Source organism: Rhinatrema bivittatum, chromosome 1 (genome assembly GCF_901001135.1).
Source record: "Rhinatrema bivittatum chromosome 1, aRhiBiv1.1, whole genome shotgun sequence".
Taxonomy (NCBI): domain Eukaryota; kingdom Metazoa; phylum Chordata; class Amphibia; order Gymnophiona; family Rhinatrematidae; genus Rhinatrema; species Rhinatrema bivittatum.
This window is the reverse complement of record NC_042615.1, coordinates 803321974-803394062: the sequence shown is the minus strand read 5'-3', so window position 1 is coordinate 803394062 and position 72089 is coordinate 803321974.

Sequence of the window (72089 nt, the reverse complement as noted above, 5' to 3'; positions counted from 1 at the left end):
CTCTTGGCACCCTGAGGCCAGTTCTTTCAAATTCCCCCATGTATTCTTTGAATTTGAGGCGTATAGAGAGCAGAGAATTTAACCGAGGCAGGCCTGAATCTCTAGGTGTAACTTAAAAAGAAAACGTGTATACAGCTGATGATGAGTAACCGACAAACACGGAGTATACAGGACAGACAGATTACTGACTTTTATTGGGAGTTGGGAGAATCGGAAGGCCTTGGTGCTTGTGGTAAGGAAAGGGCGAGCGGATGGAAATAGCGATCCCTGAATCTGGTGACGATATGATGACCCATATCTTGGGGAAGATTCGGCGCCTAAGGGCTGATGTTACCCAAGAAGTGAGCTCCATAAAAGTCTCCATAGCAGAGCTTACCGAGAGCATGGCAGCAGCCTGCCTGAGGTTGGAAGAACTTGAGAATTACATTTCTACTATAGAGGACTGGGAGTCCTTGGTGGAGAACTCGCTGCAAGCACTCAAGAAGCAGATAAATGTCCAGGACAATAAAGCGACCAATTTGGAAGATCAGTCTCGCAGAACCAACATTCGGGTAGTAGGAGTGCCAGGGAAAATGGAAGGTCAAAAAACATGCAAATTTATAGAGCAGCTTCCCCAAGACGTGCTGCAGCCTGGTGTCGGAGATCCTCAAATAGTTATTGACAGGAGGCATCAAGTGGCAGGATACCAAACAGCAAATAATAACTCTCCCCAAGCATTTATTGTTGTTTCATTGATATCGGATTAAAGAGTGGGTATTGAAGAAAGCCCGTGAGATTGGTCCTCTGTCTTACAGTGGTAATCAAGTGGCTATTTACCCTGATTACAGTGCGGCTACCCAGTAGAAGAGGGCTGAGTTTTCTTGAATTAAATAGTTATTGCATGAAAGAATATTGACATTCCGGCTCATGTATTCTGTCAAGCTATTGATATTTGTGAATGGGGTTCGGAAAGAATTTGAGATATCTCACGCAGCAATGAGATTCGTGATGACACATAAAAATGGCGCTCTGTCCCCGAGATCAGAATCTTCGAAAGGGGTGCAGACTAGATGTGCTGCAGAAACAGAGGAAGACAGGTGCTGAAACGGGGGTAGTTCAAGCACCTGGGGTACTAAGCGGATAAGCCCGAATCAGTGGTCCCCTCACTTAAAAAACCCTGATGATTGGCCTAGGTTGGTGGCATGTGCTGGTTACATAATGGTGACGCTGAGTGCAGCAAGGGGTCTGGGAGATGCAGAGCGCGGACATGTGCAGGAATCGACCAAGTCAACGAGACTGGACTGTGGGACACGATATAACTGCCGCAGTGAGAGAGGCTTCAGGGCTTGCTGAGGATGTGTGTACTGAAGGAGACACGCTTGCTTGTCTTAGAGATGCCTAATATCATTTTTTTTTCTTTCTTACTGCTCTCTATACACATAATCAGCTAGAGGCAGTCTGAGATAGGGGGAATTCAGGAGGTTTTATGTTTCAGGACTAAGCTGTTTTTTTAAGGGAAGGAAAATAAAATTCAAAATGGCACGAGATGGAATAAAATATTTAGGTATTGGGGAACAAAACAGCTTTCCGACTTGTATAGACATAAATATGCAGTAGTTCTGGATTGCATTCAGAAAGATTTGGGGTTTAGGATGACAAATTTCTTTCTTGGTCTGGAAGAATTAATGTTCTTAACATGAATATACTTCAAAGGTTGATATATTTATTTCAACATGTTCCGTGTTACCTACCAGTGAGTTAGAACATCAGAACATAAGATATGCCATACTGGGTCAGACCAAGAGTCCATCAAGCACACTATCCTGTGTCTAACAGTGGCCAATCCAAGTCACAAGTACCTGGCAAGTACCCAAACATTATAGATCCGAGGCTATTAATCCTTATTGATTAATAGCAGTTTATAGATTTCTGCTCTAGGAACATATCCAAAACATTTTTAAATCCAGCTACACTAACAGCCATAACCAATGAATTCCAGAGCTTAATTATGTGTTGTGTGAATTTTTTTTTCTCTGATTTGTTTTAAATGAGCTACTTGCTAACTTCATGGAATGCCCCCTAGTCCTTGGATTATCTGAAAGAATAAATAACTATTACAGTCGTGGACCCTTGGGCCAGCTGAGACAGTGGATGGTATGCTGTGGGGGACCACAGCAAGCATCACAGCCAGGAGGCGACACAGAAGAGGCACGGATGAGGCTTCACCACTGGAAGTCCGAGGTCCCCCCAGGAGGAGCCCGTAGGGATCCGGACCTCTTGGACTTAGGTGGGATCCTAAGGATCCGGGCTGTGGCTGAAGAGGTGGACGAAGGACAGCTGGGCCCAGGTAGCTGGAGAGTCTTCACCCTTGGAAGCCCGCGGCTCCCCCGGGAGGAGCCCGTGAGAGCCCGAGCCGCTGGGACTTAGGAGAATCCTCTGGGCCAGCAAGTACCGGATACCTGAGATGAAGAAGAAGCTGAAGTCGGAGTCCAAGAGCAAAGCTGGGTCAGAAGCCAGAAGTACGAGATCCAAACCAAAGCCAGGGACGAAAGCAGAATACGGAGTCGTGAGACAGAGCTGGGTCAGGAGCCAGAGGTCAGAAGACAATACCAAGCCGGGAACAGAAGCTGGAGATGAAGTTGTGGAATGGAGCCGAGTCAGAAGCCAGAAGTCAGACGTCAATACCAAAACCAGGGGTGGAAGCTGAAGACAAGTCAGGAGATGAAGTCGGGTCAAGCCAGAAGACAGAAGAGACGATCCAGGATCCTATGCAGCAACTAGACACTCTGAAAACAGAGGGAACCTCATTGCAAGGTAGGGATGTGAATCGTTTTAGGACGATTAAAATTATCGTCCGATAATTTTAATATCGTCTTAAACCGTTATGGAACACAATACAATACAGATTCTAACGATTTATCGTTATAAATCGTTAGAATCGTGAGCCGGCACACTAAAACCCCCTAAAACCCACCCCCGACCCTTTAAATTAAATCCCCCACCCTCCCGAACCCCCCCCAAATAACTTAAATAACCTGCGGGTCCAGCGGCGGTCCGGAACGGCAGCGGTCCGGAACGGGCTCCTGCTCCTGCATCTTGTCGTCTTCGGCCGGCGCCATTTTCCAAAATGGCGCCGAAAAATGGCGGCGGCCATAGACGAAAAAGATTGGACGGCAGGAGGTCCTTCCGGACCCCCGCTGGACTTTTGGCAAGTCTCGTGGGGGTCAGGAGGCCCCCCACAAGCTGGCCAAAAGTTCCTGGAGGTCCAGCGGGGGTCAGGGAGCAATTTCCCGCCGCGAATCGTTTTCGTACGGAAAATGGCGCCGGCAGGAGATCGACTGCAGGAGGTCGTTCAGCGAGGGTTCCGGCGCCTTGCTGAACGACCTCCTGCAGTCGATCTCCTGCCGGCGCCATTTTCCGTACGAAAACGATTCGCGGCGGGAAATCGCTCCCTGACCCCCGCTGGACCTCCAGGAACTTTTGGCCAGCTTGTGGGGGGCCTCCTGACCCCCACGAGACTTGCCAAAAGTCCAGCGGGGGTCCGGAAGGACCTCCTGCCGTCCAATCTTTTTCGTCTATGGCCGCCGCCATTTTTCGGCGCCATTTTGGAAAATGGCGCCGGCCGAAGACGACAAGATGCAGGAGCAGGAGCCCGTTCCGGACCGCTGCCGTTCCGGACCGCCGCTGGACCCGCAGGTTATTTAAGTTGTTTGGGTGGGGGATTTAATTTAAAGGGTCGGGGGTGGGTTTTAGGGGGTTTTAAGGTGCCGGTTTTTCGATTTTTCGATTTTTCGATTTTTTAACGATTTTTCACGATATTTTACCCCCCCAAACGGCAACAATACGATTCCCTCCCCCTCCCAGCCGAAATCGATCGTTAAGACGATCGAGGACACGATTCACATCCCTATAAGGCACTGAGGGAGTCCAGATGCAGGGTTTAAATACCCTGAAGGCGTCTGACATCATCCAAGGCAGGACTGAGGTTTTCCCGCGCTGGCCCCTTTAAATGGGACTCCTCCTCACGCGCGTCAGGGGGCAGGGCTAGCCGTGCCGGATCATCATCATCATCTCTCCTGAGGAGAGAGAGACATGCTGGAAGGCCTGCAGGCCCGTGAAGACCCTGAAACGGCCCGGGCTGTCCCCCAAGGTAGGTGGAGGGACCGGGGCACAGCTCGGGACCGCAACAATAACTGATTTACATTTACCTGTTCAAGTACTTTCACAATTTTGTAGACCTCTATCATATTCCCCCTCAGCCGTCTCTTCTCCAAGCTGAACAGCCCTAACCTCTTCAGCCTTTCCTCATAGGGGAGCTGTTCAATCCCCTTTATCATTTTGGTCCCCTTTTTCTGTACTTTCTGCAGTGCAACTATATTTTTTTTCAGATGCGGCAACGAGAACTGCACACAGAATTCAAAGTGTGGTCTCACCATGGAGCGATACAGAGGCATTTTGACATCCACCATTTTATTTGCCATTCCCTTCCTAATAATTTCTAACATTCTGTTTGCTTTTTTGACCACTACAGCACACTGAGAGAACAATTTCAATGTATAATCCACCATGACGCCTAGATCTTTTTCCTGGGTGGAAGCTCCTAATATGGAACCTAACATCATGCAAATGTAGCAAGGATTATTTTTCCCTAGAAGCATCACCTTGCACTTCTCCACATTAAATTTAATCTGCCATTTGGATGCCCAATCTTCCAGCATCACAAGGTCTTCCTGCAGTTTATCACAATCTGCTTGAGATTGAACTACTCTGCTAAACTTTCAAAGGGGAAAATTTGATAAAATGAGAAAAATTGTTAGAAAAAAACTGAAAGGAACAGCTACAAAGGTAAAAAGTGTACAAGAGGCGTGGTCATTGTTAAAAAATACCATCCTAGAAGCACAGTCCAGATGAATTCCACACATTAAGAAAGGTGGAAGGAAGGCAAAACGATTACCGGCATGGTTAACAGGTGAGGTGAAGGAGGCTATTTTAGCAAAAGATCTTCATTCAAAAATTGGAAGAAGGATCCAACAGAAGAAAATAGGATAATGCATAAGTGTTGGCAAGTTAAATGTAAGACATTGATAAGACAGGCTAAGAGAGAATTTGAAAAGTTGGCCGTAGAGGCAAAAACTCACAGTAAAAACTTTTTTAAATATATCCTTAGCAGAAAGCCTGTGAGGGAGTCAGTTGGACCGTTAGATGATTGCGGGGTTAAATGGGCACAGAGAAAATAAGGCCATCGTGGAAAGATTAAATGATTTCTTTGCTTCGGTGTTTACTGAAGAGGATGTTGGAGAGGTACCCGTACTGGAGAAGGTTTTCATGGGTAATGATTCAGATGGACTGAATCAAATCATGGTGAACCTAGAAAATGTGGTAGGCCTGATTGACAAACTGAAGAGTAGTAAATCACCTGGACCAGATAGTATACACCCCAGGGTTCTGAAAGAACTAAAAAATGAAATTTCAGACCTATTAGTAAAAATTTGTAACCTATCATTAACATCATCCATTGTACCTGAAGACTGGAGGATAGATAATGTAACCCCAATATTTAAAAAGGGCTCCAGGGGCGATCCGGGAAACTATAGACCGGTTAGCCTGACTTCAGTGCCAGGAAAAATAATGGAAAGTGTTCTAAACATCAAAATCACAGGACATATAGAAAGACATGGTTTAATGGAACAAAGTCAGCATGGCTTTACCCAAGGCAAGTTTTGCCTCACAAATCTGCTTCACTTTTTTGAAGGAGTTAATAAACATGTGGATAAAGGTGAACCGGTAGATATAGTGTACTTGGATTTTCAGAAGGCATTTGACAAAGTTCCTTATGAGAGGCTTCTAGGAAAAGTAAATAGTCATGGGATAGGTGGTGATGTCCTTTCGTGGATTACAAACTGGCTAAAAGACAGGAAACAGAGAGTAGGATTAAATGGACAATTTTCTCAGTGGAAGAGAGTGGGCAGTGGAGTGCCTCAGGGATCTATATTGGGACCCTTACTTTTCAATATATTTATAAATGATCTGGAAAGAAATATGACGAGTGAGGTAATCAAATTTGCAGATGATACAAAATTGTTGAGAGTAGTTAAATCACAAGCAGCTTGTGAAAAATTGCAGGAAGACCTTGTGAGACTGGAAAATTGGGCATCGAAATGGCAGATGAAATTTAATGTGGATAAGTGTAAGGTGATGCATATAGGGAAAAATAACCCATGCTACAGTTACACAATGTTAGGTTCCATATTAAGTGCTACCACCCAAGAAAGAGATCTAGGCGTCCACATTGAAATTGTTGGTTCAGTGTGTTGCGGCAGTCAAAAAAGCAAACAGAATGTTGGGAATTATTAGAAAGGGAATGGTGAATAAAACGGAAAATGTCATAATGCCTCTGTATCGCTTCATGGTGAGACCGCACCTTGAATACTGTGTACATTTCTGGTTGCCGCATCTCAAAAAAGATATAATTGTGATGGAGAAGGTACAGAGAAGGGCGACCAAAATGATAAGGGGAATGGAACAACTCTCCTATGAGGAAAGGCTAAAGAGGTTAGGACTTTTCAGCTTGGAGAAGAGACGGCTGAGGAGGGGATATGGTAGAGGTGTTTAAAAACATGAGAGATCTAGAACGGGTAGATGTGAATCGGTTATTTACTCTTTCAGATAATAGAAAGATTAGGGGGCACTCCATGAAGTTAGAATGTGGCACATTTAATACTAATCGGAGAAAGTTCTTTTTCACTCAACGCACAATTAAACTCTGGAATTTGTTGCCAGAGGATGTGGTTAGTGCAGTTAGTATAGCTGTGTTTAAAAAAGGATTGGATAAGTTCTTGGAGGAGAAGTCCATTACCTGCTATTAATTAAGTTGACAGCCACTGCTATTACTAGCAACGGTATCATGGATTGAGTTTGGATATGATAGAGGTCTATAAAATCATGAGAGGGCTAAAACTAGTAAATGTGAATTGGTTATTTATTCTTTCAGATAACCAAAGAACTAGGGAGCGCTGCATGAATTTAGCAAGAAGCACATTTAAAACAAATCAGCTAAAATTCTTTTTCACTCAACCCACAATTAAGCTCTGGAATTTGGTGCCAGAGGATGTGGTTAGTATAGTTAGTGTAGCTGGGTTTAAAAAAAGGATTGGATAAGTTCTTGGAGGAGAAGTCCATTATCTGCTATTAATCAAGTTGACTTAGGGAATAGCCACTGCTGTTACTGGCATTAGTAGTATTGGATCTACTTAGTATTTGGGTACTTGTAACCTGGATTGGCCATTGTTGGAAATAGGATGCTGGGCTTGATGGACCCTTGGTCTGACCCAGTATGGCAATGGCAATGTCTTATGTTCTTAAATGTATTAGGTCTAATATTTCATTTTTGATTTCTTTCAGAACCCTGGAGTTTATACCATCCAGTCCAGGTGATTTGCTACTCTTTAGTTTGTCAATCTTGCCTACTACATCTTCCAAGTTCACCATTATTGTGTTCAATTCATCTGACTCATCACCCTTGAAAACCATCTCCGGAACTGGTATCTCCCCACATCCTCATTTGTAAACACAGAAGCAAAGACGTTATTTAGTCTTTTTGCAATGGTATTATCATCCCTAAGAGCCCCTTTAACCCCTCAGGCATGTAATAGTCCAGTCGACTCCCTCGCAGTTTTCCTGCTTTGGATATATTTTAAAAAGTTTTTATTATGAGTTTTTACCTCTACAGCCATCATCTTTTCAATTTCTCTCTTAGCCTGTCTTATCAATGACTTACATTTAACTTGCCAATGCTTATGCTTTATCTTATTTTCTTCTGATGGATCCTTCTTCCAATTTTTGAATGAATAATTTTTGGCTAAAATGGCTTCTTTCACCTTACTTTTCAACCATGCCGGCAATCATTTGGCCTTCCTTCCATCTTTCTTAATGCCTGGAATACAGCTAGACTGTGTTTCTAAGATGATATTTTTTAACAATGCCCATGCCTGTTGCACACTCTTATCCTTTATAGCTGCACCTTTCAGGATTTTGTTTAATTATTTTTCTCATATCATCAAAGCTTCCCTTTTGAAAGTTTAGAGCTAGAGCCGTGGATTTACTTAATGTCCCCCTTTGAGTCATTGATTTAAATTTGATCATGTTATGATCACTGTTGCCAAGCCACCCACCCACCATAACATTTCACTGCAAATCCTGTGCTCCACTGAGAATTAGATCTAAAATGTCTCCCTCTCTTGTTGGTTCCTGAACCAATTGCTCCCAAAATCTGTCATTTATTCCACCAGGAACTATCACTCTAGCATGTCATGATGTTACAATTATCCAGTCAATATTGGGGTAATTGAAGTCTCCCATTATTACTGCACTACCAATTTGATTAGCTTCCCTAATTTCTCTTAGCATTTCACTGTCTGTCTCACCATCTTGATCAGGTGGATGGTAGTTTACTTCTATCACTGTACTCTTCCCCAACACACAGGGATTTCTACCCATAAAGATTCAATTGTGCAGTTAGTCTCTTGCAGGAACTTTATCCTGTTGCTCCTTTCTATTATTGCGATATAATTTGTACCCTGGTATAGCACTGTCCCTTTGATTATCCTCCTTCCACCATGTTTCTAATTAAGTCTATGTTATTATTCACTGCTATCCTCTCTTAACTCTCCCATCTTACTTCTTTCAAAGTGTATTTTTTGTTTATATTAACATTCCTATTTTCAGTAGACAGAGATAATTTTGAATTTTTTTTAACTCAGGTGATTCTTTATTTATAGGCTTATGGACTACTTTTCTTATTATTGGAACCTTTCTGTTGGGATGCCCTATCTCTAATACTTCATTAGTATCCTACGAAGATGCCGCCATTTGTACCCTGCCAGAAGCCTGGTTCCACGCTAGTTAAGGTGGAGTCCCCAGTTCCTTACAAAACTGAATCCCTCTTCCTTGCACCAATGTCTCATCCACTCATTGCGACTCACATTTTAAGAAGCTGTGAAGTACGCACATAGATATCCATGCCCTTGACAAGAAGAAGGGGAGGAAAAGAGGCGGGGCATGGGCATTCTGGGGTGGGGCCAAGATTTACACAAGTAAATCAGCTTTTTAAAAAAGGTGACCATGGCGCGCATCGGCTTGTTATCCATGTAACTTTACTTCTGGTCCTGATGAGGATCAAGTCTGGAAGATCATGAGTTTTAAGGCATTTAGCACAGCGTGAGGGTTTAGGGTTAAGTGGATTGCTTGCAGGGTGAAGAACCAGAGGGGTCTTGAAGACCTCGATATGAATTGGGCAAACTAGCAGACTACCTGGAAAATTTGGTTTTTCCCTTTTGTGATCAGCATATTTTAAAATCTGCCTGCATATGCGTATAAAAGCTGCTAAAGCCCTAGCTGAAATATGTGTGGGAGGGTTACTTTAAATGATACGCATGACCTAGTGAGCATAATTTAAAATTTCAGTGTCTCTCTGCTCATGCGCTAAATAGCGCATTTATGGGTACATGTGCGTTCCTTTTAAAATTGGCCTATCTGTGTGTAACATTGAAAAACACACAAAAAGAATACACTAAAGTACTATTTTAGTATTTTGCTCTGCTAACTAGTGCAGTGCAAGTGTACACACACACACACACACACACACACACACACACACACATACAGGCCGATAGAGTAAGGTCATGTGGAAAACGAGCACTCAGTGTTGAGCACCTGCTTTCCTAACACATGCCCAGCTCCTGGGTACATGATACAGTATTTAAATGAGGTGTCACACTAAAAAAGGGGTGCTAGGGACAATAGCATGCCCCTAAGCGCCTCCTTAGCAGCGGAAGCCCAGGAGAGGTGACTGTCAGCAGGTTTTCCTAACCTGACCACCGGCAGACTCTATTTATTTATTTATTTATGCCTTTTGATTCCTCCGACTTAATATTGCCACGTAAATAAGTCAGAGGATGTACAGAAAAGCAAGAGCAGACATTAATTTCTGAGCGTAAAATGTGCGGATCAGGCGCTCATTTTTGTTTTCTGTATCTGGGGAGAATAGCTAACAACCTCAGCAACATGCATTTGCATGTGATGAGCGCTATTAGTTCAGAGGACATGTGTTTTGGATGCGCAAAACCCCTTATTCTGACACACAGAAAAAACAAAGAATGGTATATTGCTCTAGCATTATGTGTGTGAGTAGTACATAGCACAGCTGTACACTAAATGCAGTAACAAAATGAATCTACAAAGTGGTTGGCTGTACCTGTGGTGACTGGTACAGACTTTTTTTTTTTTTGTGGATGCACTGACTCTGACTGGTATACAGAGAGTTAACAGTCTCTCTAGGGTATTGTGGCACAGCTAGCCTCCAGCACTGGAACTATACTGGTTCACAGCAATGAGTTTAAAATGAAATGAAATCACTGCAGCCAGCAGCCTGCCCTTCCCTGGAAGGGGAGAAGGGACTGGAAAATACAGACCTTCCTCTTGGTCAGTGGCAGTGGCAGTGGCAGTGAGCTGTTAAATAAAAATTTAGACCCCGTGCCAATGAACACAGCCTGACAGCAGCCAAAAGGATTGGAAAGGAGGGAATGTTTCTAACCTTGAACAAAAGTGCACTGTTGATTCAGAGCACTAAGTGTAATACACAGAGCTCAAGTCAACAGCTGATAGCATAAGGTGTCTCTCAAAGGAGCTGAAACTGAACATAAGAACATGCCATACTGGGTCAGACCAAGGGTCCATCAAGTCCAACAGTGGCCAATCCAGGCCATAAGAACCTGGCAAGGCCATAAGAACCTGACAAAACATATCAGAGTGAAATATTTTTCTAAATCAGCAAATTACTACTTTATTCTTCTTTAGAGATGTGCATCTCTCTAAGAAGAATAAAGATGTTTCTTTTTTTTGGTTCGTGGTTCGGTTTGGGTCCCCTGCGGGTTATTTTCATTTTTTCTGTGGTTCGGGATTTTTTTTTTCGTGGTTCACGAATTTGTGTTAGTGCGCATTAACATTTTAAAGTTTTAAAATGTTAACATTTTAAAATACGAAATTTTGGAAAAACTCCTTTCATAACGAATGCACATCTCTAAAGAAGAATAGACAAAGCAGTAATTCGCTGATTTAGAAAAATACTTCACTCTGATATGTTCCCTTATTTTGTCAGTCTGGTTTCCTTGGCAACAGATCCCTGTTATTCTCTGACTCACACATGAGACATAGGCAGTAGGGCTGGTTGCTATGGAGAATTCCACATTTCCAGCCTGAGCCTCAGTCAGGCAGGCTTTGTTCTTTACGGTGCAGCCAATGCTTTTCTATGGGAAAAATAAAAACGAATGAAACTAATGATATATGCTTTATTCATGGGATGCACTCTTTCGTTTTTAGGGCCAATGAATCAAATGAATGGGGCATATTCATTGCATATTGGCCATGCATTTTAAACGAATGCACATCCCTAACAGGTAGGTGAAATGAAATCTTTAACTATAGAAAATAATATCTGTGGCTGATTCATAGCCTACTATATATTTTGAGAAAAATAACTATGTTTTTCCTTATCAGTCACGAATCTTTATGCCTTTAATATCTCTATATACCTTAATTTTGCTTGCTCAGACCCCTGCTTTCACCATTTACATTCAGTCCTTCACAACATAACAGTTATTTCACCGTTTCTCTTTCTCGATCTCAAGGCTCCATGCAGAATCTCTCTTTCTCCTTGGTGCAGTCCAGAACAATGATCCTCTGTTCTGGAGCTGTCCTTCATATCACCTCATGTGCTTTTCCCAAATTGAAGTCCCTGGGAAAGCTCAGGGGGGATCAATTGATGCTGACCCTTGCATTCAACAAGCTTTCTCACAGTCACTTTCTATGCCGGCTGACTCTGAGACTCCATTTTCCAGCAGCCTTAGTCAGGGAATGGGGATACTTTACCTTTCCTTGGTCTATGTCCTTCGCTCTCCTGGTTCCTTTAGCAACAACAGTCCCAGCAAAATTTAGAGTCCCAGATTCCTTTCAGCCTCATCTTCTGTACAGTGTGTGTGTGCAGAAGGTTCTGTCCACTATCAGCCTCTCTTATGGTTCTGTCTTACAACAAACACAGCAAGGGAACTACATACGTTTCATTTTCTAAGGCTTTGAATGTGGAAGGATGAAGGCTGCAAACTGATTGGTTTCTAACAGAGTCATAACCCTGGTTCTTCAAGATGTTCAAACACAATGAATATTCATCAGGTATATTTGCAACATTTGATCTGAGATCAAGGATAATTTGCAAGGCTTGCTTTCCCCGGACAAACAGAACTGTTTGCTGCCCTTGAGGACCAGGGTGAAGCACATCTGATGTATCCGATTAGCTTCTTGCAGTATGCCCACATTGCAATGCCAGCAAATAACTGGCATCACAAAACTTTAAAATCAAATTAGAAAAATAATCATAGCAAGAAAATGTCTCTGGTTAACATTTAAATGAAAAATCTACAATAAGCTTTGAGCAGATATCATACCAATGTCAAGTGCATGAATCAGTTATTGGCCTTCAATTTCTTAAGTACTCAGATTTGTCTGTGATAACCAGATAACCTTCCTGTCATTTATGGATGCTACATTATAAAACAGAGATGTCCAACCATTTTAGGTTAGAGGCTCCACTGTGAATGTTTTCACACTCTGATAGGCTGGCAAGCAACATTTGCAAAGATATTAATTAACACCCAAAAAACTGCATTTTTATGAAAAAGCTTAAAAAACTAATTTCTTAGCTTACTATTTTGTTACTTTAATGGACACTAAGGCAATGAGAGAGCTGATTTATGGGGGAACAAACTTTTTGACTCATGGCACCCCTTCCATCCATGGTGTTTGGAGGCTCCAATTTGGGTTACATCTCATAATCATGGCTCCTTTTCAATGAAGGCAAAAAATGCAACAAGTTTTTCAGTTTGCTCCAAATGGAATGAACTCTAAATAGCCTCCAATAAAAATGCACAGGCCTCCAGTGGCCTGGCACTGAGGCCTAGCCACAGAACAGACCTGGCACCGAGGCCTAGCCCCAGGGCCTGCATAGAATTGGTTGAGGCCAGGTCCTTGTCATGTTCTGGGGCTGGGGAATTCCCACCCTGGCCCCCTCTTACCCCTTCCTGTATCCAGTGGTGAAACAGGCAGCAGCATTGACCATTTGCTCCTGCCCAGGTCCCAGCACTTTAAAAGTGGTGCCATCTGCCTTGGTTTTGATCTTTTTGCTTCTCTGAATCTTAGGCACCCACTTGACCTGACTTCCAGAATGTTAATAGTGCTGGAGGGGTAGAGGGATAGGAGAGAAGGAGGGGTAGGAGGGGTAGGAGGTAGGGGGCAAAGGGGTAGAAGGGAGGGAAGGGATAGAAAAGTAGGAAAGAGGATTTGGGGGCAAGTGCAAGAGTCAAAGAATTATAGAGAAGAAAGCATCCTAGAGCCCTAATCTCAGCAATTCCTAAAATGACCAGTGGTCACCAATATGCCTCACTCCCCCAGAAAATGGGAGACACATAGAAAGTAAAAAAGACCCCCCCTACTTACACACTGTCCCCTCCAGCTTTCCCAGTCAGGTCATCTACCAGCCGGTGAATCTCTTCTGGACTGAACAACCGTATTGCTGCTTCCACAGATCCATGATCGGCCTCTCTCTTCAAGCTTCCCCAGCTTGCGCATGAAACAAAAAGAGTTCTCCAGAGCCACCATCTGCCTCTTTTCCTTCTTCCTTCAGGGAGGGTGTGATGCCTTTCCATAATTGACTTCCTCCTGGAGGGGGTCCTTTCCATGATCATTTGCTCTTCCTCCTGCCTCCTTTGAGGGAAGGTCTTGCTGTAATCAACCTCTCTTCCTCCTCCTGCCTTTGAGGGGGAAGGGATGCCTTGCTGCAGTGGTCCACTCATTCCCCTGCCTTTCGGGAGGGAATTATGAAGAAAAGCTTGTCCTACCGTCATCAGCTAGTTCTTCTTCCTGCTTTAGCAGTGGGTAGGGGAGGATCCCTTTCTGCAATTGGTCAGATCTTCCTTCCGCCTGTTGCTTGTGGAATCCTGCAGGTTGGCTCTGCTGATCTCATACATCACGAGATCAGTGGAGTGAAACCATGAGCTTTAGAAGTGCTCTCTGCAAAAACACTCAAGATCTAACAACAAGGTATTTGGCCTGTCGATTTAGAGCAGGGGCAAAGGAACTTGCTCTCTCTAAATCACCAATTCAGAAACTCCTACTAACCCTGGGAGTCACTTGGGGCCTCACATGAGGATAACAAGTCTCTAAACTTTAGCAAATAAATTAAAGCGTTAGAAATAAATTTGCCCATGCTGCTGAAAGATATAGTATACCAAATAGTGTTTAAGTTTTAAATGCAAGATTCTGTTTCACCTCTCTGGTGACATGCCAATTACTTTGTGTTATTATGGTTATTAATATAATTGGGAAAGTATAGCTGGCCAGGATGAAGAGACAGACAGTGAAATACAAACAGAAATTAGGAAAGCTAACAAATTAGGCAACACAGTAATAATGGGAGATTTCAATTACCCCATTATTGATTGGGTAAATGTCTCAGCAGGACATGTTAGGGATGTAAAATTTGTAGATGCTATAAATGACTGCTTCATTGATCCTGGTCCTGGACAAGACAAGAGGGGGCAATACACTAGATTTTATCCTTACTATTATGCAGGATCTGGTGCCAGAGGTATTGGTGTTTGGCTTAGCAATAGTGATTATTATAACGTAATCAAATGTAACAGAGTCACTGAAGAGAGGATATCAAAGATAACTACTGTGGTAGTATTTAACTTTATAAATACAACCCCCCCCCCCCCCCCCCCCCCGAAATATCAGAAATCCAGAGACCTATTGAGAAAAATACTCCAACTACTATAGTATATGGTCAACTGATCATTTATTTCAACACAATTATTTTTTATATTTTTATAATTTATATAATTGTAGGACCGACACTGAAACAGCTTGTAACATCCTAAAGCTGCTCTTAGTTTAAAGTCCACTTTATTTTATTATTCATTCATATCTAACTTTTCATAAAAAACTTAGTAAACAGTCCGGTCCAGTGAGCAAACGTGATCACTCTTAATTATCCCAATAACGTGAGCAACTCCAACTTAAATAGTGCATATGTGTGACCTCTACATTGTGGCAAAATGAGAGCAGCTTTGGGATGTTATAAGCTGTTTCAGTGTTGGCCCTACAAATATATAAATTATAAACGTATACAAAATAATTGTGTTGAAACAAATAACCAGTTGACCATACACTATAGTAGTTGGAGCGTTTAACTTTAAACATGAAAACTATTTAAAAAAACCAATAAGGAAATTAGAAAATAAAAATGAATAGGAGCAGGTGCCAAGATTAACAGTTTGCTTGTGGCATGAGTGGGAAGGCCAGAAAAGATGTATTCCATGCATTAGAAAAACAGAATGAAAACAAAATGGTGAAATGGTGAGGTGAAAGAGGCTATTAAAGTGAAAGGGATAGCTTTCAAAAGCACTGGCAAGTTAGATATAAAGCATTAAGAAGGCAGGCCAAAACAATTTTGAATAAAAGTTTGCTAGAGAAGAAAACCCCCAAATAAAAACTCAAGTGTATTCGAAGCAAGAAGCCCATGAGTGAGTCTCCTGGGCTGCTAGGGGTGCTTAAGGAAGCTAGGCCATAGAAGAAAAACTAAATGAACTATTTTCTTCAGTCCTTACTGAAGAGAATTTGAGATGATACCTGTGCTGGACACATTCTTTGAGGGAAATAATTGAGAGGAACTGAAGCAAATGGAAGATGCAGTAGAGTAAAATGACAAACTAAAGAGTAAAAAATCACCAGGTTCATATGGCATATACCCATGAGTTCTAAAATAATAAAAAATGAAATTACAGAATTATTACTAATAATCTCTATCTTCTCTCTCAAATCAAATATGGTGCTGAGGACTGGAGGATGCCAACATAATGGGTTCCAGGGGTAATCTGTGAAACTGCAGACTGTTGAGTTTCACATCAATACCGGGCAAAATGGTAGAAGCTATTCTAAAGAACAAAATTACTGGCCATCTGGATAGACATAGATTAATGGGGCAGAGGCAACATGAATTTAGCAAAGAAAAGTCTTGTCTTACAAAGTTGTTAGATTTTTTTGAAGAAATGAATAAACGTGAACAAGAGTGAGTCAATTAATATAATGTGTCTGCATTTTCTAAAGGCATTTGCAAATTCCATCATGACAAGTTCATCAAGAAATTAAAAAGTCATGGGATAGGAGGCAATGTCATATTGTGGATTGGTAAATGGCTAAAAGGTAGGAAACAGAGAATAGGATTATATGGACATTTCTCTCAATGGAGAATGGGGCTGTAAATAGTGGAGTGCCCTAGAGATCAGTACTGAGACCAATTCCTTTTAATATAAATGATCTGGAAAAGGGAGAAATGAAATAAGTTATCAAATTTGCAGATGACACAAAATTAAGCAAAGTAGTTAAATCACAAATCGATTATGAGAAATTGCAAGAGGACCTTGCAAAATGAGGGATTGAGTATCTAAATGGTGAATAAAATTTAATGTGGACAGGTGCAAAGTGATGCATATAGGGAAGAACAATCCAAACTATATGAACATGATGGTGAGTTTCATATTAGGCGTCACAATCTAGAAAAAGGATCTTGGAGTCACTATGGTGAGTACTTTGGAATTTTCAGCTCAGTGCACTACAGTGGTCAAAAAAGCAAATTGAATGTTAGATATTATGAGGAAAGGGATGGAAAATAAAATATAAGATAATCGTAATGCCTCTTTATCGATCCATGTGGTGGCTGCACCTTGAGAGCTGTGTGTAGTTCTGGTTGCACCCATCTCAAAAACGAAACAGTGAAGCTTAAAAAGATGCAGAGATGTAACAACACCCCTATGAAGAAAGGCTCTTCAACCTGCAGAGAAGATGACTGAGGAGATATGACGGAGTTCTTTAAAATCATGAGTGGGGTAGAACAGGTAAATAGGGTATAGTTATTTACCCGTTCAAAAAGTTCTAGGACTAGGGCATGCTCCATGAAGCAAATAGGTAGCACTTTTAAAACAAACCAGAGAATGTATTTTTTCACTCAGTGCACAATTAAACTGGAATTTGTTGCCAGAGGATTTGGTAAAAGCAGTTAGTATAACTGAGTTTTAAAAAGGATTTGGACAAATTTTTGGTGGAAAATTCCATAAATGACTATGCAGACTTGAGACAATTACTGCTTATCTATTTATGAGCAAAAAAGACTGTACCTATTCTTTGGAATCCTATTGGGTATTTGTGACCTGGATTGGCCACCGTGGGGGCCAAGACGCTGGGCTTGATGCACTTTTAGTCTGTCCTAGTATGGAATTTCAGATGTCCTTATGTTGGTTTTCTGTTGAATAATTAAGCTATGGTCTATATATTCCTATAGTACAACAAAATCATTGAAGTCAGCTTTTATTTCAGGAGTGGAAGGGCATACCCATGTTATGTAGTGTGCTTACTGGCTGAAATAACTGGCAATCTGTGGAGTATCACACCCAGATAAATCATTAGTGAGACTTCATCTGGACTATTCTGTCCATGACCTGAGGATCTACCTCTAAAAGGATACAAATGGAGTAGAGGAAGTATAGAAAAAGCTACCAAAATAATAAGAACATATGGAACTATGTACTAACCAACATTAAAACTGACAAGTTATTTTTGCAATTTATACTTTATTAATTTTTCAAATACACATTCATGTATTCAATAATTTCCATATTCTTCAAAAAGTAAATGTAATCATGCCACTTAATAATATTTTTCAAATAACAATTAACCAATAACTTTCCTATCTTGGCTGATTATACCATAATAATAAGGGGGTCATTTAAAGTAACGTTTATACAAAAACATATAAGATACAGAGAGAGAATGAGGTCTCATTAATACTTAAACCATTTCTGTTGTTTGAACCTGATTTAGCTTTTCTAATTCTTTATCTCTTAAAAAAATTTCCATATGCTCTGGCATTGTGAAGACAAATTTTTTTCCATGAAAATTAACAAAACATCGGCAAGGGAACTTTAAATAAAAAGTTGCCCCAATCTCTAATGTTTTGGTTTTCAACTTAATAAATTGTTTCCTAAGGCTTTGTGTAGTCTTGGAAACATCTGGGAAGGAAAAAACCTTTTGCCCACAAAATGATATTTCACGATTTTTTAAGGATTTCTCGAAAATGATCTCCTTATCTCTTTCTTGAACAAAGGACACAAACAAAGTTGTCCTTTTATGTATTACATCCAACGAGTCTTCCAAGAATGTTGATATACCTGGGGATTGTAAATCATCCAATTCCCCAGGTTTATCAGTTCTCTTCAATGGGAAATAATAAATCTTTGAAATTGATGGAATTTCCTCATCTTTATAGGCCAAAATTTCTTTTAAATATTTAACAAACATTTCAAATGGAGACATTAACCTGGCATATGGAAAATTTACATATCGTAAATTCCTAATCCGTAACATATTTTCTAAATTCTCTATTTCCTTATGAAGTGTCAAATTATCAGATATACGTATACTTTCCACACTTTGTACATTCTGGACATTAGTTGTTAAGGTATTCACTTTTGCCTCAATTTCTACCAATTTTTTCCCTTGTTCAGTTATTTCAACCTTATTAGCATTTACCATCATTGAAAGAGAGGAGTTCATTTGAGAAACGTTAGAATCAAGTTTTAACAACATCCTCCACACATCCCCCAATGTCACTTTGGAAGCATCCATTTCCACTGGTTGGATGCTTACTTGTAATGGCGTTGTTATGCCATTAACTACTTCTTGATGTAAAGAAGACAAAGTTTGTGGAGATTCTTGACCTACCTCACCGGGTAGGGCTCCCTCTCCACTCACATTGGCAGCCTTACTTCCACTGGAGCTATCCAGGGACGCTGTTACGGGGGGTTGTGAAGGCTTGGAATTTATGCCGGGACTCAGTGAGACTTCAAATGAGTCTCCATTGACATTCCCTTGTGGCATGTTGAGCCGACTCAAATGAGCGTCCATTGGTCCGAGCTTGGGAATGAGAGGAGACGAAGTATAAGCCTTAGCTTTTCTTTTCCGCCCCATAAAATCAATATAAATTCCACCACTTACTCAATCAGGCGGTCAAAGACAGTCAAGGCAGTTAAAGGCAGTCAAAGGCGGTCAAAGCCGGTCTAAGCCGCGCGCGCCCCTTTGGCGCGCGCGGCTTAGGCGACGCACCGGCGGCGACTAAGTGCCGCTTCTCGCGGGGTTTTAAGCCCGATCGCAGGCAGTGATGTCACTCGGCAAACTCACAGTTCTTTTAAGAGATTGCCGGCACCTGGTATGCAGCGGTCCTCCTCTCTCTCTCAAACTCCTCCGACCCCGTCTAAGCGCCGCTTCTCGCGGGGTTTTAAGCCCGGTCGCAGGCAGTGATGTCACTCGGCAAACTCACAGTTCTTTTAAGAGATTGCCGGCACCTGGTATGCAGCGGTCCTCCTCTCTCTCTCGAACTCCTCCGACCCCGTCTAAGTGCCGCTTCTCGCGGGGTTTTAAGCTCGGTCGCAGGCAGTGATGTAACTCGGCAAACTCACAGTTCTTTTAAGAGATTGCCGGCACCTGGTATGCAGCGGTCCTCCTCTCTCTCTCGAACTCCTCTGACCCCGTCTAAGCGCCGCTTCTCGCGGGGTTTTAAGCCCGGTCGCAGGCAGTGATGTCACTCGGCAAACTCACAGTTCTTTTAAGAGATTGCCGGCACCTGGTATGCAGCGGTCCTCCTCTCTCTCTCGAACTCCTCCGACCCCCTCTCTCGAACTCCTCCGACCCCCAACTGACAAGTTATTTAACCATTTTATACACTGGCATTACATTAGAACATAATTCCTGATATACCAAGTAATGATGTGTAGATTGCTACCTGTGTTCATAGATGCATTAAAACAGATGTTATCAGGGCAATGCAGAAAACTAACTGCAATTCAGATTTCCCCATCCTAACCACCCCAAAGTGCCAGGGCCGTTCAATGTGAGGAAAACCCAACACCTGACTTTGATTGGGTCTCTAGTAGGCATGCAACCCTCTATATTAACTCATTAGGTGGTAATGTTGGATGCACTGTAACGATTTGCTCAGGGAGAATCAGTGTGGATCTAAGAGTTTTTAAAAGAGTGATCAATCAGATGGTGTAGTGGACCACAGGCGATAACAAGAACAAAAAAGCTGACCAAACCCTCTCTGTGGCAGCACAGTTTTGAGGTGGTCAAGACTAGAAATGACTTCTGACAAATCTCCATAGTTGTGGCTCCAACTAGTCTGACCTTTATTTACAAGAAAAATATTTATAAGCTGCTCCGTGGGCATAATTTGAGTACACGGAGCTTTACATTTCCAGTGCTTTATAAATGGGTTCACTTTCAGAGTTCCAGTGCAGATATCAGGTATTTTATCTCACTCCTGTTCTAGACAGCATTCTAATGAAAGAGATTAGCAATTAAAAAAAAAAGTACTGCTTTTTCCAGCTTTCTGACAAATCACTCTGGAGAAGTTTTTTACTATTGTTTTTTGTTTTTTTTTTGAGTTGGATTTTGAGGATCACTGATCACAATTCAAAAAGGTTGTGCATCCGGATGATCCAAATGCTACATTTGATCTAAATGAGTTGATTTTTACTTTGGTTTGGATCATCTAAACCAAATGGGCACAGTCTACCCCCAAAAATCTGAACGCTTTTTAGTTTGGTCCCATTAAAGTCCCTGAGGGCAAAGCCAGACAGCTTGGAGCCAGGTGGGGATGAGACCAGGAAGGAGCAGAACTAATCATGTTCCAGCACTTTCTCAACCCACCTATCTCAGCTGGCAGCTGCATGGATTGATTCTATCATTTTTTTAATGTAAACATGAAACTAGTGACCATTTTGTTCTCATTCATTACTTGGTTGGATCTCAGAGGGAAAAGGCAGAGGTTTTCAAGTTCTTTTACTTCAAAGTTCCAGAATTAACAAAACGATTGGAGAAAAAGCTTTAGATTTAGAAGAGAAAGCAAGTTATGCTCTTATAATCACTGCCACTGTGTTTTAGCTGTGCAGGAGAAACTGTAACCTCTCTGTCAAAGTGTTGCAGTATTACTGTATCTCAGCAGAATAAGAATGCACCTCTTTTGCAGCTGGCAGTATGGATATGCAGGCCAAAGCTTTTTTTGTCTTATTTATTTATTTATTTATTTAACAGTTTTTTATACCGACCCTCATAGTAGATAACCATATCGGATCGGTTTGCATTTTAACAAGGGTAAACTGAGGTGACAATTCTGGTAACAATAGATAAACAAAGGAAAAGGAATAAGTCAAAGTTACAATCAACAAGGAATGGAAGAACTTGGAAGCTTAAAACAAGCTGGAAGGAAGGCAGGTAGAGTAAATATAACAGAGTAAATATAACGATACGAATAGATAACGAGAGAGCTTATTCTTTAACCTGGAAAGCCAATGTCCATTGTTCAGGAGGAAGTGTGTCAACGACCTTGTAAGAAGTGAAGCTCAAACTAGTGAATATCTGGTGGATCTGGGAAGGCTTGGTGAAAGAGCCACGTCTTTAGTCTTTTTCTAAAGGTTAAGAGGCAGGGTTCCAATTTGAGATTTGCTGGGATGTTATTCCAGATAGAGGGGCCTGCTATTGAAAAAGCTCTGTCTTTGGTCATAGAGAGGCGTGTGGCTTTAGTAGGGGGAAATTTCAGAGTGCCTTTGTGATTATCTCTCGTTGGTCTGTTAGAGGAGTGGAGTTTGAATGGGATTTCCAGGTCGAGTTGTAGTTGCTGATGGATGGTTTTGTGTATTAGGGTAATAGATTTGTACATGATTCTGAAATTTACTGGTAACCAATGTAGGTTTCTGAGGATGGGGGAGATGTGTTCACTGCGGCTGGTGTTTGTCAGCAGTCTCGCTGCCGCATTTTGTAACATCTGCAGTGGTTTGGTGGTAGATTTGGGGAGGCCTAGGAGGAGGGCACTGCAGTAATCTATTTTGGTGAACAGTAGTGCCTGGAGGACTGTCCTGAAATCTTGGAAAAATAAGAGTGGTCTAAGTCGTTTCAAAACCTGTAGTCTGTAGAAGCTGTCTTTGGTAGTTGTGTTGACCATTTTTTTAAGGTTTAGTCGATTGTCTATTATTGCCCCAAGGTCTCTAACGTGCGTACAGGTGATGTGAGCATTGTGTGGTGAAGGTGAAGGAAGATTGTTTTCATTTGAAGAGATGAGGAGAAGCTCTGTCTTTGAGGCATTGAGGACCAAGTTTAAGCTGTTGAGTAGATTTGTAATGGATAAAAGGCAGTTATTCCAATAGGTGAGAGCTTTTGAGAAGGATTCTGTTATAGGGATTAGAATCTGTACGTCGTCTGCGTACAGATAGTGAATTAGGTTGAGGTCTGTAAGCAGTTGGCAGAGGGGGAGGAGGTATATGTTAAAGAGGGTTGGAGATAAGGATGATCCTTGTGGTACGCCAAGGGAAGATTTTGTTAGGGGTGACTCCTTGTTATTGATTTTGACTTTGAACGTCCTATTGCTGAGGAAGGACTTGAACCAGTTGTGGGCTGATCCGGAGATGCCGATATCCTCTAGGCGATCCAGTAGTATTGTGTGGTTGACGGTGTCAAATGCCGCTGAAATGTCTAACAGAACTAGTAAGAAGGAATGTCCTTTATCTAACCCCATTATAATATGGTCTGTAAGTGAAATGAGGAGGGTCTCCGTGTTGCGTGATTTCCGGAAACCGTATTGCGACTGGTATAAGATGTTATGGTCCTCTAGATATTCTGAAAGCTGGGTGTTTACCAGTTTCTCTGTAAGTTTGGCAACAAATAGTAGATTGGAGATGGGTCTAAAATTGGTTAGCACATTAGGGTCTAGGTTGTGTTTCTTGAGGAGGGGCTTAAGAGAAGCGGTTTTTAGGCTGTCTGGGTAGTTTCCTTGAGTTAGAAGGCTGTTGATAATGTTTGTTAGTGGTCCTAAGATCGTGTTTGGGATGAGAAGCAGGAGTCTCGATGGGATATTATCAGCCGGATGACTAGATGGTTTCTGTCTTTTTAGAAGGGATTCAATCTCTTTGGTGGAGATTAATTCGAAGCTGTCAAACATGGGTTTAAAAAAGGAATTGAATTTCTCATCTGATTTGAGAGGTGTTGTATTTGGAGGAAGGAGGGCGAGAGTATTTAGAATCTTCAGTTGAAAAAATGAGGTGAGCTCATTAGCCTTGGATAGAGCTTGTTCATCTGGAATAGGTGGCGGGGTTGATTTAGTTATTTGTGTTACGTAAGCAAATAGGGCCTGGGCGTCGTACTGGAAGTGATGTATTTTGTTGGCGTAGTATTCCTTTTTTTTTTGTAGTATGCAGGTCCTATAGCGATGTAAGAATCCCTTGTATGCTGAAAGGGTAGTTGAGTTGGGGGTTTTTCGCCATCTATTTTCTTTCTGGCGTAAGTCCTGTTTCATCTGTTTTAGTTCGGTGCTGAACCAGGGTTGGTTTCCCTTTTTTTTTGGATTGATTGTTTTGTAGGTTATTGGGCACCATTTGTTTGCGACTGCTTCAGTAATTTTTTGCCAGGAAGATAGGGCTGAGTCGGAATTAGATAGGGCAAGGTTGGAGAGTTCCTTGGAGAGCTGCTCGCTGAGTATATCAGATGGACATGATTTCCTGAATTGAATGGTGGAGAGGTGCGGAGAGGTGTGTGTCTGTTTGTATGTGGAGAAGGAAGATTCTATCAAGAAATGATCAGACCAAGGAATTGGGGTACATGTGGGATCTACTGTGCATGTGAATTTAGAGTTAATGAATATTAAATCCAGGATGTGACCAGCTTTGTGAGTGGGGCTGTTGATAGTCTGAGAGAATCCCATTGCAGTAAGGGAGGTGAGGAAGGCTTCGCAGTTCGCAGATCGAGGTATAGCGTCTGTATGAAGGTTGAAATCACCCATAATCATTGTTGGTAGGTCTAAGTTAATATGTTTCGCTATTGATTCTATGAGGGGTGAAGGGTCGGTTTCTAGAACTCCTGGGGGAGCGTAGACTAACAAAATTTGTAGAAGTTTTGACTTGACTAATCCTAGTTCCAATTTGGACTCAGTTTTGATGGTGTGAGAGGTCAGTCTTAGTTCTTTCTTGGAGGCTAGAAGAAGTCCGCCACCTCTTTTTTTGTGTCTATGGAAGGTGAAAATGTTGTATAACTGGATAGGTAGTTGGTTGGTTAAGGCAATGTCCGAGTTTTTTAACCAGGTTTCTGTGATGGCACAGATGTCTGGGTTGGAGTCCAGGAGGTAATCATTGAGTATGTGTGTTTTTTTTGTTAAAGATTGTGCATTGAGGAGGGTTACTGAGAGTAGCGTGAGGCCTAGAAGTTGGTTCAGAGGTGACGTCATGATTGGAATAATTCTTTTTTGTAAGACGTTGGTGGAGTTCGGTAAGGAGATTCTCCTCTGATTGTAGATGATTGGGATGTTGTAAGTGAACATGATGAATAAAGTTCCGGAAGAGGTTTAGTCTGAGAAATATTTTTGTGTCTTGATTCTATTCCATTCATTTTGATGGGAATTTTTGTTAAATTTTGTTCTTTTTTTTTTTTCATTTCTTTTGTATTTTTTTCTTTTTGGAATTTTGTATATATATATATATATATATATATATATATATATATATATAGTTCCAAAACTGGCAATCGGTGCATGCATTGGAAGATGTTTGCATACAAAGTGCTTTTTCCGCATGTAACTACAAACTGCGCACTCAGTTTTCCAAAAATGAATGCAAATGAAAAATGTTTGTTCTTTACAGAGACGCTGTTGGTTTGGTTTGTTGCATTTGAAATAAAGTAAAACTCAACATTTTCATTACAAAAAAAAAGCATTTGTTTCAAACAAATGTCCATTTCCAGCAAGAAGGCAGCATGTGTCAGTGTCTGTAAGGAAACATACAGAGAGAGAGAGAGATATTTTCTCTTGCAACCTGTGCAAAGTGGCCGGTGATTGTGATGAGGGCAGCTTGCTTTTCCTGTGCAAAAGAATCAATGACTCTCTGACAGTGTACTCATTCACTTGTGATACACTAAGGGGCGGATTTTCAAAGGCCCGTGCGCGCCGGCACGCCTATTTTGCATAGGCCGCCGCGCGTAAAGCCCCGGGACGCGCGTAAGTCCCGGGGCTTCCTGTCGGGGGCGTGTCGGGGGGCGTGTCGGGAATGACGCGGTGTTTAGGGGCGGGGCGCGGTGTTTCAGGGGAGGCGACGTGGGCATGGTTTCGGCCCGGGGGCGTTCCGGGGGCGTGGCCGCGGCCTCCAGAACAGCCCCCGGGACCGGACCACGGAGCGGAGCAGCCGGCTGACGCGCGCAAAGTTACGCCTGCTTTCAGCAGGCGTAACTTTGCCGACAAAGGTAAGGGGGGGGGGTTTAGATAGGGCCGGGGGGTGGGTTAGGTAGGGGAAGGGAGGGCGAAAGAAAGTTCCCTCCGAGGCCGCTCCGAAATCGGAGCGGCCTCGGAGGGAACAGGCAGCGCGCGCTGGGCTCGGCGCGCGCAGGTTGCACAAATGTGCACCCCCTTGCGCGCGCCGACCTCGGATTTTATAAGATATGCGCGGCTACGCGCGTATCTTATAAAATCCAGGGTCGGCGCGTTTGTGCTGAACTTTTGTTCGCGCCTGCTGCGAGAACAAAAGTACGAGCTCGCGCAAGTTTTTAAAATCTGCCCCTAAGAACTTAGTGCAAAGTGATTCACAAATGAATTAGCACACTAATCGTCTAGTCAGCAAGCATGCCTTGGGATGTTGAGGCCATTGTGCCTGCTGTCATGCCCCTCACTCTGTGCCACCTTTTGTGCCCTCGTCCACTCTTTTGATACCTTGGTTTGTACATTCCACTGTTTGTGCTGCTTTGCCCCTCTTTTGGTGCTTTGGGTATTCATTTCACCATTTGGGCTATTTGCGTCTCTCATAGTGGCTTGCACTGTTCATGCCACTGTTGGTGCCTTTTTTTTTTTTTTGGTGGCAAGGGGCTTTTGGTGTCTTGGAGCGCTGTTGCCTTTGCTGCTACTGCCTGCCAGAAAATTATATAAAATTAATATAGCTAACAATACAATTAGACTGAAATGTAGGATGCATTGCTAACCAATTGACTTTAATGGAACCAAATGATCCAATAAAGCAAATGAAACAAGAACCAAACCAGAAAACGGAACAGACCCAAAAATGATTGTGTGGATAGGATCTGTCGTTGAACCTATTGCTAAATTTGTGGATGTATTATTGCAACCATTGGTGGTTAAATCCCCTTTTTATGTGAGAGACTCCACAGACTTTGTACAAGCTTTGGATGCTTTGGGAAATGTTGACCCTGACAGTTTATCAGTTACAGCTGATATTACCTCGTTATATATGAGTACACCACAAGATGGTGCTCTACATATTATATATAATTCGTTGGAAAAACTAGGGGTCCCGGTTAACGACTGCCAGTTTATTAAGCAATTGGTTAAGACTGTTAATAAACAGTTATTTTACATTTAAGTCTACTGTTTACCATCAGGTTAAAGGAATACATATGGGGGTCACCTCTAGCACCATCGGTAGCTGGGTTCTATGAGACATATTTTGAAAAAAAGATACATATAGTCATCTTATTATTTCCACCGTGTCAGATTTTGGCAACAGTATATTGACGATTTATTTTTTCTTTGGTCTGACGGAGTGGAAGCATTATTCAAGTTTGAACTGTGGGTTAATGGTTTAGACAGCATTGGCCGCGTGGCGACAGCATCGGCAGCCTCCTGGCCACAAAGATGGAGAAGCAACGGCGGCGGCGGCCCCAGCCGCGTGGAACGGCGGCCTCCTGGCCGCGGAGGAGAAGAAGACAGCGGCTCCGGCCGCGCGGAGCAGGCAGACGGCAGGGGGGGAGCAAGCAGTGAGAAGGCGAGAGGCTGCTTGAGGCTAGGCCCGCGAGCAGAATCGTAACAAATGAGCTGAAATCTACAGAAGTGAAAGACCAAACAAACTGGGCCGTCCCCTCCTCTCCCCCCCCCAAGTGCTGCATAATATTCTAAAACCGTCTTCCCACCCCTAAACCTTTAAAAAAAAAAAAAAAAGAGGCAGCACTGGAAGTGTAAACTTGACCGTAAACTTACGCTTCCAGTGCTGCCTCTGTCAGAGCAGCGCTGGAGGCACCGGGAGCACGGCAGAGGGTCCCTCGCTCCCGACGGGTGAAAAAAAAAAAAAGGTATCGGCGGGGATGGGGTGCAGAAGCTACCCTTATTTTTCTTATGGGTGGGAAGGGGGGGTGCAGGCTGAGCTCCTTTTAAAGCTTTAATCGGGACAGGTTCCAGCTTCCATAATCAGGCAAATCGTGACCTTTTTAAAAGGTTAAGGGCATGGGGGAGGGTTTTAGAATATTATTTGGCACTTACTCGGTCTTTTACTTTTGTAGATGACAGCGCTACTTAGCTGGATATGATTTCAAGATATGGCGGTTAAATAGTGCATTATCTGGCCAGGCAGGCCTGCATGACTTTAGACCTGCTTTGAAGGAGGTCTGACGTTATCCGGCTAACCGAGCTGGATATGCCCGATATTCAGCTAGGTTAGCCGGATATCTCAGCCCCTCCCCAGAACGCCCTCAAAATGCTGAATATAACCAGGTAAGCCATTTAAACGGATAACTATTAGCTTTTATCCATCTAAATGGCTTTTGAGCATCTACCCCTGCACTGAAATATCCAAACTAGAAATCCTGAAAGCACTGTAAATAGGAAACATGTAGGGCTAATTCATTTTACCCTTTTGAGACATGCTTTTACTTAGTGTTGGGGGAAAAACTCACAAATAAATATGACAGAAGAAGTGGAAGGCTGAAAAGGAAATATGCCTGGGGAATACAAATGTACTCATCACATTTACATTGCAGCCAGTAGAAACTGGATTGGAAGTTGTTATTTTTTTTTTTTTTTTCAGAGAGCGACTTGTTATTTCCGAATCATAGAGATTTTCCAGATCTTATCTGCGGTACCAGTCTCATGGGAAAGAAGATTTTAGTTCTGTACTAGCCCGGGCTTCAAACTGGGGCAGTGTTCTTAAGTCATCCTCAAGTGTCAGGATACATTTCAAGGTATTAAGGCACTTCCTAGTTTTATGTCTATCCAGCTAGCTTGCTTTATAAATACATTCATTTTCAATAAACCTGCCTCATATTGTGATTTAACAACTACTCAGTGATTTTGTTTCTTTGGTTAAATAGTATTTTTCTGAAATGTTGTGATTTCTTGAATCTCCCGTAGAAGTTTAAGGACTCGTGTTTTCAACATGATCTGAATATTTTCTTGTATTTTTTTTCTTTGTGAAGGATGGTTATCAGTTGTCTTTTCCTTTTTATACTGTTTGTTGTTTCAAGAGGTATGTGCTGGTGGAATAATTAATAAAAAAACTGTAGAAATGATGCTAAATAAACCCGATTCCCTTCCCGCCTAGCTTGTTGCTGTAGGCCCTTGGGCTTCCTCCCCAGACCATATCTGAGAATGAATTTGCCGTGCTGGAGACCCCGTTTGCATTTCTGAGCACAATCCCTTGGTCTAGCTGGGACTGGGTGCTCTGAAGAGGCAGCCCCCATAGCCCTGTGAGCGCAGCTAAACGGAGGCAGTGCCTGACCAAATGACTGAACGTGTATCAAAAATCATATCGGAAGCCAGAACCTGTGTTCTGCTACTCATAGGGGCTGCCGAAAGACAGGGAAAAGTAAAATGGAGAGAAGTGACTGGAGCAGATTCTCAGGAATATAAAGAGGCCAACTTGGCATAAAGAATAAATGGATGGAACATTGATGTCTCTCTCTCCCTATTTAGAATTTTTTTTTTCAAAGTTCAGAAGCCACCAATGCACTTCCAGCCTATGAAACCATAGTGCTAAATATTAAACTTTAAAATGTGTTGAGATGCTAATGGAAAAAAATGAATAGTGTTAGTGGTAGTATACGCTTTCAGCGCTAGAAAACTGAGGTAACTCTTAGCGCTGAAAGTATACACTATGGGTAGAGGACGCTTCCAGTGCTAGAAGACAGAAACAGCGCTGGATTGCCATGAGTGTCTGATTGAGACTTCACTCCTGGCAGGGTTTTTTGTTTTGTATGGGGGTGAGATGGAAGGGTCTGTAGGGATGGGACTGTTGCGCTCCTGCTCACGGGCCTAGCCCGCAAGCAGGCGCTCACCTTCGCGGCAGGAGCCACCGCCAACCGACTTCTCTTCTTCTCGCGGCCAGGAGGCCGGCATCTTGCCACCACCAGACTCCTCTTCACTGCGGCAGGAGCCGCGGACTTCAGGTCCTTTGCAGCCTGGAGCCACCGACAACACCGCCGCTCCGCAGCCCGGAGGCACCTTCATCCCTGGTCTTGCCGCGGCAGGGAGCCACTCCCACCTGGCTCCCCGCAGCTTGGACGCCACCTCCAGCGTCAGGGCCTGTCCTACGGCCCAGCTCAGCTCTGCTTTCCTCAGCGGCAGGATGCCACTGTCCAGGGTCCTGCCACTTACGCTAATGGGTGAGGCCGCGTCTCTCAGCTGGATTTAAAGGGCCGGCGGCCAGATATGCCCCGGGCCCCACCTGTGGACTCCTCCCTGGGCATTTCCTAGTCCAACCCTATAAAAAGGCTTCTCGCTCATTCCTTCTTTGTCTTGGCATGGAGCCAGTCTTCCTGGGAGCTTCTCTTTCTTTAGACTTCTCTGCGTCCTTCTCCTGCCCGGCATCTTCATTCCTGATCTTATCCTGATGTCCGAGTCCTAATGTCCAAGTCCTGATGTCCTGACCCTGATATTCCAGGTCCTGAGCAACCCGTACTTCCGGAGGTTCCTTGATTTTAAAGCCCGAGTTCCAGATTCCAAATTCCATGTTTTAATTCAGAGACTGTTCCTGTTCCGACTTCGGAGGATCCAAGGTGTACACCTCATTCCTGGCCTGTGTTGTGTCCATAGCTTGCCCGCTCCTCTCGTAGTCCGCGACCAGCTATCCAGCTGTGTAGGGCGCGTAGAGGACAGTGTGGCCGGTGACCAGCTTACGGGCTGTGTAGTAGAGATGTGCATTCGTTTATCACGAATTAGGCAATTTCAATGAAATTGCCTAATTTGTCGTGGTTCGGGTGACCTTCCTTCTATCCCATTCCCCGGGATCTCTCCTGGAACCATCTACTGTGAGTACCTTACTGCTACGAACTTCAAACTATACCAAGCCTCCTTGTGGGATCCTCAGGAGCTACTCTGGTATACCCTGCACTGCAGGCCAGTACTGCACCATCGCTACAGGATCTTCTTCGGGGTTCCTGCACCTCAGACTATCATCTCATCAATACTACTGAGACACTTCTTCGGCGTAGGCCCCTCTGTGGGCCACTACCGGATCTACAGGTCTGAGCTTCAGCTTCACTACTGAGAACTTCCCGGCATACTCCGCTCTGCGAGCCACTACCAGATCTTCACATCAGAGGTATCATCTCTGGGGTATACCCCTCTGCTCTGAACTGTATTTACTGCACCTCCCGTTCCACGAGCTGTGCCTTTCTTCTTTCTTAATAAAGACTCTATTCCACAGTTGTGTCTGACACCACTGAGACCGCACCTATTGACCATGAGGCTCACAGGGCTTCTCCTTGTGGGCGGAGATACCTCTCACCACGGCCCAGGGTTCACACTTTTACAAGTTATAACAGATTGCTAACTCCATGAACCCGGCTCAGGTCTCAGCCATCCAGGCCATCCCTGTTCTGGCCCAAGATATCTCAGACCAACAAAAGCTGTTAGAGATTTTGGCTAACGCCATAAATCAGTTAAGCTCTTGGCTGGACTCTGCATCGACACCTATCTAAGCCACTTCCGCTTCTCAAGCATTGCCTGTACGGCTTTCTGTGCCCTTACCAGCACTTACTCATAGGGGCTTTCTGAATTAATGCTGTATGCACTTTTCGCTGCAACCTACCTACTTTCTGGACGTGGTATCCAAAACCTGCTATTAATTAAGTTGACTTAGAGAATAGCCACTGCCATTATTAGCAACAGTAGCATGGGATAGACTTAGTTTTGGGTACTTGCCAGGTTCTTATGGCCTGGATTGGCCACTGTTGGAAACAGGATGCTGGGCTTGATGGACCCTTGGTCTGACCCAGTATGGCATGTTCTTATGTTCTTATGTACATCCTGTCCCTTTTGGATGGGAAAGCCCTGGCCTGGGCATCACCACTTTTGGAGCATATGGATCCAATTCTCAATGATTTGACAGGGTTCCTTGCTCTGTTTCATTCTGTATTTGATGATCCCACTCGCAAGACTGTCACTGGATCTGAACTCCTGCATCAACAACAAGGTACCAGATCATTGACTGAGTATGTGATTGAGTTTAAAACTCTATCCTCGGAACTACATTTGGACCTGTGGTTGCCTACGTGCTATATTCCTGGAAGGACTCTCTTCACGCATCAAAGACGAGTTGGCTGCACATGAGTTGCCTGAGACTCTGGACTCTCTCATCGACCTTGCTGGTCGAATTGACCGTCACCTGCGTGAGTGATCACAGGAGACTAAAGAGCCCAAGAAGATGTCTCCAGGACATCCTCAAGGAGGAACAACCCATGCAAATGGGCCGTAGACATCTATCTGCTAAAGAGAGATGCCACCGGCAAAGATTGGGCCTCTGCATGTACTGTGGTCAGCCAGGACATGCTGTGCCCCCTTGTCCTATCTGCCCAGGAAACTCTCAGACCTAAGATCCGTCGGAGGACTCCTCCTAGGTCTTACCTCTCCATCTCATCCATTGACACTCCCAGGCTCCATTAACTCAGATACCCTTGAAAGCCACACTTTAGCCCTGGTGGACTCTAGTGCCGGTGGGAACTTTATTCTCAGACATCTCGTGGAGCACCTATGAATCCCCACTGTTCAGACACCTACACCTCTGCTACTATTATCAATTCAAGGCGAGCTATTGCCTGGCATATGCTCCAAATGTTCCACTCAACCTATCTGACTCTGCACAGGATCTCTGCACATAGAGACCATTTCCTTCTTGGTCCTAGATAAGGTGATACACCCTGTGGTACTCAGACTGCCATGGTTACAACTGCATACACCCCAATTCGATTGGAGCACCCTGCAATTGGCTTGATGGGGCAATTCCTGCCATGGAAAGTGTCTAGAGGCTGTGACTCCTATGCCTTGCCTGACTACCACCACTTCCCTTCCAGGTCTACCTCTGCAGTACTCATCTTATTGAGACATATTCTCAAAGAATGCGGTGGATACCTTACCACCTCACCGATCCTTTGACTGTGCCATAAACCTACTACCTAACTCCGAACCCCCCCAGAGGAAGGGTGTACCCACTTTCTCTGATGGAGATCAAAGAAATGAGCGATTACATTCAAGAGAACTTGGTGAAGGGCTTTATATGGCCTTCTAAATCTCCTGCTGGTGCCAGCTTCTTTTTTGTGGGAAAGAAGGATGGATCCTTGCGCCTGTGTATAGACTATCACAAATTAAATGAGATCACTATGAAGGACCACTACCCATTGCCATTGATCTCTGAACTCTTTGATAGGTTCCAAGGGGCCAAAATATTTACTAAGTTGGACCTCAGAGGGGCATACAATTTGGTCCGGGTACGCCAGGGCAACGAATGGAAGACCGCATTTAATACACGCAATGGCCATTTTGAATATTTAGTCATGCCCTTTGGCCTTTGCAACGCCCCGGCCGTTTTTCAAAACATGATGAATGAAATCTTCAGGGACATGCTTTACAGCTGTGTAGTAGTATACCTAGATGACATACTGGTCTTCTCTCAAGATGTCCAGAGCCACCAACTGGATGTCATCAATGTTCTGCAGAGGCTAAGAGACAACCACCTATATGCCAAATTGGAAAAGTGTTCCTTTCACCAGGAGTCTGTTCCCTTCCTAGCTATGTGGTATCCAGCCAGGGGTTTCAGATGGATCCACAAAAAACCAAGAGTATTCGGGACTGGCCCCAACCCACTACTCTTAAGGCCCTGTGCAGATTCCTCGGGTTCACTAACTACTACAGATCATTCATTCATTCATGATTATTCTACATTGACCGCACCTCTTATATGACGCGAAAGGGAGCCAATCCCTCTCACTGGTCTCCAGAAGCCGTGACTGCCTTTCAACAACTTAAAAAGACGTTTCTTCAGGAGCCGTGTCTATGCCATCCAGATCCTTGGTGACCCTTTATTGTTGAGGTGTATGCTTCTGACGATGGGATTGGTGCCATCCTTAGCCAACATACAGACAACCACACCTTACATCCCTGCTCCTTTTTCTCTCAACGCTTCTCCCCTGCCGAGTGAAACTACAGGATTGGAGACATGGAGTTACTAGCAATTAAGTTGGCATTCGAAGAATGGCGCCCATGGCTCGAAGATGCCCAACACCAAATCACAGATTACACCGACCTCAAAAATCTTGAATACTTATGGCATGCACAAGGTCTGAATCACAGACAGACCCATTGTTCACTATTTTTTAATTGCTTCGACTTCCTTTTGCAATATCTTCCTGCGAACAAGAACACCTGGGCCGACGCACTCTCCCATTCTTTTTCCACGGAAGATATTCCTGATACTCTGCATCACATCATTGACCCCTCAAGAGTACTCCTTTCTGCTACCCACATGGTTTTGACTGGGAAGACGGTGGTTCCCCAAGCTCTCAGAAGAAAATTCCTCAGATGGGCACATGATTCTCTGCTCGCAGGTCATCCTGGACAAGCCAGGACACTCTCAACTCTTCAAAGATATTACTGGTGGTCCACCATGAAGAAAGGCGTCCAGACCTATGTAGAGTCATGACCTACATGCGCTCGACAAAAAACACCGGTCGGTCAGCCCTGGGGACTTCTTCAGGCACTCCCCGCACCTAGCGAACCGTGGATGCATATAGCCACGGATTTCATTGTTGACTTACCCATATCCAATGGCAACAACACCATCTGGGTCACTGTGGACCACTTTTCAAAGATGGCACATTTCGTGGCACTATCTGGGTTACCATATTATTCAATACAAAAAGAGGAAAGCATACATCTTTCAATCATTTATTGATACAAAACTTTATTAACAAAAAATGTGTCCAATTTAAAACAACACACATCCATACATACACACTCACACCTTAAAAATGTGCATTTCAAGGAAGGTACACATGAAAACCCACTTGATACCCGTATTTACTTAATCCAATAATTATTACTCCCTGTGGGAAAATCCCACTTACAATCTATCATCACACTTTCTACTTTATACAATATTTATCTGAGGCAGTCTGACTTCTCCAATGTGTCCTCCCTTGACGCTTTTTTTAAATTTATGTCTGGCTTGTCTCGATGTAATCAACCCCAACAAGTGGCCCCTGTTTCGCACTCGTTTGCTTCCTCAGGGGGATGAAAACCTCAAACCAGTACTCTTCTGTGCTCAATTTCAACCTCAATCTCAAAACCTCTCCAACGCGGTCTTCTTCATATCAAACGTAATGTCGTGACAAGAATATTCCATCTTACAAACACTTTTTCAATCGCCCTTAAACGTCCAAAAACGCCCAAAGGTGAACCACCATCTTGCACTGCGTCATTGTTTGATCAATTTAAATTGGACACATTTTTTGTTAATAAAGTTTTGTATCAATAAATGATTGAAAGATGTATGCTTTCCTCTTTTTGTATTGAATAATATTGTACCTATAGAGGAATTAGTTCTATTCACCCAGTGTTTATACTATCTGGGTTACCTTCAGCTCCGGAATTAGCAAAGCTATTCATCTGTCACATCTTTTGCCTCAATGGCCTGCCAAGACATATCCTCTCCGATCGAGGGGTCCAATTTACAGCAAAATTCTGGAGATCCCTATGCAAAAAATTTGACATCTCCCTGGATCTCACATCAGCCTACCACCCACAGGCCAATGGGCAAACTGAGAGGATGAACCGAACACTAAAACAGTTTCTCCGGGCATACGTTAACTCCAGACAGAGTGACTGGTCCGATTTGATTCCCTGGGCCAAATTTGCATTAAATTCACACCAGTCTGCTTCAACCGGATCCTCACCATTTCATATCATCTATGGACGACAACCCTTGCCACCTCTTCCAGTGCCTTTGTCAGTGTCATCTCCCGCAGCACAGGCTTTGGTGCAAGAACTGCACCAACTCTGGGAGCATACCAGAGAACTTCTCCAAAAGGCTGGGCAAAAGGCTAAGAGATTCTATGACACTCAACATCGAGCAGCTCTGCAGTTGCAACCTGGAGACAAGGTGTAGCTCAGCACCCGCTTCATCCACTTAAAACTCCCTTCCGCTCGATTTGGGCCCAGATACATTGGACCATTTCCAGTACTTCACCGCCTAGGTCTAGTTACTTACAGCCTTCAGCTACCCTCTTCACTTCGAATCCACAATGCCTTCTACATCTCTCTTTTAAAGCCACTCATCCTCTCAGAATTCTAAAAAAAAAACATCTGAACCTCAACCGCTTACAGCAGAAGAGGACATCACTTATCAGGTCGAGGATATACTGGATGTAAGAAAACACGGAAGGCGCTGGTAGTATCTCATCTCATGGAAAGGATTTGGTCCTGAGGAGAATAGTTGGGAACCTGCAAGCAACATCCTCGACAAGCAGTTGATCTGGCAGTTCCTCATATCTCATCCTAGGAAACCAAAACCTCCAGGGAGGGGCGCTAAGAAGGGGGGTACTGTTATGCCCGTCAGTCGCAGACAGCTGCGACCACTAATGCTCACCTCTTTTTATGCTGCCTTGTCATTTCTTGGATGAATGGCGGCCTCCGCCAACCTGCCTGACATTCCCGGGATGGCATGGGCGCTGCCAATTGCCATCTTGATTCAGGAATTACCTAGGCACGCGAGCGCATGGGCCACCTTTGTACATGTCATGGTGGGAACCTCGGGAGTGTCCCCTCCAGATGACATCATCTACCTGCTGTACTTAAGCTGGCTGGCCCTATGCTTTGACGAGTTAGTAAGGAGTTCCCTCGTTGCTGAATTCTGCTCCTCAGGGGCCCTTCCCTCGCTCCTCGGGGGCCCTTCCTCGTCTCTACCTATCTGCTCCTTTGAGGGCTTTCTGTCTAAGACTTCCTTCTATCCCACTCCCCGGGATCTCTCCTGGAACCATCTACTGTGAGTACCTTACTGCTATGAACTTCAAACTACACCAAGCCTCCTTGTGGGATCCTCTTCGGTGTACCCCGTGCCTCGGGCCACTACCACTATCATCCCCAGTAGGAGCTACTCCGGTATACCCTGCACTGCAGGCCAGTACCACACCATCACTACAGGATCTTCTTTGGGGTTCCTGCACCTCAGACTATCATCTCATCAATACCACTGAGATACTTCTTCGGCGTACCCCGCTCTGTGGGCCATTACCGGATCTACAGGTCTGAGTTTCAGCTTCAGTACTGAGAACTTCCCGGCATACCCCGCTCTGCGGGCCACTACCAGATCTTCACATCGGAGGTATCATCTCTGGGATATACCTCTCTGCTCTGAACTGTATTTACTGCACCTCCCGTTCCATGGACTGTGCCTTTCTTCTTTCTTAATAAAGACTATTCCACAGTTGTGTCTGACACCACTGAGACCGCACCTACCGACGGTGAGGCTCACAGAGCTCCTCCCTGTGGGCAGAGACACCTCTCACCTCGACCCAGGGTTCACACTTTGATAAGTTATAACATTTTCCAATTGCTGTAAATATTTTGGTAAGAAAATAATTGTTTTGTAGATTATAATGCTCTTCAATGGACCAATGTAAGAATTATCCAAAGTTGTTGAAATACAGAAGTTTGAACCAACATAGATCCCTTCTTCAGATAGCTATGGGAAGTCTTGAAAGCTCATGTACAGTATCATCGTTAGATAACTCTTAGGATGGTCCAGTAAAAGACATCAGAATCTACAAAGAGCAAAGGTTTCTCCTGCACCACCTTGGCTACCATAGCTCTGCTTTATAGGTTTAAAATTTATTTTTTATTTATTTTTATTTATTTATTTAATTTTATATACCGGCAACCGTATATAAAATTATATACCGTATATAAAATATAAAACCGTATATAAAATATATATATATATATACGTATATATACGTATATATATATATATATATATATATATATATATATATATATATACGTATATATACCGTATATAAAATATAAAAATTATATACCGTATATAAAATATAAAACCGTATATAAAATGAACATGGTATTGAGTTGTATTGTTTCCAAAAAGTATCTGAAAGTGAAATTTAACATGTAGGTATATAAATTTAAAACTGCATGCTTCTCCAGCCTTAAAGCCAATCTTAACTCCAACTTTTAAGAGTTTTACATGCTCGTAGTTTCTTTTCAAGCTTCTGAGAAATAGCAGAATTGAAAACGTAAGACTAAAACAAACACAGGGAGCAAAGAAAGACAGGGCACCTGAGGGAACTTCCTTCAAAGTATTCTTTTTCCTTCAGAGAAATTTCAGATCTTCTTTGTTTGCTTGTTTGCATGTGGTTTCACATCATGATTTTTCTTTTTTTTTTTTAAGCAGAAACAAAACAGGAAAGAAAAAAATATTGCACTGTGGACAGCACAACCCACAAAATGCAGAGCATGAATATAGATCTGATGTAGGATAATTGTTACTGCTAGATCTTTTTTATTGAGGAATAGTTTAGTTGCAAATTATGAATATCAAATAACTCCCACAAAATTAAATTTCCCCAAATTAAAATTTTAAAACTTTTCTTTTTTCACTGTAGGGTTCTATGCTATGCCTCCTGCCAAGCTGTAGCTTGCCTTGCTTGTAGGAAGAGTTGTTTCATCTTCTTTCCTTCTACCAGCTGAGACCTGAGCAACTCATCTCATGCAATACTAGGATGATAATTGGCTTAGAATATCACATGACTGCCACGTATGAAACACATTCTAGTACTGTGACTATTATATGTTTGTTACTTTAGAGCAGGGCTAGGCAACTCTGGGCTTGGAGTGCCTACACAGGATATCCATCATGAATATGCATGAAATATATTTCCAATAGTGGAGGCAGTGCATGCAAATATTCCTCTTAAGAACATAAGACTTGCCATACTGGATCAAACAGAGGGTCCATCAAGTCCAGTATCCTGTTTCCAACCATAACCAATCCAAGCCATAAGTACCTGGCAGGATCCCAAACTGTAGATAGATCCCATCCTGCTAATGCCCAGGGATAAGTAGTGGCTTTTCCCAAGTCTATCTGGTTAATAACAGTTTATGGAGACTTTATTTCCAAGACCTCGTCCAAACCTTTTTTTAAACCCAGCTATGCTAGCTGCCTTTACCATGTCCTCCATCAATGAATTCCAGAGTTTAAATGTATGTTAAGTGAAAAAGTATTTTCTCTAATTTGTTTTAAATGTGCTACCTACTTTCATGGAGTTTCCCCTAGTTTTTGTATTCTTTGACATCATAAATAACTAATTCACATTTATCCATTCTACTCCACTCATGATTTTATAGACCTCTTTCATATCCCCCCATCAGCCTTCTTTTCTCCAAGCTGAACAGCCATAACCTCTTTAAACAGTCCTCGTAGGGGAATGTCACCCTTTTCAGTACCGTTTCCAGTTCAGCTATATCTTTTTTGAGATGCGATGACTAGAATTGGAGCGATACAAAGGTATTATGACATTTTTCATTTTTATCCATGCCTTTCCTAATAATTCTGTTTGCAGTTTTGACCACCGCTGCACACTGAGTTAAGGATTTCAAAGCATTGTCCATGATGACACAGATTCTTTTCTTGGATAGTAACTCCTAAAATGGAACCTAACATTGTGTAACTATAGTTTGGGTTACTTTTTCCGATGTGCCTCACTTTGCACTTGTCACATTAAATTTCATCTGCCAATTGGATGTCCAGTTTCCCAGTCTTGCAAGGTTTTCCTGCAATTTCTCGCAATCCACTTGTGATTTCACTACTCTGAAAAATGTTGTGTTATCTGCAAATTTGATCACCTCATGCATCATACCCCTTTCCAGATCATTTATAAATATATTAAAAAGCACCAGTCTAATAATAATTCTCGTGTGAAGACTGATGATTATATTTAAGGCAGAGATTTGAAATAGTGACAATCATTTCTAGATGATGCCTAGTATCATGGTCACATTACACTTATGAATTACATCTGTGAATTCTCTCTTTAAAAAAAAGCATTGCGGTGGAATTATTAGAGTAATCTGACATAGGTATACTCCCGTCTCATTTAAAACTACAGAAAGTACTATGATATTTAATTATTATTCTATCATCAGATGACAACGTTTTTAAGGCACCAAATAAATTTGATTGCAAATTTAAAAAAGATCTTAGTTGATAGTTGTTCAATTGCTGCAATATCATGGAGTACTAAATCCCTAGCGGTGACAATATAGGTATCTGATGGTCCTGGTGGGGCCCATTTTAACTTGTTCTAAAACAATAGATAGGTATCCTCGACCAGATTGTGTGACGAATACCACAGCTTTACCTGCAATTTCCTGAAAAAGCGATGAATTGAGATACGAGATGCTTATGCCAATTTGTGAGGACAAAAGATGATTCTAAATTCAATACTTCTTCTTGTGTAGAAGTTAATGAAATATTTGAAAGATTAATCATTGCGGATCCTGGCAGGTTTTGGACCTGGTTTGTGGGTGCTCTCACATTGAAAATGCTTGCGTGACTTTTGAAACGTGTGGCAAAACTACTTCCCTCATCTGTTTCTTCCTAAAATGATCCTTTGTTGCGAGAAGAAAACTTTGAATGCCCAGATTCAGAATCTTCTGATCACTAGCTGTAACTTCACTAGAATTATCACAAGTGACATGATTGGTGGAAGCTTCATAACATGTATTCAAAACAGTCAAGTCAACTGTTAGTGTCATGCATGAATTGTCTCTCATAAAACGCCATATTTAATAGCAGCATCTGGTTGCTAAAGACAAAATCTGTGTTTCATTTCTTTCTTCATCAGGAGTGACTTGTTTGGGCAAACGGTCAATTCAAATCTTGTTCTGCCAAATGCCTTATACAGTGGCAGGATTTATGTCTTGCCTCTCCTAACTCAACACATGCAGTGCAGTTTTAACTGCTCCTGTTTCACTTTGCATATTCATTTATGACTTATCTGCTAATATTCCCAGGTCTTTTTCTAGAAATGTGCATTAGTCTAAAATAAAATAGAAAAATGAAACGAACAGGGGCCAATTTTTTTTTTTCATGGGGCCCTGAAATTAATTGAAGGGGCCCCACAAATTAAACAAATCCTATTCGTTTCACTTGTTTGAAAAAGAATGAATGTATCACTTGTTTGAAATAGAACTGATAGAAATCTTAGGAAAGCAACAGGCACATGTGTACAGTTAGAAACTGATACAGTGCAGAGCAGCCAGTCAACAGAGAAGGGGGGATGGACATGTTGTCAAGGGGATGAAAGGAATGACGTATCACAGCAAAGCATTTTGCCGGTCTGACCTATCACTGCGGACCCAGTACAGTGACGCTTTCTTGAAGACTGAGGGCCAGATTTTTTTTTATCTACGCGCGGGCGTAGATTTGTGCATGCAACTCGGCGCGCACAAATCTACGCCCAATTTTATAACATGTGCACGCAGCCAAGGACATGTTATAAAATCTGGGGTTGGCACGCACAAGGGGGTGCACATTTGTGCAGCTTACACAAGCCGAGCTCTACGGGAGCCCCGATGGCTTTTCCCGTTCCCTCCGAGGCTGCTCCAAAATCGGAGCGGCCTCGGAGGGAACTTTCCTTCCACCACCCCACCTTCCCCTCTCTTCCCCTATCTAACCCGCCCCCCAGCCCTACCTAAATGCCCCCCTACCTGTCGAGTGCTGTCGCATGATCCCCTGACACGGCCGCTGTGCCGGAGGCCTCGGTCCCGCCCCAGCCCCACCCTTGACCTCCCTGCCCCTTTTTTCAAGACCCAGGATATACGCATATCCCGGGGCTTGTGCGCATCGCCGGGTCTATGCAAAATAGGTTTGGCGCGCGCAGGAAGGGGTTTAAGGGTTATGCGAGTATATTACGCGCGTAACCCTTTTAAAATCCACCCCTGAGGTTTTACTGCCACCTTTGCTGCATTGTTCCCCCTTCATGTTGACTTAGGGTGCTAATGCCACTTTTGGTACCAGTTTGCCACTTGAGATTCCATCACGGGTTCATGGCACTGTTTCCGGAAAGTGATAACCTCTTTTAGAGCTTTAGGATGTTCCTCCCACAGTTGATCTCTTCTTGATTTGTTATATTGTGGTGATTTGTCCCCAGCACAAACATTTGAAAAAAGTCAATAAAAAACAGACGCAGGTTTCACTGAAGGGCACGGCAGCATCTGATAGGTCTTCCTTTCCTCCAACACTCTCAGCCTGGTTCTGCCATCCCTTTCAGAATAATTCATTATGATGGGGTGGATTTGTTTTCCCGAAAAGCCTTCATTCTGGTGGAGAAAATAATGACACAAGACAAAAGATGCTCAAGCATAACCATTTCATTGTTCTGAATGTGATGATACTTAGAGTAGTGCCAGAGATTTAATGCAAAACCAGAAAATCTGGACAAGTAACAGGTTAAGGGCAGCTCAGTGATGTGGGAACTGGTCTGTACATAAAGCAGCCCTCGATACTTTCCTGGAAAACCACCCCACAATCATTAGAGAAACCAATGTGATATATTGAGTAGGGGTGTGCATTCGTTTGCAACGTATTGGCAACCTGCAATGTATATGCCATATTCATTGTATTCGTGGGGATCATGAAACGTATAGCAAACCCCCATGAATACAAAGTATCACTAACAAATAAACCCCTACCCTCCTAACCCCCCAAGACATGCCAAAAGTCCCTGGTGGTTCGACCGATCTCCTGCACTCGGGCTGTCGGCTGCCAGTATTCAAAATGGCATCGACCAATGGCACCGGTAGCCCCTGTGTCATAGTAAGGGCAAAGGCTATCGGCGCCATTTTGAATACCGGCAGCCGACGGCCCGAGTGCAGGAGATCGCTCCTGCACTCGGGCCCCTGTCACATGGTAGGAGCACAAGATGATGCTGGCCGTCCATTACTCCTACCATGTGACAGGGGCCGACCAATGGCACCGGTAGCCCCTGTGACATAGTAAGGGCAAAGCTATCAGCCCCATTTTGAATACTGGCAGCCGACAACCGGAGTGCAGGAGATCGCTCCAAGACCCCCGCTGGACCACCAGGGACTTTTGGCAAGTCTTGGGGGGGGGGGTCAGGAGGGTGGGGGGTTGTAGTTAATTAAATTTAAAGGGTTGGGATGAGGGTTTTTTTGGGAAACAAATACATACATAACTAATGAACTAATGAACTAATGAATGGGACGAATCCGTCCCTGCTGCACATCCCTAATATTGAGTGTGATAATATCATTTACATTTGGCAAACCCATTCTAAAAGAAATTCTAAATTCTACCCTGTATTTGGGGGTCTTTGTGCCATTCAGCCTTGCTTCCATACCCGGACCTTACACCTTGGAGTTTCCTTTGCTACTATGCATTGCTGTCATACCCCAGAGCTAATACCTTGCCAGTCTCGGTGTGTGCGTGAGAGGTTGCTGCTTTGCACATCTCGTGGTAGGTTGGGGCCTTAAAACCACTCTTTGTACTACTTTGTACTGCTTAGTCCTTTTATCAGTGCCTGTTTCGGTGGTTTTACTGCCACCTTTCCTGCCATGTTCCTCCTTCATGCTGCCTTCAGATGTGCTCTTATGCCACTTTCAATGCCAGTTTATTGCTACTTGAGATTTTATCAAGGGTTCATGGTACTGTTGCTGGTGCCCTCTTTTGTAGCTTTGGGATGTTCTTCCCATGTTTTCTGCTTCTTTGCTCCTCCCACAGCTATTTGGTGAAATCCTGCCAATGCTGCTACCCCTTTGCCCCTTTACAGAGTCGTAGGCTATTCCTGACATTTTTTATGCCACTTCTAGTCTCCTCAGTTTTTCTAGGTACCTTGGAGTTACTTTCTCCCCTCTGTTGATTTCTTTCAACAAATTTTAAGACAATTGATTATAAAAATCCTATTCTGGAGCCCAATATAGGCAGAAAATTATCTGTAATGTTCCCCCAATGACTTTAATGGCAAACAAAAACAAATCAAACAAAAACATTACTTTTGTTTTGTTTTGAAACTCAAGAAACAAATTAAGGCCCCTTCAAAATGAACTTTAAAATGAAACAATTTTTTTGTGTGCTGCACTGTCTTTTTCTAGGTTAATGCCAGAAACTATTGTCCTATTCAAAGATTATTGTGTATGCCTATTATTTTGTCCTAAGTGAATTACAATTCTTTGTTTACATTAAAGGTCTTATTTATAAAGGACTTTTCCCCATTTTGTATTTATGAAAAACAAAACTTTATTGGATACATTTATTAAGAGTTAATATTCAATCACTGGCTGGATTACAAAGTCAGGGCCAGATTCATTAAGGCCTTTCTCCCATTTAAGGGTAGATTTTAATACATGTTCGCGCGCGTCCATGTGCATGCGCTTCCCGGCGTGCACACATGGGTGTGCTCATTTTATAACATGTGTGCGGCAGTGCGTGCATGTTACAAAATCAATGGGCCGCACGCACATGCGCACTGGACTTTGTAATCCGTACGCGCAAGGGGGGAGAATTATGCAAGTTTCGTACAGCGAAGCATCGCAGCCTTCCCCAGTTCCCTCCCAGTCTGCTCCAATTAAGGAGCAGACTGGGAGGGAACTTCTATCTCTAGAGATGTGAATCATGTGCCCGATCGTCTTAACGATCGGGTTCGGCTGGAGGGAGAAATAAATCTGATCGCTGGAGATGTGAATCGGAATTGGTTCCGATTCACATCGTTAATTTTTTTTTAGTGAGGCCCGACCCTTTAAAATTGACCCCTTACCTTCCCCCATCCCCCTGAACCCCCCCAAAACTTTTAACAAGTACCTGGTGGTCCAGTGGGGGCGCGGGGACCGATCTCCCGCTCTTGGGCCATCGGCGCCATTTTGACTGCCACTCAAAAATGGCGCCGATGGCCCGATTAAAAAAAAACCCACCCGACCCTTTAAAGATGACCCCTTAACTTCTCCCACCCTCCTGATCCTCCCAAAACATTTTTAAATTACCTGGTGCTCTAGTGGTGGTCCCGGGAGCGATCTCCCGTTCTTGGGCAGTCGGCTGCCACTCATAAAGATGGCGCCGATGGCCCTTTGCCCTTACCATGTAACATGGTATCCGTGCCATTGGCCGGCCCCTGTCACATGGTAGGAGCACTGGCTGGCCGGCGCCATCTTTAAAGAAGGGTGGGGGAAGGTAAGGAATTTGTTTTATAGGGTTGGGGTGGGTTTAGGGGTTGTTTTGGTGTGCCGGTTTTCCCGCCCTCCCCCTAAATATCTCCCGTTAGTGGGCACTAACAGGAGTAACGATTTTTCATGATAAATCGTGAAAATTTCTATTGTATCGCGCACTGTACCATTTTTGATGATTTAAAAAATATCGGACAATTTTTTTTAAATCGTCAAAAGCGATTCACATCCCTATCTACCTCCCTTCCCCTAACCTCCCTTCCCCTTCCCTTTTTTTTTCTTATTTTGTTGCTTATTTTGTTGCTCTAACGGAGCAGTAGCAACTTGTGTGCACCAGGATTCCCTTCCCCTGTACAGCAGCAAATGGCTGCTGTTCCGGCCACCTCAGCCCTGCCCCGCTCTGCCCCCCTGGACCCCTCCTTCCTGTCCCCTTTACAAGTCCCGGCACATAATTGCATACCGGGGTTTACATGTGTGGCCAGGCCAGTTTGAAAATTGTCCCGGCGCGCGTAAAGCCCTCGGGGGCTTTACGCGCATCGGGACAATTAAAATGGTATGAATTAAAATGGTATGAAATCATCAAGGGAAATTAAAATGGTATGAAATCATCAAGGGACAGGTAACTGTGAACCAGTGCTGTAAAACAACTTGCAGAACGCCGTCACATATTGAGTCTCTACCTGACGGCCATTATAGATCGCCTACCTCTTTGCTTTCTGGGACCAAATAGTCAAAAGTCAGCATTTAGCTGGATAATTTGCACGTTATCCAGCTAAATGCCTCTGAATATTGACCTCTAAACTCATCTGCTAGTTGCCAGGTCTAGAGACACTGATTTATGAGTCCCTCAATTTTAGGAGGTAGGAGTGGAGAATGGGGGCGGGGGGGGGAGGGGGTAATAGGAGGACTGCCACTGTTTCTGTGCTATTTCAGCAACCCTAATTTTCTCCTGTCACCTTGCTGAAGTTCAGCAAGATCTTCAGATCTCAACAATAACTTACTTTATGGAGCTTATTACTCAACTCTGTTTAGAAAGAAGTTTCAAATAATGAGAGGTTCTTAGCCATTAGGAAGGAAAATGAAGGAAACTGACACAACAGTGCCTTAATCTATATTAACTGAGGTAGGATGTCCCAAGAAGGGTTTAGGGACACACTGTGAATGAAAAGAAGACTTTTGAAGAAACAAAGTGAAAGAATGGGAAGAGGTTAAGGATCAGGATTAATGTTTCTGGGTACAGGACAAAATAACGTGACCACTGTTCTTCCACTTGAATCCACAGAAATACATTCAATTTAAAAAAATCTACCTTATAAATGGGCTCTGACCGACGGCCCGTCTACCGCCGTTTGGGGATGAGCTGAAAGGGGAGGGGATTGAACGAGGGAGAGTGACTGAGGGGAGGGAGGAGAGAGTGAGCTGAGGGGAGGGGGAGGGGGGAAGGTGAGAGGGAGGGAGACTAGAGGGGGGAGGTTAGAGGGAGGGTGGGAGAATGAGGGGAAGGGAGTGGGAAGGAAATGGACCGAAATTTTTTTTTTTAAATGTAGCCCGTTGTTACGGGCTTAACGGCTAGTAAAATATATAAGGTGATGCCTTTTTATTGAGCTAATAACACTGTTTTTTTTTACTAGTGTTTGTGAACTAATATACACTCTTCCTGAGGTCAGAATAAGATAAGAGTAGGAAGCAAAGAAGAATAGGTGGAAAGGTTAGGGAGCAAGGAAAGAGAAGGAGGTGCGGGAAGGCAAGAGCAGAGGGGAAGTAGAAAAGAGGAAAAAAAAGGGAGACCAGAAAAGGTGAGACAAGAAATGAATGAAACTGGCACAGAGATTCAAATGATCCCGCCGCTGGGGAAGAAAGTAAACGTAGAACAGAGATGATCTGCATTAGACAGCGAGGCTTTTTCTAACTGTAAGGGTAAGTCGTCACCGGAACCAGTTATCCGTGGTGGTCGTGGCTGCAGTGGCAGGGGTGACGGCAGGATGTGCAGACTCCATCCTTTGTCTGGGCGGATCCTGACTGGAAAATCAAAAACAGGAATGCCTGAGAGAAAGAACCTGAAGTGAAAACTATCTCCACTACAAGCAGTGACCTCGTGGAACTGCCAGCTTTAATTAATCCCAAAGGATTCAATATAATTTAATCATAGGTCACCTCATTCACATCCATCTATCTCTAAAACACACTACACAGATATGTTGCAGCTAATGGCAGCTGTTTGAATTCTCTGCACTGGGAAACGCAGGAGCAGCACAATGTAATTTTTACAGCAGCTAAGTTTCCGTATCATATTGTAATTTGCATATTTTCCCCAGATGCGGACTCTCATGTTGGTATGTGGTCACATCAGGCTGTGGGTTCTTACATAGTCTTTTTAATATATGCCTGTGAATAGAGGTGATCTGTGATTACTTTACATTGAATCCTACGGGGCTAATTAAAAACTGGGGCTTCTATGAGGTCTCTGCTCACGTGCAGAGCTGTGCAATACCTCTAGTGGGCTTTTTTTTTCCCACTTTCGGTTTTTATATCTTTGATTCACCTTTTTGATTTTGCAGATAATTGGTGTTTGCCTTGATCTTTCTGCTTGTTTAGTTCCTGATTGGAGACAAGGGGGATGGACGAGTTGACCTTCGGAGGTCTCTTCCAACCCTGTTTTCTTATGATGCTATCTGCTGAATTCCTAGAAACAGAGAACATGACAGCAGGAAAGACCATACAGCCAATCCAGTGGGCCCTCACTCCTCATCTCCTGCTCAGCTTTATAGTCACGTCCTCACCTCTTTTCCTTCCTTTTTCCTATTTCTAATTTTCTTTATTATACACATATTAAATGGTAACTATCTTTCTATTTTTTTCTATAGAAACAACACTAAACATATGATAAAGACATTATCAAGGATGGTATTGCTTAATATCACATAACATATCTAATACATAACCTTTTCGGGTATGCAATGTCACTCCTAAGACTATGACACAGAACGTTTTAAGCTAGATTGTTAGAAAAAAAACCAAAACGTATTGATCATTAACCAGACTTGATCACCCCACATACAAGGTCTGATCACGGATATACCCTGTTATAAATGTTGCTGTTGATTGTAATAAGTAGTTTTCAGGTTCAGTTACTGTTAAATGTAATAGGTTGTTGTATATGTAAACCGGAGTGAAGGCAGCTAGCTATACCTCGGTATAAAAAAACTCCTAAATAAAATAAATAAAAAATATTAATGTAGGACGAGCAGTCTTATAAAGGCAGTAAAATGCATTAGTGCTTAATGCTAATTAAGAGCTGATCAATGATGACTACCTGATATTCTCTGATATGTTTCATTGCAAATGACAACCCTCAATGGATAACCATTTAAAATGCAATGTACTAATTATTCAGTACTGATCTAGAGGCTCCTTTGTGAACTCTTTCCAGAGTACTGCACTTCTCTTTTTTTTTGGAGGATTATTTCAAAACTGTGGCAATTAAAAGACTGGCATAGTTCATCGTGATCACAATTAACACATGATTTAAATATATTTAAATAGAATGACTATAAAAATATTTTCAAGTGATAAATTGAGAAATTTACATCAGATAAGGCAAGAACAGAAAATAATTTAAATCATTAAAAAAAAAAAAAAAAAAAAAGGGAGAACAGCTGCATACACTAAGGGGCAGATTTTTAAAAAATACGTGAGCGCGTACTTTTGTTCGCGCAGCAGGCGCGAACAAAAGTACGCTGGATTTTATAAGATACGCGCGTAGCCGCACGTATCTTATAAAATCCGGGGTCGGCGCGCGCAAGGGGGTGCACATTTGTGCACCCTGCGCGCGCCGAGCCCAGCGCGCCCTGCCTGTTCCCTCCGAGGCCGCTCCAATTTCGGAGCGGGCCTCGGAGGGAACTTTTCTTCGCCCTCCCCCCCCCCCCCCCGGCCCTATCTAAACCCCCCCCTTAACTTTGTGCGTGTCGCCGGCAGCCCCGCTCTGTCCTCCGGTCCCGGGGGCTGGTCCGGAGGCCTCGACCATGCCCCCGGGCCGGCGCCACACCCCCGGGCCCGCCCCCGAAACGCTGCGTCGTTTCGGGGATGCCCCCAGACATGCCCCCTCCCGCCCATTTTCGAAAGCCCCGGGACTTACGCACATCCCGGGGCTTAATGCGCGCCGGCGGCCTATGCAAAATAGGCCGCCGGCGCGCGCTGCCCTTTTAAAATCCGCCCCTGTGTTTTTTACAACTGATAGCAGTAGGAGATTAACCCTATGTTTTGGCAATTAAATGCTTTATTCACATTTACATAATGGTGTGCGACAGGTTCAGAGGAAGTAACAAGGAAGCATTTGATTGAAGGGAATGAAGACTGAAGAGCTAAGAACTAGAGATGTGCATTGGGTGCCCGATCGTTTCCGCTTTTGGGTTCGTGTGACCGCGGGAAAATCTCGTATTCCCACGGATAGGCATTTTTTTTTCGTGCAAAATCATTTTTCGGCTAAGCCGAAAAATGATTTTTTAACAAATATTCAGGGAAAATGCAATCGTTTTATTGGTTTCCTGATCCATGATGATTTAGGAAATATCGTACAAATTTCCCAATCGTCAAAAATCTATTGCACATCCCTACTAAGAACTGGGAAAAGCATTCTGAAACCCTGAGCTTTCCAGATTCCCTTCTCTTCCAGCTATAGATCTAGCTGTTCCATTCCGGGATGGAGCCGGGATTTTGTGTTTGGGGCGGAGCTAGAGGAAAGGCGGGCTCCCTAGGAAATATTGGGTACAGCCACACTATTTCTCATCTCCTTCCATATCTCTCTCTCTCGCTCCTTTCATGTTCCCATTCTTTTTCCTCAATATCCTCACCTGCTCCATTTACTTCCTCACCTCTCTCTTTCATTCCACTCCTCTTTCACTCTGTTTTCTCGTTAATTAATCCGACTTATCTTTCCTCTATCGTGCCTCATGGATGCTAGCTTTCATGCCGCACCACAATCTCTGCTTAAATTCAGTGTTTACCGGTGAAGGGCAATGCAAGCAAGCAGGGCTTGAAACTAACAAATCTTGACAACCTTTCAAATTGCAAATTGAAATATTTCTCTAAACTGAGGATAAAGCCCCTCCTCTCTCATGCTCATAGACTTAACACATCTTGCCTTCAAGTCATGTTCTTTTTTTTTCCAAAATGCTCATCTCCCTATTCCAATCCATTATCTTTTTCTGTTTGTTTTCTTTACTTTTCCCTGGCTGTTTTCTCCATGTTTCTCTCTCAGTCTTGTTTGCATCTTTCTCTCCCCCCCCTCCCCCTCTGTCTTTTTCATTCTTTCCCATCCTCCACCCAAACTCTTATCCCTCTCTGCCCCTATCCAGCCCGTCTGCTAATTTTTCAGCTCTTGCTTCCTGCTGTCCTTTCCCCTGTTTTAGGTAAGGGAAGCCCCAGTACTGTCTGCCTCCTCATGGAAGGTGCCGGCTCCCTCGCAACCAGTGAGTCTGTGGTAGGGTTAATGAGGCGAGGCAAGACTTCTTCTCTATCCCGTTACTTCTCTTCTGCTCCCAATCTTTTTCTCTTGCTTTTCTCCTGGTGCATTTTAGCAGATTAGTCCCACATATGGCCTCCGACACAGCTTTCTGTTAGGGATGTTCACCTGTTTGTTCTGTTTCATTTTTTTACTGCACGTTATTTATTTATTTTGTGAGCGCTGAATCAAAACAGTGTGTAATAAACCAAAGCAGTGCACCCTAAAAAATACTGTACATCAAAATGAAATGAAATAAAAACATTAAAAAAAAAACAACAAATATTTTCAGCTGCACATTCCTAATTAAATAGTATGAAAATTCAAGCTTGGAGCATGGGGCATTAGCATTAATTTTAAAACAATACCATTTCTTGAACAGTACTCATATCATATAAACCACATTTTTTTTAAAAGTTCTATATATAATCTATGAATTCACATAAGCCAGTCTCAAAATAAAAATGCTATTTTTCTACCGTTGTTGTCTCTTTTCTCCACTGAGCTGTCCTTAGCCTCTCCTCTGCTTTCATGCTGCCTGTCTTCTCCTGGCTCCATTTTTTTTTGTTCTTCTTTTTATTTTAACTTTCTTATGTCACTTCTTCTTTCTCCAGTTTTCCCTCCATTATTTCACTCTTCCATTTTTATTTTTCCTCACCTCTACCACTCATCTGTCACCTCCTCCTCCTTTCATTACACATTTACATCCTTCATCTTACCTATGCTCTTTAAAGCTTGGCAAACTCCACTTCCAAGCTACCTTCTCTTCTTAGTCTCTTACCCTTTATGTTCCAATTTTTTTATTTTTTTATTTTTTTGCTCTTGCTTCTTCTTCCTAGACTCTCAGATTCTGTTTGTTAATCCATTGCTTCACATACTATGCAGTGCCACCATTGTTCTAAGGAGGTGGGAGGTAGGGGAACAGGCCCCATGGCAGTCCTGGTGACAGAGCAGGAACAGACTCCCAGCCTCTGAAGCGGAATGAGCTCGACTCTACAGCAGTGGGAGCAATAATAGTAAGTGGTGGAAGGTAATAGAAGAAGACAAAGGAGCAGGCCTCAAGCCAGCAGTGATGAAAAGCCATGTGCAAGACCTTGGAAATTGGAAGTGTTCAACAAGTATTTGGGAAGTGTTGGGGGTCTCCCAAAAGTGTCTATCTCTGAATCTGGCTCCAACCCATCTAAGCCTTTTATAAAGAGGTCAACAATACTGACTTAGACACTAGTGGTCAATGGAGTCCACTCTGCTGAAGGCAAAACAACCAGTGAGGTATCTCGGGGCTCACTGTGAGGCCTAGACCTTTTCAATAATTTTATTAGTTATGTTACATAGGAACGCTAAGGAAAATTATGCTGCTAAGCAGATGATATTTACAAAAAATATTATGCCAAGCGGGGTAAAAAAGTGAAAGGGGCATTGAAAAAACAAATTGTAAGAAAAGTCAAGGGTATGGAAACTGTACTTTAATGCAAAGTATAAAATTATGCAACTGGGGCAAAAAATTCATTAGCCCTACAACTTCCATTATGTTCTGTGAAAGCAATTTTGACATTTAAAAAATTTTTCCTCAGTAGGAAAATAGGTAAGATAACTAGGACAAACTCATGTCTTTTCACTCTATCACATAATATAAAAACTAAAAATATAACAAAATTCTCCTTTGTGCAAACACTTGCTAAACATTCCCATGCGGAAAATACTTATAAGAAGACCAGTGCCACATTTGTCCCACGGGATATTATGGTACTGTGCTTTGAAAAAGCACTTTGGCATACTCTAATGCCCTCTTACAACATGCACGCCATCTGTTATCCTAAGCTAAACCCCTTTATGTCTTTCTGTGAGAATTTGAAATATAGGTCAACAAAAAGTTCTATGCGATGCATTCTGATTGGATTAGCTTAATATATTTTTATCTATCAAGAAAGAAGCACGTTCCCATCATCATGTCAAAGCAAAATCAGCAGGCTAATGGAAAGATTGACATTGCCCAAATATACTAGTGAATCACAAGATGTATTAATGGTGGAATATTGTAAAGTAAAAGGGTAGAGATAGAAAGGGGGGGGTGATGTGTCAGCAGAGTGGTGAGAAGGCTGGCCTCATGGCCTGTTCACAGCAGGATTCTGTCTGACAATGGGCAAGCAAAGCAATGAGTGGATAAAGTCAGGCACTCAGCAGTTTCTGAAAATGCACTCCACTCCAGATTCTAGACTAGTCTGTTGAAATTTGACTAACATCCAGACTAAGATTCATTGCCCAGCCTATTGCTCGCTTTATCTCTTTCGTGACAACAGGGTTTTGCTAGAGGTCGGCCCTTTGCCTCCTCACTTTTGGCTCTGACACCCCACTGCTAGCAGCAGGGTCATGTCACATCTAAGTCGGCCCTTAAAGATGCAGCAGTTAGGGATCTGGTGCTAGAACCACTGCCGGGCCTTTAACTTTCAGGTCTAGAAGTACTGGAATGGGCTGTTATTCCATGCCTGGCTGCTCCCTTAAGGGGGAGGACTTGAAGGGGAAACACCACTGCTCTTGGACTAGACTTGTAAATGTTTGAAACCGTCAAAAACTTTATGTTTCCCTCCTCCTCCTCTCAGCCCCATAAAAAGTCCAGGAATGCCCGGGCTAGGTGGAAGGCTGCATTTTGGCAGCCTGAGTTGCTTTAAGCAGAGAGGAAGAGTGAGAAGCAGAAGAGACCTGGCAGGGAGATAGAAGAGGTAGGAGATAGTGTTGCCAGAAATTAAAAGGTTTTGTAAGCACTGCCTCGGAGAAAGGACTAGAGGGCAGGGCAGGGGGGGCCTGTCCACAGTTTCCCAAGCTAATATTGGGCCTTAAAAAAAAATCACTTCTGTCTCCACCCCTGCTTGACATGATTTGGTTTCCTTTTGTGGTGGATAAAAATCCAACACATTTTGGGGGGAGATCCTGTGTGGCTTATTCCATAGTTTCCATTGAATATGTTTTAAATGTGCCTTTGGGAAAACTTTTCACATTTTTAGGAAATTGTAATAATTGTCCTCCTTATTTGCTTTTAAGAACCATAGACGGTAACTTTGATACCGGCGCTCAGGCGCACATGTACGGGCGTTAGGGATGTGAATCGTTTTTCAACGATTAAAATTATCGTCTGATAATGTTTATATCGTCTTAAATCGTTATAGAACACGATACAATAGAAATTCTAACGATTTATCGTTAAAAATCGTTAAATCGTGTTAGTGCGCACTAACTCGAGTTAGTGCGCACTAACGGGGAGTTAGTGCGCACTAACTCGATTTAGTGCGCACTAACTGAAAATGATACAAATAAACACTTTCCAGGTCACTGAAGGTCAGTTAGGAATGAATATGTGTTCCTATTGGCTGGCTGCCCTCTTATCTATTGATGTTACCAAGGTTACCACTGAGGTGATGGTTGGGGGGATGGGAAATGGAACTGGAAACTAACGAACACCAACAGAAAATGAAACAAAGTGTTCACACTTCCCAGGTCAGTAAAGGTCACTTAGGAATGAATATGTATGTATGTATTCCTATTGGCTGGCTGAGCTCTTATCTATTGATGTTACCAATATGGTTGGGGGGATGTGAAATGGAAACAGTTGGAAGCTTGACAAAAAAAGTAATGTAATGATCAGCACTCACGTCACTAGAACTTGTTTGTTTATTATTTTTGTTAGCAGGCACCTGAAATGCTAGTGCATGTTGAATTTGCCAATCACTGTGCATTTTAGAAAGGTGGTCCTGGCTGGAACTGTACACAGTTCAAATATATGTAATTGATTGTTGGTAAGTGTATTTTTTAAGTAGCCACACTGGCACCAGTATGTTTACTTTTCCTCCTACTTAACTCACTAGCTCAGCTTTGTAAGAAGGGCTTCTCTCCTTGTGTGTTGTTTTTGTTTGGTGTGAGGAGAGCAGAAACATCAGATCTTTATTCAATCTACTACAGTCATCTCTTACAGTGCCCTATCCCTATTAATACCAGGAGTGTTGTGATCTTCCTGCACACAGTGCCCTAACCCTGATACCAGTCTGAGACAGCTCCCTCCCTGCATTACTAGTGAGAGGCTGGCTTCACAGACAGGGGGGAGCTGCCTGACCCTGACTCCTGACTTCCCCCATGTCCCAGCTAGTGAATGGTGTGTGGGTGAGGGGGGGGGGGGGGAGGATGGTGAAGTCTGAGACAGCTCCCTCCCTGCATTACTAGTGAGAGGCTGGCTTCACAGACAGGGGGGAGCTGCCTGACCCTCACTCCTGACTTCCCCCATGTCCCAGCTAGTGAATGGTGTGTGGGTGAGGGGGGGGGGGCGGATGGTGAAGTCTGAGACAGCTCCCTCCCTGCATTACTAGTGAGAGGCTGGCTTCACAGACAGGGGGGAGCTGCCTGACCCTCACTCCTGACTTCCCCCATGTCCCAGCTAGTGAATGGTGTGTGGGTGAGGGGGGGGGGAGGATGGTGAAGTCTGAGACAGCTCCCTCCCTGCATTACTAGTGAGAGGCTGGCTTCACAGACAGGGGGGAGCTGCCTGACCCTCACTCCTGACTTCCCCCATGTCCCAGCTAGTGAATGGTGTGTGGGTGAGGGGGGGGGGGGTGGATGGTGAAGTCTGAGACAGCTCCCTCCCTGCATTACTAGTGAGAGGCTGGCTTCACAGACAGGGGGGAGCTGCCTGACCCTCACTCCTGACTTCCCCCATGTCCCAGCTAGTGAATGGTGTGTGGGTGAGGGGGGGGGGGGAGGATGGTGAAGTCTGAGACAGCTCCCTCCCTGCATTACTAGTGAGAGGCTGGCTTCACAGACAGGGGGGAGCTGCCTGACCCTCACTCCTGACTTCCCCCATGTCCCAGCTAGTGAATGGTGTGTGGGTGAGGGGGGGGGGGGAGGATGGTGAAGTCTGAGACAGCTCCCTCCCTGCATTACTAGTGAGAGGCTGGCTTCACAGACAGGGGGGAGCTACCTGACCCTCACTCCTGACTTCCCCCATGTCCCAGCTAGTGAATGGTGTGTGGGTGAGGGGGGGGGAGGATGGTGAAGTCTGAGACAGCTCCCTCCCTGCAGTACTAGTGAGAGGCTGGCTTCACAGACAGGGGGGAGCTGCCTGTCCCTCACTCCTGACTTCCCCCATGTCCCAGCTAGTGAATGGTGTGTGGGTGAGGGGGGGGGGGTGGATGGTGAAGTCTGAGACAGCTCCCTCCCTGCATTACTAGTGAGAGGCTGGCTTCACAGACAGGGGGGAGCTGCCTGACCCTCACTCCTGACTTCCCCCATGTCCCAGCTAGTGAATGATGTGTGGGTAAGGGGGGGGGGGGGGGAGGATGGTGAAGTCTGAGACAGCTCCCTCCCTGCATTACTAGTGAGAGGCTGGCTTCACAGACAGGGGGGAGCTGCCTGACCCTCACTCCTCCGGGGTATTGTGATCTTCCTGCACACAGTGCCCTATCCCTGATACCAGGGGTGTTGTGATCTTCCTGCATGCAGTGCCCTATCCCTATTAATACCAGGAGTGTTGTGATCTTCCTGCATGCAGTGCCCTATCCCTATTAATACCAGGAGTGTTGTGATCTTCCTGCATGCAGTGCCCTATCCCTGATATCGGGATGTGTGCAAGAAGATCACAACACCCCCGGTATCAGGAATAGGGCACTGTGTGCAGGAAGATCACAACACCCCCAGTATCAGGAATAGGGCACTGTGTGCAGGAAGATCACAACACCCCTGGTATTAGGGATAGGGCACTGTGTGCAGGAAGATCACAATACCCCTGGTATCAGGGTTAGGGCACAAGTTCTAGTCACATTGACTGATCACATTACTTGTTTTGTCAAGCTACCAACTGTTTCCATTTCCCATCCCCCATATACTGTCAGTAGGAAACTTGGTAACATGAATAAATAAGAGGGCAGCCAATAGGAATACATATTCATTCCTAAACTGACCTTAACTGACCTGAAAAGTGTCAAATTGTATCATTTTCAGTTAGTGCGCACTAACTCCCAGTTAGTGCGCACTAACTCCCGTTAGTGCGCACTAACTCGAGTTAGTGCGCACTAATCGGAAAAAACGATTTTTAACGATTTTTTAACTAAAAAATCGTGCCTAAGACGATTTTCTTGCCCTGCCACACGATTTCTATCGTTAAGACGATATGGAAAACGATTCACATCCCTAACGGGCGTATGACAGCTTGAGCCAAAGAATGCAGCCGTTTTATTACGTGTGCGCGGTTACGCACGCATGGTATAAAATAGGCTGAGCCTGCATACGTGTGCGCACAATTTTATATTTACTTGCGCATGTGTGTGCAATTGCCGCCTCTACCGCACAAATGGGGGAATTTCAGAAGGGATGCACGCTGACGCCATCACTAGTTTTCCAAGATTGTTCCCAGTTTGCCTAGTTAAGGGACAGGACTTCCTAATTCACTTCTCCATCCCCCTTCCCTCCCCCCTAAATTTACTTCTCCATCCTCTTTCCCCCCCCCCCCCAGATTCACTTCCCCATCTCCCTTCCCCCCCCCGAGATTCACTTCTCCGTCTCCCCCTGCCCTGCCACTTCTCCACCCTTCCTTCCCCCCCCAGTGATCTCTGGTTCCCCTCGTCTTCATTCGGGCTCCCTCTCTCTTTTGCGTACACTGTCATACACCCTTTTACACAGGCTCCCTCTCTCACACACAAAAGTGCACCCTCCCTCACTCCCATACACAAACATAGACACAAACACTCTGATTCTCTCATGTCCTACCCCACTCCCCATCAAACATACAGCAACAACTTCCTCCTTCAACTCACACGACAGACTGGGTCTCTTCATTTTTCTTGAGGCCATGCGAGGGCTGGTGCAGCTTGGCTTCCTGCACTAGCGGTGGGGAGGGGAGGGGGGCAGTGCTATTGTCCGTAACTTGCAGACACAAAGTAATGGTGTGTTTATGGGCAGGTTTCTACCACATTGCATGCATCCTCTCTATCTTGGAGGCTATCAATCGCACCCATGCCCTTATAAGGGCATGAAAGGCTGATGTTGGAGAGGCCACCTACAGCAACTAGAAGGGCTTCCATTCCCTCAATATGCAGGTAGTCTGCGATGCCAAGGGCACTATCATGGATGTCATGGTCAGTTTTCCTTGATCCATGATGCCTACATCTTCTTGCAGTCAGGAATTCATGACTGTTTCCAGGAAGGGCACTTCACCAGGGGCCGGCTTCTAAGTAGTAAGGCACTTCAGACATTTCAGAAGGTGAAGGTGCATTTATTCACATGAATGCTCAATATTGTGAAAAATATATAAGGCCTTGACCTCCCTATTTTTTCTGGAGGGACACTCCGATGTGCTTAACCTGTCCCAATCTCATGCTTTTCCACAGCAGTGTCCGATCACATCTGGGAGCAGGGGCACAGACTGATAGCTGCTGAAGGGGCCTGGAGGGCTATGTTACTCCATGGAGGGAATGTGAGGCTGCAGAGGAGATGGCCAGGGAGCAGCGGTGGCCCCCTCTTCTTAGGGCAGCAAATTTATTGAGGCCATCCCTATCACAGCAGAGAGTGAGGATCCCACTTCTGCTCTTGGAGAGAGAAAAGCCTCTCTCTGCTGTGGTGACAGTGTTGCTGAAGGCAGCAGTGATATAGGTGATGTTGCCACATGAGAAGGTAGACCCTTGATGGGTGGTTGTGGAGCTATGGTAGAATTGCCAACTGGGCAAGCAGAATTCCGGCATGGGGAGACACCAACCAGGATGGTGACACAGCCAAGGCTGGTGAGGGCTGCATCCAGGGAGGCATCACATAGCAGGGAGCATTACATGTGGCAGCAGTTGATAGGGTGGCATACGCTGCAGCATCTCCCTTCACATTACAGTCTGGGCTTGCATTTCTTCATGAATGCCCTCAGCTCCTGCCGCACACCATGCATCTCCTCTTCGATGACATTTCTCAGGCCCTGGATGTCATTCCTGAGGCTTGCTATCTCCTCCACTACTTTTGCATTTAGTTCTACCTTGCGCTTCTAAGTTGGAATGGCCTGTACCTGCTCTTCCCTTGCAAAGACAAGAGCTTCCTCTTGCCAAATGCATCCTGCCAAATATCTGGTGTGCAGGACAGGGTCACATTTGGCTGGGTAGAGATCTCCTCCTCCTCCATGACAGGGTGGCAATGCTCAGGAGATGGGTACTCATCAACAAATCCCTCCGTCACATCAATAACCTCTTCTGGACTTGCTGGCAGCACTCACGAATGCTGCCTTGCCCATCGGAGGCCACAGGGTGTAGGAGCATATAAATCCTCACCTGGTTCCTCTCCTGCAAAAGGAATGTATATACTTTCATTATATACGCTATGTTGTTTTTTTCCTTCATTCTCACTGGACATTCCTTTCTGGCTAACATAACAGCTCCATGGACCCTACCCTAGCACCTCCTGTTTCTCCATTAACTGTATGGAAAACATTCCTATAGTTTAGAAATCTACCCTTGAAGCACTTGTAAAGCACCAGCAGGCATGGATAGAGAGAAAACTCACAAACTGGTGTGACTCTTGATTGCTGGTCCTATCAGCCTTGAGCAATATTTTATTTGTCTTACAAGTAATGTGCATTAAAATCCTCAGCATTTGGATTGATTCAAGCCTATCTTTTTTGCCCATATATTAAATCCGTTGTGCACTCAGGATTCTGTAAGCTCTGTGTTCTTTCTGAATTAAAACATCTATTAGATATTAGCAATGTTCAGGTCATTGTTCAGGCTTCTATTTTGGAATTTGATTGACTTTTGTAATGCCATCTATCTTGGCCTGCCCTCATTAGTGTTGAGGCCATTGAAACTTTTAATCAATGCTCCTTCTAGCTTGATCTCTGGATTGATTTACACTCCGGCTACCTATCCAACAATTCATACAGATTAAGATAGCTATGACTGTTTTCAAATTGCAGAATAAATCATTTCCCATAACAATTCCTAAGTTATGGAATGATCTCCCATATTGATTAGGGAGGAAAAAGACCTGATGTGGTTTTGCTGCCAAGTCAAGGCTTGGCTGATGATATCTAAGATAGGAACAGTTTAGTTTGCTATAAGAAGGGGAAGTAAAAGTGGTCCTGAAGAGCCCTGTTGATTACTGATGCTTGGTGTTTGTTTTAATATGTTAGTTTTATGTTTTGCTGTTTATTATTTTATGTATATTGCTTTTGAAGATTTTATTGTAAAACCCGAAAAGTGATTCATAAATTTTACTAAATAAATAAATTGCTCTACGCAAATGTGACTTATTGGGATAATGCAATCCTGAGGGTTCATTAACCCATGCACAATTTAAGACTATCCGAGAGAAGTTTTTTGGATGGCCCCCTCGCTTAAACAAGCATGGCTGCTGTCAACACACAATTGTTCCTTCTCAGTAGCAGCTCCAATGCTTTGGAATTCTTTTCCCCAAACAATACGTCAGGAAGAAAGTTTAAAATCATTGAAATCACTTTTTAAAACACTTTTAATAACCCACCTCTTTAGGCAGGCATATTTGTAATGACAAGTTTCAGCAGATAATTTATTATGCTTTAAGCATGCGTGGCACACTGGTTTATTTGATGTTGAGTTTTATTCTGTTTAATATTTGTATGACAATTTATGGTATGTTTTATCTGTTTTACTTACTTTTATGAGTGATTTAATTTTTTCTTATTATTGTGTATGTCTAGGTGTACATTGTGCCTTATTGCTTAAGCATTTAACACATTTTTAATAAAGATAATACATAAAGATATGTAAGGGGCTGGCCATTTTCTGCCCCTTGGAATATGTTCAAATTCCTTATTAACATCCTATATATGGCTTTAGTTGGTCTCAGGGCTCTCAGTATGACAGAGGTCTCTCCTCAGATTCTGCCTGTCTGATGTCAGCATAGTCTCATTTGCTATGGAAATGCAGCACTCCCCATTGGGCAGGGTGTCTTCACTGAGTGTCATCTTAGAGCCGGGATCTCCACAAAGGACACTCTGAGGAGAGCTGGGGAGAAGGATTCTAGGTAAAGACTTCTGGGAAGTTTAAAATAGTGAAGAGAGAAAGAGGATCCCACAAGCTGGGGACTAGTGTACATGGAGGTGCTAGAGGGAGGGCATCTCAATCAGATTCTGCTACAAGCAGCCCAAGAATTTAAGGAGGGGATGGAAATGATACCTGTCCAGAAGACCTGACCAGTGTAGTGATTCTGAAGGTGACAAGAAACTCTTTTATTGTCTTTTCTTAGTGGATAAAGATATTGTGGAATACTGTACACAAATATTTTATATTTGGATATTCATTTTCCATCCTTCGGTCAGTAAACAATTTTGTTTTCGAAAACAGCTCATGTGTGTAGTAAGCAGAAAGAGCCTGTGTGAGAAAAAAAGCATTATGGTCATGAAAATTCTCTTTTTTTACCCCCCCCCCCCAATGCAGGAACTCCAGGATATCATGAACCCTTGAATGTTCAATGGCTTTTCTGTATGCCCACGTCCAGGAATTTAATTGAATGGGGGCTACTTTATACATGCATGGTAATTTACATTATTATAGTCATAGAATGCAAATATTTTAGATGCCTTTATTTATTTATTTATTTATTTATTTAACTTTTTTTTTTTTCTATACCGACCTTCAAGGTTGAATACCATATCAGGTCGGTTTACATCGAACAGGGGTAGATCAGTATAACGTAACATAACATAAGGAGCAAATTTTGTGGTAAGAGACAAGAGCAGAGAAGCAAAAAGTTACATAATAACAAGGACCTTGAACTTGGAAGCTGGTTCAGCTGGAAAAAGAGAAGCCTTAAGAAGGTATTAAATTAAGTACATTGTGATATGTCCAAACTAGTAAATGAGGTGAATATTGGCGGGGCGAAGTTCCATATTCAAAAGCTGAGTAGTTATCTAGTGAAAGTTTGATGGATCAGGGAAGGCTTGTAAGAAGAGCCAAGTTTTGAGTTTTTTTTTAAATGTAGTTAGGCACGGTTCTATTCTGAGTTCTGAGGGGAGGTTGTTCCAGATGGATGGACCTGCTGTAGAAAAAGCTCGGTCCCTGGTAGAGATGAGTCGTGTGGCTTTAGATGGCGGGGCTTGTAGAGTTCCTTCGTAGGTTTCCCTCATTGGTCTGTTGGAAGTGTGGAGTTTGAGTGGGAATTCGAGGTCGAGATGGAGGAGGTTATGAATTGATTTGTGGATTAGAGTTAGCGATTTGTGTAGAGCCCTGTAACTGACTGGTAACCAGTGTAGATTACGGAGGATGGGCGTAATATGGTCTCTCTGGTTGGTGCTTGTCAAAATTCTTGCTGCAGCGTTCTGTATCATCTGTAAGGGCTTGGTTGTAGAGCTTGGTAGGCCGGTGAGGAGAGCGCTGCAGTAGTCAATTTTGGCAAATATTAGAGATTGGAGAACAGTCCTAAAGTCATGAAAATATAGGAGAGGTTTGAGTCTTTTTAACACCTGAAGTCTGTAGAAGCACTCTTTAGTTGTGGTTTTGATCATATTCTTTAGGTTAAGACGGTTGTCTATAATTACTCCAAGGTCTCTCACATGAGAGTGGGTGAGAAGGTGTTTGTGATGAATCTGAGATGAGAGGTTTTCTTGGTTGGAGGAAATGAATAGGAGTTCAGTCTTAGATGCATTGATGACCAGATAGACTGTTGAGGAGATTAGTGATGGCTTGTAAGCTGTTGTTCCAGAGTGCGAGGGATTTGTTAATAGATTCTGTTATGGGAATCAAAATCTGAACATCGTCTGCGTAGATGTAGTGAATGAGGTTAAGACTAGTTAACAGTTGGCAAAGGGGAAGGAGGTAGATATTGAAAAGGGTAGGTGATAGGGATGAACCTTGTGGTACGCCAAGAGCGGAATTTGTAGATGGTGATTCCTTATTGTTGATTTTGACTTAAAACTCCTGTTACTGAGGAACGACTTGAACCAATTGTGGACTGTTCCCGAGATGCCTATGTCTGAAAGGCGATTCAAGAGGATGAGGTGGTTGACGGTGTCAAATAAACTGCTCACCTTGATGGCCTTCAGGGCATGAGGTGTCCAGGTCTTCCACATCTCTCACAGCTGCCTCTGAAGTGGTGCTAAGTGCCTTCTGTTCTACTGCAGAGAAGGTGATCTGGCTTGTAGGACCCTCATCTTTCATCCAAGTCTTCTTGGATGAAAGATGAGGGTCAGGAAGTTGGGCTTTTTCACATGGCTTTCCTCCTTTCACACATGGTACAAGTAAGACTACAAGCACTGGGAGCAAATTGGATGGAGTAGGATGGAGATGGTAGATGGAGGCGGTCCAGTGAAAGGCAACCATAATGGTGGTGGGTCTCCATCAAATAACTTATGAGGAGAGCTTGAAGGTCCTAAATATGTATACCCTCAAGGAGAGGAGGTGCAAGGGAGATATGATACAGACCTTCAGATACCTGAAAGGTTTTAATGATGTACAATTAATGATAAACCTTTTCCATTGGAAAGACATCAGAAGAACTAGGGGTCATGGAATTACACTTCAGGGAGGACAACGACGCAGAACCGGTCAGTAAATATTTCAACCTAAGAACATAAGAACATGCCATACTTGGTCAGACCAAGGGTCCATCAAGCCCAGCATCCTGTCTCCAACAGTGGCCAATCCAGGCCATAAGTACCTGGCATGTTCCCAAAAACTAAGTCTATCCCATGTTACTGTTGCTAGTAATTAGGGGTGTGCATTCAGATTGACCGCATTAGTAAAACGCAACTCATATTTTTTTTTTACTTAAACAATTGATTCGACATAAACGATCGGATTTCCCACATATCGAACATAGATATGTTCGATATGTGGGAAATCGCGATTGTTGAGCCAAAATAAAAATATAAACCCCCTCACCCTCCTTAATCCCCCCCCCCCGACTTACCACAACTCCCTGGTGATGGAGCGAGGAGTGAGGACGCCATTTCTGCAATCCTTGGCGAGAAGCATGTGACGTCGGCGGCACGTCGAGTGACGCCGGCGTCACGTGATTCCCGGCTCGTTCGCGCCGGACGGCTCGTTCGGCCCAAAAAGAACTTTTGGCCAGCTTGGGGGGGCCTCCTGACCCCCCCAAGCTGGCCAAAAGTTCTTTTTGGGCCGAACGAGCCGTCCGGCGCGAACGAGCCGGGAATCACGTGGCGCCGCGTCACTCAGACGCGACGTCACGTGATTCCCGGCAAGTTCGCGCCGGACGGCTCGTTCGGCGCGAACAAGCCGGGAATCACGTGACGCCGACGTCACGTGATTCCCGGCAAGTTCGCGCCGGACGGCTCGTTCGGCCCAAAAAGAACTTTTGGCCAGCTTGAGGGGGTCAGGAGGCCCCCCCAAGCTGGCCAAAAGTTCTTTTTGGGCCGAACGAGCCGTCCGGCGCGAACGAGCCGGGGAATCACGTGACGCCGCGTCACTCGACGTGCCACCGACGTCACATGCTTCTCGCCAAGGATTGCAGAAATGACGTCCTCACTCCTCGCTCGATCACCAGGGAGTTGTGGTAAGTCTGGGGGGGGGATTAAGGAGGGTGAGGGGGTTTAATTTTTTTTTTTGCACATATGTACATATACCCAACTCATTGGATTTTTTTTATGTCCATATTGGCCGCAAGTGGGACCCCCTTTCGGACATAAAAAATATGAACATAAAATTTTGCTCTGCACATCCCTACTAGTAATAGCAGTGGCTATTTTCTAAGTCAACTTAATTAATAACAGGTAATGGACTTCTCCTCCAAGAACTTATCCAATTATTTTTTAAACCCAGCTACACTAACTGCACTAACCACATCCTCTGGCAACAAATTCCAGAGTTTAATTGTGCGTTGAGTAAAAAAGAACTTTCTCCGGTTAGTTTTAAATGTGCCACATGCTAACTTCATGGAGTGCCCCCTAGTCCTTCTATTATCCAAAAGAGTAAATAACCGATTCACATTTACCCATTCTAGCCCTCTCAAGATTTTAAACACCTCTATCATATCCCTTCTCAGCCATCTCTTCTCCAAGCTAAACAGTCTTCACAGAAAGGCTGGTCAATGCTTGGAATGCCTTTTCAGAGGAGGTGGTGAAGACAAAACAATAAAACATTTCAAAGGGGCATGGGATAAACACTGTGGATGCCGTACATCACTAAAAGCTTTCAAGTATAACCTCCTTTTCTCTTACAAACCCAGTCTCTCAATTTCTGTCCCACCTGCTTATACCCTCTAACATCCCTCAACACCTCTCAATTCCCCAGCTCACCTCCTCTCTCTCACCTTCTTCAGCTCTTTTTTCATTCCCCATTTAATACTTCAACCCCAAGGCCTTCTTATAATCCCCAACTGATTATCAGTTGCCCCTCCATTTCACTCAATTCCTTCTTTACTCTCATCCCCTATTTCCCATCTCTCACCTCCTCCCTCCCCTACAACCCTTTTTCCACACCCTTCCAGTTGATCCCCACTCAACCTCCTAGTTCCTTTCACATCTCCAGTCATTCTTTCATTCCCCTTCTCTCACCATCCACAGCCAATCCCTTTTCAGCTGATCCAACCTTCAGACCCTTCTGGCATCTGATCCCTCCCTTCAAATAGCCCCTTCTCTAAACATCACCCTCTCCAGAGTCAGTGGCAACATTTTCCTTTGGGAATCTGGCCAAAGATAGATAACAATTGATTAGAAGAAATGGCAGGCTGAGAATAATAGCAACATAATTTGTTGTGGGTAGGTTCAGTAGTGAATGAGGAGGGAGAAGCTATGGCTATCTACACTAATCCATGCACACTCAGCCTTTCCTTCCTTTCATTGCTGGTCCTAAGGCTGTCTATGATAGGCAAGTGGCAGCTGCATTAGTAATTAAAATAATTTCCAAGTCTATGAGCCATTGTAAGTTCATAGACGCTTCAGTAACCCCAAACCCTCCTTATGCAGGGCTTCTTGTTACCTCAGAAACCCATGCAAGAGCTGTGCCACTGCAGGGTCTGTAAGTATTTGCTGGCTCACAGACCCCATGTTGATTTCCACTTCTAATTCCGCTGGTGCCAAAGGAATGCTGGCATTTGAGAAACTTGTGACTCCTCAGTGAAGGTTTTGTGATTCCATTTGGGGTTCCGACCCACGATTTGAGAAGCCATCAGCTAAGAGGTAGAATGTGACTATATTCTCTGAATTGTTGAGTCCATTATAGAAAGGTCATTCAGGGGAGTTAAATATATAGGGCCAGATTTTAGTAGGTACACACATGGCTCGCGCAGCAATGCACATGTTATAAAATCCGGGGTCGGCGCGGGCAGGGGGGTGCACACTTGTGCACCTTGTGTGCGCTGAGCCCTAGGGGAGCCCCGATGGCTTTCCCCATTCCCTCCGCTCCCTCCCCACCTTCCCCTATCTAACCCGCCCCCCAGCCCTACCTAAATCCCCCCCACCTTTATTTTCTTATTTACGCCTGCCTTTGCCCTCACTATGTCACAGGGGCTGACGGTCGGCGATCGGCGCCATTTTGAGTACTGGCATCCGAAGGCCGGCGTGCAGGAGGTCACTCCCGAACCCCCACTGGACTTTTGGCAAGTCTTGTGGGCGTCAGAAGGGTCCCCCAAGGGTCCCCCAAGACTTGCCAAAAGTCCCTGGAGGTCCAGCGGGGGTCCGGGAGCGACCTCCTGCACTCGGACCAGTAATCAAAATGGCACCGATAGCCTTTGCCCATACTATGTCACAGGGGCTACCGGTGCCATTGGTCAGCCCCTGTCACATGGTGATGACCATGTGACAGGGGCTGACCAATGGCACCGGAAGCCCCTGTGACATAGTATGGGCAAAGGCTATCGGCGCCATTTTGAAACCAGCACCGAGGGTGTGAGTGCAGGGGATAGCTCCTGGACCCCCGCTGGACCACCAGGGAGTTTTGGTAAGTCTTGGGGGGGGGGGGGTCAGGAGGGGGGGGGTTTGTTTAAATTGGTTTCTTTAGGCGGCCGAATAATTTGGCGAAGATTCGTGTATTCATGGGGAATTGCGATACGTTTCGCTTCCCCACGAATACAATGAATATGGCCACATCCGTTGCGGATTGCCAATACGTAGGGACTGAATGCACACCCCTAGTTCATATTATGAACCTATCTCTGTGCCCTCATGCCAGACATGAAGCTAGTCCAAACACTCCCTTTCCTTTCTACTCAGCTCCCAGGCCTTTTTCTTGAGGTCCTCAAGCTATATAGTGAAATAGTAATACAAAGCAATTATTTCAATGTAACTGAATCAGTGACCTCAAAAAAGATCTGCATAAAATAATTGCCCCACCAATTGGCCCCTCATCTCCTCTGGCCCCATCCCACCTCTATTGCCCCAACCCACTCTAATGCCTGCTATCCACACCCCCATACCTCTATTGCCCTCAACCCATCCTTAACACCCCCACACCGCAACCCCACCCACCTTCCTAGTTCCCATAAGGTACTTACCCCTTGTGGTAGGAAGCTCCTCTATTAAATTCTACCTGGAGACCCATCTCAGGAAAACATCATTACTTCTGACCACCTATATAAGAAAAAACAAAAACTCATTCCTCTCTCTGGTGGTGAAATTCAGCTGGCATGGGGGGGGGGGGGGGTGCCATCTTGGAATGAGCCCACCTCCAGTATCTGACCTCTGCTTTGTTGACCATTTCTTGGACTGACTCCTGGACTCTGACCCCTGCCTATTTGACCTCATCTCTAGATTCTGGCTCTGATCCTAGCCTTGTCATCGCCTATGCTATTCTGGTCCTCCTTGTTCCACCTGACCTCCAGTCTCGAACTTGACCGTGCTCCCCCTCTGTCCATGGGCACGCCGGAATTCCACTCTTCCAGGAGCCCCTGTGAGGCCCACCTAAGTCCAAGTGTCCCGGGTCCCCATGGGCTCCTCCTGGGGGGACCTCGGGCTTCCAGTCGTGAAGCTCTTTCTAGCCTCTGTCTCCTCCAGTGCCCTGCCCCTTGGGGGAAGTTGCCTCCTGGTCCCTACCAGGAGGTGGTTCTCCACTGCCTCAGGACAAAGGTCCACCCCCGAGCGCAACAGGTTGCCAAAGCCATGGACTCGGTGGAGTCTCCCACCTCCAGGGCCCTACAGGGTTTGGCTGCCACAGTTAAACAACATCATCAAGCTTTGGAAATGCTGGCCTCTATGGTGGAAGAACTTCGTTCCCAGCTACAAGATACAGCTTTGGCCAATCCTTTGGGCCTCTCTGCCACCATGCTTCCTAAAGCATCTTTGGCACTTCCTGCACCTCCTCGATATAATGGGGACCCATGCTCCTGTCGTGGTTTTCTTAATCAGTGCTTTATGCAGTTTGCACTAGGGATGTGAATCGTTTTAGGACGATTAAAATTATCGTCCGATAATTTTAATATCGTCTTAAACCGTTATGGAACACAATACAATACAGATTCTAACGATTTATCGTTATAAATCGTTAGAATCGTGAGCCGGCACACTAAAACCCCCTAAAACCCACCCCCGACCCTTTAAATTAAATCCCCCACCCTCCCGAACCCCCCCCAAATAACTTAAATAACCTGCGGGTCCAGCGGCGGTCCGGAACGGCAGCGGTCCGGAACGGGCTCCTGCTCCTGCATCTTGTCGTCTTCGGCCGGCGCCATTTTCCAAAATGGCGCCGAAAAATGGCGGCGGCCATAGACGAAAAAGATTGGACGGCAGGAGGTCCTTCCGGACCCCCGCTGGACTTTTGGCAAGTCTCGTGGGGGTCAGGAGGCCCCCCACAAGCTGGCCAAAAGTTCCTGGAGGTCCAGCGGGGGTCAGGGAGCGATTTCCCGCCGCGAATCGTTTTCGTACGGAAAATGGCGCCGGCCATACGCGTATGGCCGGCGCCATTTTCCGTACGGAAAATGGCGCCGGCAGGAGATCGACTGCAGGAGGTCGTTCAGCGAGGGTTCCGGCGCCTCGCTGAACGACCTCCTGCAGTCGATCTCCTGCCGGCGCCATTTTCCGTACGGAAATGGCGCCGGCCATACGCGTATGGCCGGCGCCATTTTCCGTACGAAAACGATTCGCGGCGGGAAATCGCTCCCTGACCCCCGCTGGACCTCCAGGAACTTTTGGCCAGCTTGTGGGGGGCCTCCTGACCCCCACGAGACTTGCCAAAAGTCCAGCGGGGGTCCGGAAGGACCTCCTGCCGTCCAATCTTTTTCGTCTATGGCCGCCGCCATTTTTCGGCGCCATTTTGGAAAATGGCGCCGGCCGAAGACGACAAGATGCAGGAGCAGGAGCCCGTTCCGGACCGCTGCCGTTCCGGACCGCCGCTGGACCCGCAGGTTATTTAAGTTATTTGGGGGTGGGGGATTTAATTTAAAGGGTTGGGGGTGGGTTTTAGGGGGTTTTAATGTGCCGGTTTTTCGATTTTTTGATTTTTTCGATTTTTTAACGATTTTTCACGATTTTTCACGATATTTTACCCCCCCAAACGGCAACAATACGATTCCCTCCCCCCCTCCCAGCCGAAATCGATCGTTAAGACGATCGAGGACACGATTCACATCCCTAGTTTGCACTGCAACCCTCGTTGTTTTTGATGGACATCACGAAGGTGACCTTCATTCTGTCTCGTTTGGAAGGGAAAGCTCTTGCGTGGGCCTCTCCCTTATGGGAATGTTCTGATCCCGTTCTTTCTAAGTTACCTGATTTCATAGCTCTCTTTAAGCAGACCTTCGGAGACCCAGGCCGTCAGGCTGTTGCTAGCCATAACTTACTCTACCTTCGTCAAGGGGCAAGGACCATCTCCGAGTATACGGTGGAGTTTCAAACTCTAGCCACAGAGCTTGGGTGACAATAAGATTGTCTGCAACTATCTTCTTAGATGGACTCTCCTGTGCTCTCAAAGATGAGCTCTCTGTCCGTGAGACACCCACATCTCTAGAGGACTTGATTTCCCTGGCCAGGTGGATTGATCATCATCTCCGGCAAAGATGCCTAGAAGTAAAGGCTCCACGGTCCCCTATAGCACGTCCCACAAGTGTCTCCAATCCTCCAGTGAAGAGTTCTGTACCACCACCTTCCTCCATGGTGGAACCGATGGAGGTGAATTGTGGGCATTTGTCTCTGACCGAACAGCTACGTCGGCAGAAGGAGGGGCTTTGCCTTTACTTCTGGACATCATCTGCAGTCCTGCCCGGTGTGACCGGGGAAACTGCAATGCCTGAGCCTGGCGGGGGTATCACCTTTGCTACCACCACTCTTGTGATACTGGAGCTGGTGGCAGCTTCATTATGGACGACATCATCAAACCTTTGAACATCTCTCTCCAACCATTGGAGGTGAGTCTCCACATTGCTTCCATTCAGGGGGATCATCTCCCAGGACTCATCACTCATCAGACAGTGGCTGTCTGTCTCACCATGGGTACCTTCCATGAGGAAGAGATGTCTTTCTATGTATTGAAGCGATCAATGCATCTGATTATTCTGGGTCTGCCCTGGCTCCAGGCTCATGGACCCCAGTTCGACTGGCAAATGTTTCAGTTGGTACAATGGGGCTCCAAATGCCAGAAGACTTGTTTGCATTCTGTATCTCCAGTAGTTCCTGTCCTGAAGTCTGTCACCCTTCCTGATTTGCCTCCACAGTATTCTGTCTTCCATGATGTCTTCTCAAAGCAGAAAGCGGATACCTTGCCTCCGTTAAGCAAGTTCAACTGTCCTATTGAACTTCTGCCGGACAGTACGCCTCCCAAAGGCAGAACTTACCCGTTGTCTCAGCCTGAGTCTCAGGCTATGTCGGAGTATATTAAGGAGAACCTAGAGAAATGTTTCATCTGTCCATCTGAATCCCCTGCTGGTGCGGGTTCTTCTTTGTCAAGAAGAGGGATGGCAGTCTAAGCCCCTGTATTGATTACAGGGTGCTCAATATCATAACCCACAAACACCGATATCCGTTGCCCCTTATTAGAGAACTGTTTGATCGCCTTGAAGAGGCATGGATCTTCTCCAAGGTGGATCTGAGGGGTGCGTACAATTTAGTACACATCCAACCTGATGATATTTGGAAAACCGCATTTAACACAAGGGACGGTCACTACAAATACACTGTGATGCCCTTGGGCTATGTAATGCCCCAGAGGTCTTTCAACACCTTATGAATGAAGTCTTCCGAGATCTTCTGTACTCCTTCATAGTTGTATACCTTGACGACTCTTGATCTTTTCTAAAGACCTGCAATCTCACAGAGATCATGTCAGGATCATACTGCAACCTCTACGAGAGAACCACTTGTACGCCAAGCTGGAAAAATGTCTTTTTGAGCGTAATTGCCTACCCTTTTTAGGGGTACATCATTTCTGACTGAGGATTTTACATGGATCCCGAGAAAGTCCAGGGGATCCGCGACTGGCCCCAGCCAGTAGGCCTCCAAGCATTGTAATGCTTTATTGGTTTTACCAATTATTACTGAAGCTTCATCGCTAATTATTCCTCCCTAGTAGCCCCACTTACTGCTATGACTAGGAAAGGGGCCAACACCTGGGTATGGACACCCAAAGCACTTGCCACTTTCCAGACTATAAAGGAAGCGTTCTGCTCTGGCCCCTGTTTGCAGCATCTGGACCCCACATGCCCTTTCGTCGTGGAGGTCGACGCCTCAGCAATTGGCGCAGGAACCGTCTTGAGCCACTTTTCCCCCAAGGGCAAACTGGTTCCCTGCTCTTTCTATTCACATAAGTTCTCCCCCACGGATAGCGTTACACCATTGGTGACCGTGAACTCCTCGCAGTCAAGTTGGCACTCCAAGAGTGGCGCCCCTGGTTGGAAGGAGCGCAACACAAGTTCACCATCTACACTGACCATAAGAACCTTGAACATCTGAAAGAGGCTCAGCTCCTGAACCCTCGCCAAGCCCGATTGGCACTCTTCTTCAACGATTCAACTTCACGCTTTGTTTCCGTCCTGGTTCTAAGAACCTTTGTGCTGATGTGCTATCCATATCTTTTGAACCTGAAGATGTCCCTAAAGTTCCTAGCTTCATTATTTAAGCTCTGCTCTATCTTGGTTCAAATCGTTTCTCAGCAACAGAGGTTACAAGGTCAAAATCCAGAACAAAGAATCTTCACACCATGACTCATCCGTAGGAGTCCTACAAGGCTCCTCTCTATCCCCGACACTCTTTAACATCTACTTTCTACCACTTTGCCAACTCCTCACCACCTCAACCTAAAACACTTTCTCTACGCAGACGATATCCAGATCCTGATCCCCATCAAAGGCTCATACTCGAAAACCCTCGACTACTGGGAATCCTGCCACCAAGAAATCAAACGTCTCCTCAATAGCCTAAATCTAGTACTAAACTCCTCCAAGACCGAAATACTACTCATATCTCCAGAGAACAGCAATCTCACCGCTTCTCATCCAACCAACCCACCAACCACTCAAGTGAGAGATTTAGGAGTGATAATTGACAACAGGCTGAACTTCAAAGCCTCCATCAACAGAACGACCAAAGACTGCTTCCACAAACTCCAAGTTTTAAAAAGGATAAGACCTCTCTTCCACGCCCAAAATTTCAGAACGATCCTCTAAGCAATTATTTTTTCAAAGTTAGATTACTGTAACGCCTGGATCGGGAGGCTGCCTCGTAGTTGGTTCCGCGAGAGACCGCGGGTAAGAGGAAAATTTATAAGGCCTTACCCCGGTGGGTCTCCGGCGCCGACTGCGCAGGCCTTTCCCTCTCTCGGTCGCCGCTGAGCAAAGCAATTCTCTCTATTGACTATGTATTCATCTTTGCAGTAATTTCAGGGTCTGTCCTGGCACTCAGTAGGCTTAGGCAGAGGAAGCTCTCCTCATACTCTATGGGGCACATGGTTTGGGTGATGTACATGGTTATTCCCTTCCAGCAACCATTTCAACACAATAATGAATTGGTGATTCCAAGGCAAAGAGGACAGCCACTTTGTTCTTTGCTGTCAGGCAGTTGTGGGGAAGGTCAGGCCTAAAGGCTTAACAAGGTCCTTAGATCTACACAGTTGTGAACCTGATTCTGCCAGGGAGTCCTACAAGGTAGCACAGGTCCAGAGCACAAATCAGTCCATATTGCCAATAGGAGAAGTCTAGAATGATTCCTACAGTTACAGTATACTCTAATTTTCCTCTTCCTCTTTACAATTTCAGATGAAGGAGTCAGCATGGGAATATAGAAAATGCCAGGACAGGTAGGTGCTC